This window comes from Mytilus trossulus, chromosome 6 (genome assembly GCF_036588685.1).
Source record: "Mytilus trossulus isolate FHL-02 chromosome 6, PNRI_Mtr1.1.1.hap1, whole genome shotgun sequence".
In the NCBI taxonomy this organism is placed as follows: Eukaryota; Metazoa; Mollusca; class Bivalvia; order Mytilida; family Mytilidae; genus Mytilus; species Mytilus trossulus.
Genome location: NC_086378.1, coordinates 76,757,995 through 76,830,083, shown reverse-complemented (window position 1 = coordinate 76,830,083; position 72,089 = coordinate 76,757,995). Strand labels below are relative to the sequence as shown.

The following is a 72,089-nucleotide window of genomic DNA, read 5'->3' as shown; positions in this document are numbered from 1 at the left end:
AAGGAGAAGTTCAAAAATAATGAATACAAATTAGCCACAAATATACATATTTTGAGTGGTATATGATTTTAAATGGTATATTTAAAAGATCTAAATTGTATTGTCTGGTTCTGTCCAGGCTTTTTATACCATTTTTAATAGTACTAAACAATGTTGTTTTCTTATATTATATGTCTCTAATTTATGTCTAATCATATGTACTTGTATGTAGTGTCATGAAAGCTCTTTATAGGGCCCTTTAATTGGAAATAAAATATTCTTATTCTTCTTAAAAAAAAATATTCTTATTCTTATACTTAGGATTAAGCACCAAAAATACTTAAATAGGGAAAATATCATCAATATATAATTGGATATACGCCTATGTGAAGGGTATACATCAAGTTATCTAAAATTGCATAACTGCTCCCAGTTAGTAGGTCGATTTATCCAGTATGAAATACGGAAACCTCAAATGAGACCAGACTTATGCAAGTTAAATGCCTAGCTATTAGTGGAGTGACATACCATGACATGTCGCTTATTTCAAGAGTTTAATGGACCGACAGACCTCACGGCTTAAAATCCACATGATGGTATCTACTAATTTTAGTCCTGCCATAGTTTTCCCACCTTACAGGTTTTTGTCTTAATTAAAGGGTATTATATACATTTATTTATCAAAATAAGACCAAAACTAGCCGTGAGGTATTTTGATCCATTAACAAATGTAACCACAAAACTCAGATCAAGTACAAATTTAGGTAGCGTCTTTTTATTGTTCTTGGGTTATCCCTTTATATGTTGTATACAAGTGGGGGTATCATCTGTGCGGCGTTTTACGTTTCCGCAAATTGGCATTACATTTCCGCGAAAAAAAGATGACGTTTCCGGAAAAAAAAGTTTACGTTTCCGCAAATAAATATCTTACTTTTCCGGAAAAAAAGTAACTATTCCGGAAAAAATAAATTATTACTTTTCCGCAAATAATTAAGGAATACCTATTGATCGAAAGCAAAGCTATAATAAAAAATAAATATGTATTACGTTAAAGGTCATCATAAAATGTAAGTAAAATACATCATTAAAATGTATGAAAACGTATGTTCAAAAATATTTTGATATGAGTTCATAAGTCCGCTTTGGCAGAATATTTGTAGCCAACACGTCGTACAAAGTCCATAGAAGCACATTCACCGTTTACAAGTTTTGTATTTTGTCCAGGAAGGAAGTCTATCTTCTTCTTTTCATATTTCCGAACGGGTGCTATTACAGTTAGAGTTCTCATCTTTATGTAAGGTGTTGTCTTCAGTTTCAATAACACATCGATAAAGACAAATTAGTTATGATGGCTAGCGTAAAACTGCTCGTTCAGGTAGGCACGAAAAGACTCAACACCATTCGTTGTTCCCTTTTCCCCGGGGTTAGGAGGTGATTCCCAAATGCTTGGTGGAAATCTCAATTGCCATCTATAAAAAAATCCATTATATAATCGGCAGACCTCGTGCACTTATCGTCAGATAGAGCATCGGCAATTATTTCAACAAAGCATTCTTTAATCACGTCAGTTTCAGGTAAGTCAAACCAAAGATTTCTCAATGAAGTTTAACTCATGCTTACCCGAGTCAACTAGTTATATCTAGTAAATTGTAGCTATACTGACATCAGAACATTTTCTTTATTAAAAAGAAAAAAAGAAATAAATTATCATATATGTACATTCAAATCTTTATATTTTACCAGGTAAATTAGCGGAAAAGTAATAAATACAAATTGCGGAAACGTATACTTTAAATTTGCGGAAACGTGGTATTGGGACTTTGAAAAATTAGCGGAAATGCAATACGCCCCATCTGTGTGCATAGGGACATATTCTTCATTTATTTAATTTTCATAATTAGTTGATTGACAACTATGTTAGTAAGTCCTATTTCGTCTTCTTTAAAGTAAAAGTTTTCTGTTAAAGCATATATATTTTTTAGTATTATATTGTTTTAAATTTGAACAATAGCTTAACAAAATATCACTAAACAAAATGAAATATGTAAATATTTATAATAAAAAAATATAAGTATATAAAAAAAGCCCTCATTGTAAATCATCGTTATTTTTTAATATGCTGGAGCTATACTCAGGGACATGTCTTCCTGACCACTTCAGGACGAAAAACAGTTTCTCGCTTTCAAATCTTGATTTAGTCTTGTGATTGATTAAAATTCGCTGTTCCGCATGCATTTTAAATCTAAGTGCATGATATTGAAATGCAACTTATTTTATTTATTTGTATATGTTAACACTGGCTTAGTCTTCTGTCTTTTAAGTCAAATTCTAAGCTAATATGGATATCTTTGCTTTATAAATGCGCTTGCCACATGAGCTACTGATTGTTATTGTCAGAAAGTGCTACCTTTCTATTAAAATACATTTATCACCTGCCTAAAAATGTTGGTTTTTGCATTGCTTTATTCAGTCGGTCCTATATAATAGCTATAGAGAATCTTAATAGAAGCATCGTCATGGTTTCCCCTGATTTCAGCCAAGCCTCGTAAACATATCTTGGCTGTGGGTGTTCAACAAAGATTCATGCACACCGTGATATCTTGCCTGCATGAGTTCAATCAAGCCTCATACGAGATTTGATATCCTTCATGGGTGTTCGACTGAGCCTCGTACGGTATCTTTCCTTTAAGTGTTCAAATTCAGTTTCGTAGTAGACATGATATCATGCATGCATGTGGATGTTCAACCGACCATCGTGCGAGTCATGCTACTTTAGACTTGTCTGTTGGTGTATGTTCAACCAAGCATCGGTTGAGACATAATGGATTTCGCGAATAGTCAACTAAGCATCGTTCGAGTCAAGCTATCTTTTGTGAGTGTTCAACCAAACATCATTCGAGACATGATGTCCTTCTCGAGTGTTCAACCAAACATTGTTCGAGACATGATATATTTATTGTGAGTGTTCAACCAAGCATCGTTCGAGGCATGATATCTTTCGCGAGTGTTCAACAAAATATCGCTCGAGACATGCAAGATTTCGTGATTAGTTAACCAAGCATCTTTCGAGACATGATGTCTTTCTTGAGTGTTTAATCGAGCGTCGTTCGAGACATGAAAGCTTTCCTGCGGGTGTTCACCTAACCCATCGTGCAAAACATGATATCTTGACTACGATTGTTCGAAAATAAGAAAAGTCTTTTGATTCACATATCTCCGACTTTTGAAAACATAAGAACAAATAGACTCTTTTGTAAAACTGTGTTGATTTGATCAGGCTGGGCACGGCATACTCCTTAATCATGTTTGTCGAGTATCAGAGGAATGTGGCCTCCTTCCATAAAAACATATTTTGTTTGATTCATTATTTTATTGAATTGTTGTCAATGGCTCAACTATTTCGTGCAAGTTTACATCCGCTTCAAAATAAAATTCTTCACATACCTGACTCTTTAGTATTACAATATTTATCTTAATTTATATTTATTCAATCATTTAGAACAATTTTTTTAAATTTTTTCAGATAAAGGTGATGTGGTCCATATGAAGGAACCCGTTGTCGAGGCAACCGGATGGTTGTCTAAGAGAGGGAGTCATTTTAAAGTTCTGTCATTCTGTCTAATATGCACTATTGTCTATATCTATTTATACTCAAATTTGACAATCCGGACTATGGTTGTAAATGATATGATGCAGAACACTATAAATGATCTCCAAAGATGGAAAAACAAAGTGGAGGGATGGGTGAGAGGATTTTCGGAACTTTCTCAAAATCAAAGTATTGTTAGTACTGTGGGACAAGTGCAAACAGAATATAGAATAGAGAAAAATAATGAATCTATACATTTATCCGACCCCGTACAAACAACAACGGAATCACAATTATTTACTCAACATTGGACAAAATATAAAACACTTAAAGAACGAATCGCAGCTTTAAAGGACGCTATAATCAGGAACGAGGCTGATCCATTGTTAACATTATTTACAACATGGCCGACTAAAACAGAAAAATTCATTGTACATAACAGCACGATTAAAAATTGGAATTCATTACATCCATTTGTGAGATCGGTTTTCTTTACAAACGAAGAGGATTTAGCGTCTAGGGTGAAATCGATGGGATGGTCCGTCTTGCCAATCAAACAATCTGCAGTAGGAATTCCTATATTAAAGTACATGTACACAGATACGATGTTAAAATATAAGTCCACATTTTACGCCTATTCAAATGGTGATATATTATTTAATGAAGGTTTAGTCGAGACATTAATTTCTCTTTTGACTTCTGATCTTGACTTCAATAAGCCATTAATGATAGTTGGACAGAGAACAAACGTTCAAGATATGACACAGGATGAAACTTCATCTTTTGACAAAATTAAACTAGCTTCTAAGCGAGGGAAACTGTTTACCCCTTATGCAGAGGACTTCTTCATAACGAACGCTATTTACCCGTGGAAGGAGTGTGCGGAAGTCGTGATTGGCCGAAGAGCATATGATAACTGGCTTGTATTGAATGCCAGGAAACGCGACCACATAACAATTGATGGTACTAAAACTATACTCGCAGTTCACCAAACAACGAAAGCTGGAAATTTTGAAGGACATGGTAGACCAAACAGTAACTATAATGATAGATTGTTGGTTAAACTTTATCGTCGCGTTTATTATGGGTCAGGGTTAACTTCGTGTACCTCGTACTACACTTTACCTCGTGCTACAGGAGGATCAAAACTCGAAAAAAGAAAGGTTCACAAAAGCTGTTTCCCTTTGTAAGTGTCACTCATCGTTGTCACCGCATGACTTTGCTCTCGAACTTTTAAACTGAAGGTATTCCTGTTTGCGCTCATAACTGAATGTTTTACCTGTTTGCGCTCAGAAACGGAAGGTTTGCGCTCAGAACCGAATGGTATACCTGTTTGCTCTTATATATAATCGTAAGCAAGGACATACCTGTTTCTTTATATTTTATTTCTGACGACTCCCATGTAGCCAAATATTTGATAAGTATTTAAAATACCAAAGTTAAGATATATTATTATAACAGTAAGTATTAATTACCAGCATTGTATGCGTCAAACATTGAGTAAACGTTTTATCAAATTTACATGTTGATAATTTTAGAGTTCAGGGCGTATAAAAGCAATCAAATATCAACCATTTTAATTGTTTATTGTAATTTAAACATTACTAATTGTGTACCTTTAGTTATTGTCTATCCATTAGTACTTCAGTGCTGGTCTTTTATTTAGATACATATTAATGTGTTTTATTGACCTTTAGGAGATTATGTATTTTTAGCAGATCTATGTTATTTTATTCACCATTGTTTAATACTCGTCGATTTATAGAGCTCGACATATTTTACAGACTTGTCTACTGTTGAAGACCTTCATTAGATTGTTTTTGTGGTATTTTATGTTGTGTGATTGCTGTCACATTTTTGAAAACTCAACATCCATTTTAGTTCATATTTGAAATCCAGGTTGTTTGACCTCAGATGAATATGTATTCTATGTTTTTGAAACCTCTTTTTTTATGTACCCTATGTAATTCGTATTTCTGTTATACGTTCATGCATACTATTTACATATTTTATTTTAATGTAACATATTTGTGGTTACAAGTACATGTAGTAGCATGATCCTGTCGTCGTTCGAATATAGCACAGGCACTTTTCTGAGACAAGTGCCTGTGTATGTTAATGTAGGGTCCTTGAAACAATTTCCGTAAGATAAAACAACGATACTTGAAAGCTGAAGTCAACGGGTTAAATACGGATATTGTGGTCCAAATGGTAAAACAAGGATATATGAGGTGTGTCCACATCTTCCGTTTCAGCGGACAATTTTAAAAAAATACTTCCATTTCAACAGTTTTTGTTTCACTGACAGGATCGGAATGGCTTTTTTTTTGTAGCCGAAAGTATGCATACGGTTAAGAGTCTGTATAAAATATATGAGACATTTTAATCACTTTCTCTCATTTCCGTGATTTTGATTGGCAGTGCGAGATAAATCCAAAGAAAAAGGTACCAATTTTAGAAGTTTTCTTTTGTATTTTTATTAAGCTTTCGAGTGCACCAATTGATATCATCATATCCATGAATAAATATATATAAGGACAAAACACATAAGTAAGGAACATTTGACCTTTTCTGTGGACATACTTCATAAAACATTTAAGGAAAAAACTCATAAGAAGTACAATTGTTTTCTAATACAGTCTTATTATATATCATGGTGAAGAGGACATATATTTGACCCATAATATGTGAATCAACTACGTAAAGATTTTAATAATTCATATGTAATGTCATTATATATATATAAACGTGGCCTGATTAAATCATTGAATATTTAATCATATCAGAGGGAAATCCAAGGGATTGTATGAAGGACTCGAGACATCTCAATCATTCAGGGATGAATTTTGTCTTCACAGCGGAGCATTGGTAGAGGGGTTCAAAGTTTGAAACGGACAGACATAACGCCTTTAAAATCATTAAACTGCACAAAAATGAAACTTCAGATTTACTAAACTTTATTATTTATGAAACTGGCTATAAATTAGAATATATACTAATATATATTGCTTATCAAAGTCAATATTTCCCATGTTTGAACGAAATTATGAAAATAAGTTTCACCCTAACTTTGGTGTTAATCAATGACCATAAAACGTCTCAATATTTCCCACGTTTTCAGTGTAAATATCGTATAACACTCAATTATTTACGACGTACACTGTGAAGTACTAGACATACGGTATATTTACAATCGAACATAATCACAGATATAGTGTATCATGTTTCTAAATTTAAGATACAAATTGTACACACAATGACACATTAATTCACTCTCCTTGTTTAATGTGAAAGGTTAACATTGATTATAAACCTTGCTAGAAACTTGATATTAAATGTCTTAATTCCAAAGTTTATTACAAAATAGGTTGTAATACCAATGCAGCTGGCTTTTTTGTCTTCAATGTAGACGCGTTGTTCGCTGGTTATGCACCATTTATGGGCATTATGTTTTCTGGTCTGTGCGTCCGTTCGTCTGTCCTGCTTCAAGTTAAAGTTTTTTGTCGAGGTAGTTTTTGATGAAGTTGAAGTACAATCAACTTGAAATTTAAACATGTTCCCTATGGTATGATCTTTGTTGATCTCACCATGTAGTAAAGATGAGTCATTCTTGTTTAAGCATTTTTTTTCTTTTTCACGAAAGTCCCATACTGCCACAAAGATTTGAGCGTATAATATGAATGTGCATAATTGATATGTTCTAGTTAGTTTCAAATACTCCAGTCTAGTATATTGTCTCGTTTTTAAAAGTAATTGAAATATATTTTAAGATTTGATATATATAATAAAATTCAATACTAAAACTATCTGAAAGTTAATTTTCAGATAGTTTTAGTGTGGAATTTTTATTTGTAAATAAGTCGTTTGTTTTTTTAATTCTTGTTTCAGTATTTTGAATAATATGTATAACTGCAATGTAAGTTCTCCACGATATAGCCTTATGCGCTGCTGTAATTGTAAATTACATTTACACGATGAGCTATGTGTAGTCATTTATTGTTAATGTATGAATAGTTTGTTACAGTGAGAATCAAAGACCGAAAAGCATTACACATCTTGTCAAAACTGTATACAATTTATATTGTGTTTATTTATGTTTTGTTGAAAATAAAATAATTTCAAAAAAAGAATAGTCTTTAAATACCCCATCCCTTTATTCATGCATATTATGAGTGTATGGTTGCATTGTGAAGGAAAATATGTAGTTTGTAGGAGTTCTGCGATGTTTGTCATCCCATTCTAAGTATTAAATAGGTACAATGTGGCCGCTGGGGGGAGAATATCGAAAAAATGACAGTATTTATATAACTATTTATATTTATGGTCTTGTTAACGAAAAATCATCTCTGCAGTCGGGTACGGTCTTGTGAGGAAAAATTGGTGTAGCCGGCAGCAAGGGTATTGAGAATTGAAAATGACCTTTCAAAAAAGCCTTCTTCAAGGAAAATGATATTATCTTTCTATTACGGGGCGCCGAATGGGACTCTTGTGGTTTTGTACAAAATTCAATTCTGTCATAACAAAATCATTTTTGTCTTACAAAACTATGTGCTACAGACTTGTTTTGTGAGAACTTCAATTTTGTGATGACAAAATTCATTTGTGTAGACAAAATTCATTTTTGTCATGACAAAATTCATTTTTGTAGACAAAATTCATATTTGTCATGACAAAAGTCAATTTTGTCTTAAAGGTATGCAAATATAAACATATTTGCATACAAAATTGACTTTTGTTACCTGATATGGAAATTAAATCACAAAAGTCAATTGTGTACGGTAAGATTCAATTTTGTGAGACAAAATTGACTTGTGTGAAACAAAATTAACTTTTGTGAGACAAAATTGACTTTTGTGAGACAAAATTCAATTTTGTGAGACAAAATTGACTTTTGTGAGACAAAATTGACTTTTGTGAGACAAAATTCAATTTTGTGAGACAAAATTCAATTTTGTCGTTTTTGTTGAGACAAAATTCAATTTTGTCATTTTTGTTGAGACAAAAGTCAATTTTGTTAATTTTGTTGAGACAAAAGTCAATTTTGTCAATTTTGTTGAGACAAAAGTCAATTTTGTTGAGACAAAAGTCAATTTTGTCAATTTTGTTGAGACAAAAGTCAATTTTGTCAATTTTGTTGAGACAAAAGTCAATTTTGTTGAGACAAAATTCATTTTTGTGATGACAAAATTCAATTTTGTAACAACAAAATTGACTTTTATGAGACAAAATTGACTTTCGTGAGACAAAATTGACTTTCGTGAGACAAAAATCAATTTTGTTGAGACAAAATTCAATTTTGTTAATTTTGTTGAGACAAAATTCAATTTTGTTAATTTTGTTGAGACAAAAGTCAATTTTGTCAATTTTGTTGAGACAAAATTCAATTTTGTCAATTTTGTTGAGACAAAAGTCAATTTTGTCAATTTTGTTGAGACAAAAGTCAATTTTGTCAATTTTGTTGAGACAAAAGTCAATTTTGTCAATTTTGTCTCACAAAAAGTAAATTTTGTGTAACAAAAGTAATTTTTGTGTAACAAAAGTCAATTTTGTGTAACAAAAGTCGATTTTGTATGCAAATTAGTTCACAGAAACCGAACTAAACTAATTTAAATACAAAATTGACTTTTGTCGCTCAATTTTCAAATTAGGTAACAAAAGTCAAGTCTGTGTAACAAAAATGAATTTTGTCATGACAAAAGTGACTTTTGTCCGCTGATAGATAATTTTGTATGACAAAATTTCAAATTTGTAGTATGATACAAATTTTGTTAAACTGAACTCATTTTTGTTGAACAAAAGTCACTTTTGTCCGTACAAAATTGAATTTTGAGTACAAAATCACAAGAGTCCCATTCGGCGCCCCGTATCTATGGCTTTGATAAAAAAATGTAAAGAGATAAATATGGGTATTCCTGACCCGATCGTTTTTAGCGTCGCCTATGTGCATTGGTAACATTGCTTCATGGTAAATGCTCTCCGAATTGTTATAAGCCGAGTTATATCTTTTTTTCTGAAAATAATAAACGTTTCAAATCTGATTGTATAGACAACTTGAGGTGTTTTCAATTTGCAATGTATTTTGATCCATTCAGAACATTGCTTTGTGGTTTCTAAATTTAGAGTAGTTACACAACAAACAAGAAAAACGGATGTCCACATATAAATGTCAGTCGATGATGGCCTGCAATCTACGTATACAACGGTAACCTTGCTACACTAATCTGCTCGACACTAATATCTTGCCAATTCCCCAAAAATGTCAAAACAACCTTACTAGTTGAGTGGTAGCTTGCTCGCTAGCTTCCCTTAAGCACGAGTTGTCAAGAAATGTGTCCGGGTAGGGTAAAATGTTTAGCCTTCGGAAGGTTACTTTGTGAACTAGCACGCAAGATTTCACCAAACATTGTCCGTTAATTACCATGAAAACGCTTTGACGAAACATGTTATTTCTTGTGATTAAATGAAGGTCAGGTTTAATTTTCACGACTAAATCTTTTATCGACCATTTCAGTATATGATTGAGTTATTTTCCGTTGTTGATTCTGTTGTCTGCTCTATGGTCGGGTTGTTGTCGCTTTGACACATTCCCCATTTTCTTTCTCAATTTTATAGATCGTTAGTTTGTGGCAAATGAAAGAAAAGTATTTTGAACTATTAACTAGTACCTATATCCGCTGTACGATGATACACGATGAACTATAATATTTGATTATAATTTGAAAATGGATATAACATGTTTTACATCATATTTGATTTCAGAGATGTTTTTTAGTGGATAATCCTATCACATTTTAGAGAACTGTAAACATGGCTGGTTCATGGAAATATGTTTGAGTTATTTCCCTTCGAACAGAAATGGGTTAATTAATAAGTATTTTATCAGAAAATGAATTCTTTTAAATAAACTCATCATAGATACCAGGACTACATTTTGAATTTATGTCAGACGTGCGTTTCGTCTGCAAAAGACTCATCTAGACTCATCTAGAAGGTTCTTTGATATGCGGATTCTAACAATGTACTAAAACTTAGATTTTAGATATTGAACCATAATAAGTAAATGTCCAATATCAAAATTTTCAGTCCTTTGACCCCATTCGTTTTGTGTCCCAAACCTAATAATATGCTCTATCAAATATTCAATCACAACAAATTCAGAGATATTTTAAGCTTGAAAAAGACCAACAGACAAAAAATAGCACACATAACACAACACGGACATAACCAAAACTGGCTGTGATATCAGGTGTTTCTAAAAGTTACGAAGATCCTACTCCACATATGGCACCCGTCGTGTTGCTCATTTTATACCCTTCCGGAGCATTTTCATCCCAATTGATACGATATTCCCGTGCTTGCATTTCCTATCATGATTTTCTTGATAGAGGGTTACTGCTCACAAGGAAGCTATTAAACCAAGAGTTTCAAATGGTGAAGTTGAAATCATCCCTTCGTAAATTTTACGGACGCCATCACGAGTTGGTTGACCGTTATGGAATAACCGTTACACAAATGATTTCGGATATGTTCCTTACGTCGTAACTACAATCCCCTTCCCTTTCATGAATTTGACCTACCGAATTAGAATATTTACCGGATTTGTAATCACATAAGCAACACGACGGGTGCCGCATGTGGAGCAGGATCTGCTTACTCTTCCGGAGCACTTGAGATCACCCCTAGTTTTTGGTGGGGTTCGTGTTGTTTATTCTTTTGTTTTCTATGTTGTGTCATGTGTACGTAAATTGTTTTCTGTTTGTCTTTTTCATTTTTAGCCATGGCGTTGTCAGTTTGTTTTAGATTTACGAGTTTGACTGTCCCTTTGGTATCTTTCGTCCCTCTTTTATAACAAACCACGTGAGAGTCTTAATTCGGTAGGTCACATTCGTAGAAAAGTGGAAGGGATTGTATATACGACATAAGGGAAATATCCGTTATCATTTGCGGAACAGATATTTCATAACCAATCAACTCGCGATGACGTCCGTAAAATTAAGGAAGGGATGACTTCAACTCCACCACTTGGAACTGTTGGTTTAATAGCTTCCTTTGTGAGCATCAACCCTTTTTCAAGAAAATACATTCAGATTATCGTATCAACTGGAAGAAAAATACTCCGTATGCAGAAGCGACCGGGATGTTGCTTCATGGAGATGGAAAACTTACAATTAAGCTGAAATCATCACTTTTGTCGTAAAATGTTTTGTTTAATCGAGATATATTTCCAGGAAGCATTTAAAATTAACAGTGACCAGTGTCTTTTATTCGCTGTAAATATAACGGCCACGTTGTTAACTTGTACACCGAAGGTTCAATATGTTATGCGTGGTGTTCATTGAATGCTGAGGCTTGGAAAAGTGTAAATTTTAACGTTGATGTTAACAATATTAACACTTTATTAACAAGGGACTGGCTACATTGAAATTTAACAATAATAAACAAAAACAAGTTATTGTTACTTGGACACTAATTGCCGGACTGCTAGGCTAGGTTAGAAACCAATTAAATACAGTGATTGAAATAATATGGATCACTATGGTTGTCTATGGTTACGTTGCGTTACTACCTTCAACGTTTGTTGAAACTAGAAATATGTACTAGTATTAAAATATACAGCTCTAAAACTTTCATTCATAACTGTGACACGGCAATGCTACAATACACCGTATCGCTACTCATGACAATCCGGATTAGCAACACAATGACACAACTGTTTCAAATAAGTCGAAGTTATCTGCTTTTCAAAGACATATGTTTAAACCATCGTAAGCACATTAAACAAAGTATTTAAATGAATAACGTCAGGGGTCCAGTTAATTGCGACATTTGACCCAAACATGTGCAGGAAGTTTTCTAAATGATAACTTTTTTTCCCGGAATGGACTAAACAGCGATAAGGTGTAGATGGATCCTCAATGGATCAATACTTAAAAAAAAACCTTTTTAAACATTGTTCGTTGAATAAAAAACAATAATGATAATACTACTACATGTACTGATATTATTCATCATAACAATAAAGATTCTTATATGACGTGCTTAAGCTTTTTTTCGCTTTGTAAACAACACCGTGAGCTTTTCCTTATCACTAAGCGTGCCGCCTGTATTTAACTTTTACAAAAATCTTTTCCTCTGAAACCAAATTGTCAATTTAATCAAACTTGGCAACACTCATCAATGAGGTATCTAGTTTCAAAATATGTCCGACGACAACCTACCAACAAAAATGATCGACATGGCTAAAATAGAACATAGGGGTAAAACATAGGTGTTTGGTTTATATCTATGAAACTAAAACTAAAGGATTTAGAGCAAATCTGAGAGAGTGTAATCATGTTCATATTTTTTTTCCGTTTCGTTTCATTATTGTGAGAGCGAATGCGCAAAGTAGAAGTGATTTCGCCTTGCAGGAGAAAAACAGAATTTTTCATTGATTTAAACTTAGTCAATTTTACTAAATAGTGTAGTACAGGAACACAAGTACACGTTTTCAACACCAGTATTGATTAAAAAACATTTCCTGAAATAAAACATACGAGAAAATTTGACAACCTGATCAAGAAATTTTCTTTTCAAATTACCCACCATCTTTGTTGACATTTTCTTGACTCAAACATTTTCTAGATCATAAATTTTTGAAATAGCCAGTACCGAAGTCATCAATCCAACTGTTTTAATTTGAGATCTACAATTGAATACGCTACAAGATAATGAAGTGCTAAATACACTTCCGAGTCACCAACCCAACATACCATTTTGTCATACTTTTAAGTTACATCACATCACATGTCACAGAGAAAATTACAGAAATCCATAATGTAGCCTAGACCCTATATAATATCAATGGTCGACGCTACAGAGTACCATTTATTCTATCAGACAGCAAAGGCTCGTCCTTAAAAAACGCGCGTCTGGCGTACTAAATTATAATCCTGGTACTTTTGATAACTATTAAAACAGCAGCTACAAAACCACCCAGTAGAAAGACAGATGGAATGGTGGAGCAAAGTTAATTAATGTCGGAATTTCATAGCTAAGAACAAACACCAGTATAAAAATACTTTTTCTAGGAAACATCTCATTATATATCTGGCTAGGTACATGCAACTTAATATCTAACGACAAAGGAGGAAACATATCCATGATGGCATCACAAGTTGGAGTACAGATAGTACTGAAGCAATCATAGAAGGGTACATAGAAATCATTAATATAATTAAAGCATAATAAAACTCTAAAATAACATTATTAGAGGTTCCAGTATACTCAATTTGTGTTTACAACAAGGAGAACTCAAATTTTGTTGATCAAGAAAAAGCATTATTAAACCAAATATATCGCATATATGGCGAATTCGGGAAATTTAACCAATCTCTGAATTCAACATCAACCATATTCGCTGTCGACTTACATTAGAAATCAAAGTTTAAAGTAGGCGACCATAGAGACACCAAACATAGATGCTACGACAACTTTAATCTATATAAATACAGTATACATCCCATTAGCTTACTATCGAAAGCTTGTCTAAGAAAAATAGCGGAACGCATGTACTTAGAATGCTGACAATAAACATAAATCCTACCTTTTTCAGTCAGTGTAGGCCAATCAACTTTAAACTGTCACCAACAATTACAAAATATACAGGAGTTAACTTATCATTCATTGTGGGTCTTCCGCGCTTAACAGAACCGATATCAAATAACTAAGGAAAGGATTATAAGATGAAAACACTAAAAGTCTTAGTATTTGCGACCCTATACTAGAGAACACATCCAACATGCTCACTATCTGTCACCACTATACATCTATACACAGACATGGACAAACCACACAAAAGGTCAACTATGTCTAAGCTGGTAAAAACAATTCACAATTCAAATGTATACTTACTAGTTCTACTTATATCAGGAGACATCCAACAAAATCCTGGCTCTCAAAATGGAATTAACACAGTACATCCTTGCAGCTTGTGTGACAGATCTGTCACATGGTCGTGCGAAAGTGTATGATGTGATGGTTGTAATGTTTGGCAGCACATATCATGTATTGCACTTTATAGTCAAGACTATGAACGACTACACAAATCAAATTTGCCGCGGATGTGCTGCAAATGTGAAATCATGAATGTGGACTCGTTTACCTACCACAGCTTTGAACTATATACAACTAACATGTTTTCACCACTCTCAAGAACCGATTATTCAATATATAGAGACTTTAATACATCAATATTTAGCCCAGTGCAAACTAGTAGCCCAAAACCCATTGGAAAGAGACACAGAAGACACAGGAGCAGTTAGAAAGTACAAACTTCAACAATTCAAATGTACTTAAATTACCACGAAAAGGCAACCTACGTATAATGACGATGAATTGCCGCAGTACTATTGACAAAAAGCTTAACTATCAGTTTCCATACACTACATCAAACCAGACATCATATGTGGTACTGGATCCAGCCTAAAATGATCGAATTAAACCAAGAAAGCCATTGAACAAAGATGCAATAAAACATCTGAAGTCTTCCCAGATAACTTTAAAATCTGCAGAAATGACAGAGGCACTCTTTGGGGCGGAGAATTCTTAGGAATACAAGAAGATCTCATTTCTGAATTTAGAATTTCAAATGTGACGTTACTTTGTGCGTTGAGGCTTTCGCTAACTCGGCTGTGTAATTGTATGTGCTGGATTAAATTGTTTTATGTAATATATCCGTTTTTATTAGTCCCCACTTCGGGTTAATCATGTATATCTATTATATAGTCATTTTATAAAATTTACTGTATGCAAAAGTATAAATTATTCTAAATAATAAGGATGTTCTTATCTCAATCGATTTATGAGTTTCGAACTGCGGTATACTACTGTTGCCTTTCCACGAACATGAATGGTTCAAAATTAAATTGAATATCAGCAAAGAACTTTTCATCGCCTCATATTACATGACTCATAAAAATATGAAAGATATACTAGTAACAAATCTTAAACTATTACTATGAAGACAACTACAGCAAAACCTAAACATAATAATTTATTATCACTGGAGATTTCAACTGTCTAGACATCGACTGGATAAATATGGAGATAAAAACAGGAGCACAAGACAAAGAAGTACAACAAGTACTAATGGACCTATCTATTGAAAACGGCCTTGTCCAAATCCACGACAAACCAACCAGAGAGGGAAATCTGTTGGATCTGGTATTCACAAACAACCCGTTCCTTATTACATCAACTGCAATGCACCAGGAATTTCATGCAACGACATTGTCATTACAGACTCGTTAATAAAACTATACAGCTGTAAGCAACGCTCCCAAAAACGATACATATTTGGAAAAGCAAATTGGGATTAGATAAAAACGGAAACAAACATTATAACAAAGAACATCTGTGATCATATACATGAAACGCCAATTGACAAAACCTGGCAAACCTCCAAGAACGGAATACAGGTAACAATTGATATCAATGTACCATAAAAAAGGATAAAGAATAAGCTTTCGGTTCCAAAGTTAAACAGAAAACAACGCGAAATGCTCAAAAGAAAAGCAAGATTTTATAAATATGCAAGACAAACTGGAAGCTTCAAAGAATATAAGCAATTTCAAAAAGACAACAAACGCCAATTTAGTAAAGCAGAATGGAATTATACAAATGACATCATCACTACAGGATTCGAAAATACTAGTTTTATACCATTCTGAAACTATATGAAAGCAAAGAAACAAGATAATATAGGAATAGCCCCGTCCAAGTCAAATGGAGGCTTTAAAATCGGCTGCAAAGAAAAGGCAGAAATTCTAAATAACTAATTCAAATCCGTATTCACAAAATTAGATCCAAACTCACAAATGCCACCGCAATTAAAGAGATCAACTTCAAATATTTCAAAATTGGACATAACATCAAAGGGTGTACACAAATAATTGAAAAAAGAAAATACATCTAAAACAATGGGACCAGACGGAATACCGAAACACTGTCCTAGATACATGTGCAGAAGAACTCGCACATAGTATCTCCGCCATCTTTCAAAAATAAATTGACGAAGGCATTCTCCCTAAAAATTGGTTGATTGCAAACATAGTTCCAGTATTTAAGAAGGGGTACGTCTACGCAGCTGAACATTACAGACCAGTTTCACTAACCTGCGTATCCTGTAAGCTTTTGGAACACATCTGTAACCCTGGAAAAGCACAATATACCGACATATATAAATATCGGATTCAGATCAGGCTACTCATGTACAACACGGCTTAGTCACAATAGAATATCTACTGAAGAGTTTCGACAGTAGCTTCAACTTGATATACTAGTAGCAATAACCTTTAACAAGCTTTTGATACTGTGCCACATGAAAACTCCTGGCTAAATTAAACAGTTATTGAATATATAGAAATCTTAATACAGGCATTTAAGCAGCATTCCTGCAAAAACTATCAATGTGGGTAGTTGTAGAAGGTGAGCACTAACAATATGCCTACGTAGACTCTTGCGTACCACAAGACAGAGTATTAGATTCACTGCTTTTCCTTCACCACATCAGTGACCTCCCGGAAAGTGTAAAATTCAAGTTTATTTGCAGACGACTGCCTATTATATCGAGAATTTTAAAATAACACGAAATACCATCAAATTCTACAAGAAGATATAAAAGCTCTGGAAGTATTGGCACTAAATTGGGTAATGACATTTAATGCAAATAAATCCCATATAATGAGCTTCAAACAAAAATCAATGCAGTTCTACCAACTAGACAACCACATAACAGAGCAAGTACAAACAAAACCTTACCTAGGTCTTTAAAACATATCTGCTGTCATAAATGGACCAGCAACATAGGGAAAACAATAATCAAGGCAAGCTGTATACAAGGTTTCCTGAGAAGAAACTACGCCAGTGCACACAAGAGTCCAAAAAGCTAGCCTACTTAGCTATGATGAGATCCGTACTAGAATACGGTGCTGTCATCTAGAACCCATTTACCATCAGGGAAAGAGAAAAAATTTAGAAAGCATACAGAAAAGAGGGACACGTTAAATCTTGCAGGACTACAAATCCAGAGAAATCGGGTGCGTCACAAATATGCTTTCTTAGCTGAAACTACCACCTCTCCAAGAACAAAAGACACATCAGAGGCTGACAATGTTCTACAAAGTGGTTGAGAGATTAGTGCCGGCTTTTGATCCAACTGGCGACATACAATAAATCAGAAACAAACGCTAAGTCAAGGCAAAATACTTTAGTGACTTTCAATCACAAATAAAGTAGGAAGACAAGAAACCAGAAATAGCAGATCATACCAATTGATTGACTGCAAAACAGACGTTATGAAGAACTCTTTTTTCCCCAAAACAATAGTGCAGTGGAACCATCTGGATGACAATATTGCATGTCAAAAGACAGTTGATGGTTTCACGGCTGCCCTCCAACGGCTGAACAAACCAATCAGCTCTCCTTCAAGTGCGCATATTTCCGCGTTACAGATACAAATTATGTCACAATAAGAAGAGGGAAGAATTCAACATCTCCGGATTTTTATTATAGCCTACTAATCCCCCACAAATCTGACTTTTTGTCGATTAACATTAGAAGATAATTTTTGTTGGTGTATATCAACAATCATCATATGCCAGTTATGGATAGTATTCAGCCATATTAAAGGCGAACAGATAAAAAAAACAAGAAGAAGGCCAGGCCTGAACGGGAAGAATGGACTATAGATAGCTGAAACAGCAATAACTCTTTCAAATACTTTTTCCATTTTCTGACATGGTTCGAAAAAGCTAATCCCAAAAGACAGTTTTTTGAACACTATTCAATTATGCCATAAGAAAAATATAAAACAAATACTCTCATTGTGTCTCAACAAACATACAAAGTGGAATGCTACCAATTGAAGCGGAAATACACCTTAAGGCTATAACACTAAAATAAAATCCACAACGGAAATGTCTGTATCAACAAACTAGAGGCTCTAAAGAGCCTGTGTCGCTCACCTTGGTCTATGTGCATATTAAACAAAGGACACAAATGGATTCATGACAAAATTGTATTTTGGTGATGGTGATGTGTTTGAAGTTCTTACTTTACTGAACGATTTTGCTTCTTACAATTATATCTATCATGAACTTTGCCCATTAGTAACAGAGAACTATATTTGGTAAAAATTTACATAAATTTACCAAATTAATGAAAATTGTTAAAAATTGACTATAAAGGGCAATAACTCCTCAAGGGGTCAATTGACCATTTAGGTCATGTTGACTTATTTGTAGATCTTACTTTGCTGAACATTATTGCTGTTTACAGTTTATCGCTATCTATAATAATATTCAAGATAATAACCAAAAACAGCAAAATTTCCTCAAAATTACCAATTCAGGGGCAGCAACCCAACAACCGATTGACCGATTCATCTGAAAATTTCAGGGCAGATAGTTCTTGACCTGATAAACATTTTTATCCCATGTCAGATTTCCTCAAAATGCTTTGGTTTTTGAGTTATAAGCCAAAACTGCATTTTACCCCTATGTTCTATTTTTAGCCATGGCGGCCATCTTGGTTGGTTGACCAGGTCACGCCACACATTTTTTAAACTAGATACCCCAAAGATGATTGTGGCCAAGTTTCAAATAATTTGGCCAAGTAGTTTCAGAGGAGAAGATTTTTGTAAAAGATTATTTTAATTTACGAAAAATGGTTAAAAATTGACTATAAAGGGCAATAACTCCTAAACGGGTCAACTGACCATTTTGGTCATGTTGACTTATTTGTAGATCTTACTTTGCTGAACATTATTGCTGTTTACAGTTTATCTCTATCTATAATAATATTCAAGATAATAACCAAAAACAGCAAAATTTCCTCAAAATTACCAATTCAGGGGCAGCAACCCAACAACCGATTGACCGATTCATCTGAAAATTTTAGGGCAGATAGATCTTGACCTGATAAACATTTTTATTCCATGTCAGATTTCCTCAAAATGCTTTGGTTTTTGAGTTATAAGCCAAAAACTTCATTTTACCCCTTTGTTCTATTTTTAGCCGTGGCGGCCATCTTGGTTGGTTGACCAGGTCACACCACACATTTTTTAAACTAGATACCCCAAAGATGATTGTGGCCAAGTTTGGATTAATTTGGCCAAGTAGTTTCAGAGGAGAAGATTTTTGTAAAAGATTACTTTAATTAACAAAAAATGGTTAAAAATTGACTATAAAGGGCAATAACTCCTAAACGGGTCAACTGACCATTTTGGTCATGTTGACTTATTTGTAGATCTTACTTTGCTGAACATTATTGCTGTTTACAGTTTATCTCTAACTATAATAATATTCAAGATAATAATCAAAAACAGCAAAATTTCTTCAAAATTACCAATTCAGGGGCAGCAACCCAACAACCGATTGACCGATTCATCTGAAAATTTCAGGGCAGATAGATCTTGACCTGATAAACATTTTTACCCCATGTCAGATTTGCTCTAAATGCTTTGGTTTTTGAGTTATAAGCCAAAAACTGCATTTTACCCCTATGTTCTATTTTTAGCCGTGGCGGCCATCTTGGTTGGTTGACCGGGTCACGCCACACATTTTTTAAACTAGATACCCCAATGATGATTGTGGCCAAGTTTGGTTTGATTTGGCCCAGTAGTTTCAGAGGAGAAGATTTTTGTAAAAGTTAACGACGACGGACGACGACGACGACGGACGACGACGGACGACGACGGACGACGGACGCCAAGTGATGAGAAAAGCTCACTTGGCCCTTCGGGCCAGGTGAGCTAAAAATGATAGTTTTGAAAGAAAATTTAAAAATGGAGATTTGATGATCTTAAGACTAATTTAATGTTGTTTTCGCTTGTCTTATGTGCCCTCAATACGAATGTTCAACTATTTTAAGAGAATTCAATGAATCAAAATTTAACTTCCTACTTAAAGGGAGTCTATATTGGCAGAACGTATACAGATACAAGCATAGTATCTGCTCATGGATCCTAACAACCCCGCATACACATATTATGATATTCCTCTCTGGCAAAAAATTAACAACTTTGCATATGCATGGTATACACTGATGTAGTATAGAAGCCTTGCATACATATGATATCAACTGCATTATTTTACAGCCCTGCATACATATGATATCAACCCCATTATCTTAACAGCCCGGCATACATATGGTATCAACCCCATCATCTTAACAGCCCGGCATACATATGGTATCAACCCCATCATCTTAACAGCCCGGCATACATATGGTATCAACCCCATTATCTTAACAGCCCGGAATACATATGATGGCAATCCCGTTATTTCAACAGCCTTGCATACATATGATAACAATCTCGTTATTCTTACAGCCTTGTATACATATGATAACAACCCTGTTAATGTAACAGTCCTGCATACATTATAATGATACCAACCCCATTATCTTAACAGCCCTGCATACATATGATATCAACTGCATTATTTTACATCCCTGCATACATATGATGTCAACCCCATCATCTTAACAGCCCGGCATACATATGGTATCAACCCCATTATCTTAACAGCCCGGCATACATATGATGGTAATCCCGTTATTTCAACAGCCTTGCATACATATGATAACAATCTCGTTATTCTAACAGCCGTGTATACATATTATGATAACAACCCTGTTATTTCAACAGCCTTGCATACATATGATAACAATCTCGTTTTTCTAACAGCCGTGTATACATATGATAACAACCCTGTTAATGTAACAGCCTTGTATACATATGGTATATCAACTCAGTTATTGCAAAAGCCCTGTATACATATGGTATCAACCGGGTTATTGTTACAACCCTGCATACATTTTTTATGATACCAACCCAATTGTATAGGCAACCTTGTTATTGTAACAGCCAATTGATAAATATGTTTAACCCCGCCACATTATGATTGTATGTGCATGTCCCAAGTCAGGAGCCTGTAATTCAGTGGTTTGTTCAATTTTTTTAGTGTTCATTTTTTTTATATAAATAAGGCCATTAGTTTTCTAGTTTGGATTGTTTTACATTGTCATTTCAGGGCCTTTTATAGCTGACTATGGGGGTATGGGCTTTGTCTTGTTGAAGGCCGTAAGGTGGCCTATAGATGTTAATTTCTGTGTCATTTTGGTCTCTTGTGGAGATTTGTCTCATTGGCAATCATATCTCATCTTCTTTTTTTATATATGAATAATGTATCGAGCCAGATCAGGCAAACAAAACACAAGACATAAACAAACTGATGTTCTATATTAATAATTTTCTTTGGCACAATCATTAAATAATAATTATCAAATCTTTCTCTAAAAGACATTTTTCAACATTCAAATCTGTAAAATGAAAACTAGAGGTTTAAGTTTATACTTGAATATAAAAACCTTACAACATGATAAGAAGGTGTTAACATTATTAGTTTTTTTAACTCAACTAGCCCAAAATTAACCAAACTTGGCGGCAACCATTGTTGGTGTGTATAGTTTAAACTCATGTTCAATAAACACACTTGCCAACCAACATAGCCAGCATTGCTAAAATTGAACATATACAAGCTTTGTCTCTCATCTTGAAAACCGATACAGACAGAGAAATCTTAGTGTCAAAAATGTTTGAAAAGTTGAGATTTTCCTGCTGCTTAAAAATGTCAGAAAACAGAAATAATGTACAGCAAAGTAAGACCTACAAATAAGTAAAAAAACTCATCATAGATACCAGGGCTAAATTTTTTATATACGCCAGACGCACGTTTCGTCTACAAAAGACTCATCAGTGACGCTCGAATTCAAAGAAGTTCAACATGACCAAAATAGTCAATTGACCCCTTAAACTTTAAAAATTTAAAGAGATATCGTCCTTTATAGTCAATTTTAAACAGTTTCCATAAATTTTGTAACTACTGGGCCAAGTTCATTATAGATAGAGATGATTGTAAGCATCAAGAATGTTCAGTAAAGTAAGATCTACAAGCACATCACCATCACCAAACCACAATTTTGTCTTGTATCCATCTATGTCCTTTGTTTACTATGCACATGTACCAAGGTGAGCAACACAGGCTCTTTAGTTTGTCATTGGTTTCAAAATAATATATATAAAAAAAGACAGCCTTCAAATAATTGTTAATAGTTTTAAACATCTGACATAAAAAAATAAAAAGTTTCATTGATTCAGTTCTATGATTAAACCAGTTGCATCGCAGGGCGCAGCATTATACAACCGCAGATGTAGAACCCTGAAAAGATGGGACAAGTATGGACACAACTTTTAAGTTTGATACAGCTTTAAATGTGGATTGTGATCAAATAGTTGACACAACATAGGTTTATGTCACATTATGATTTGGACCCTTTGGACCTTAATGTAGACCAATTTGAAAACTGGACCAAAAATTAAGAATCTAAATACACAGTTAGATTTGGAATATCAAAGAACCCCATTTATTCAATTTTTGATGAAATCAAACAAAGTTTAATTTTGGACCCCGATTTGGACCAACTTGAAAACTGGGCCAATAATTAAAAATCTAAGTACATTTTTAGATTCAGCATATTAAAGAACCCCAAGGATTCAATTTTTGTCAAAATCAAACAAAGGTTAAGTTTGGACCCTTTGGACCTTAATGTAAACCAATTTAAAAACGGGACCAAAAATTAAGAATCTACATACACAGTTAGATTTGGCATATCAAAGAACCCCAATTATTCATTTTTTGATGAAATCAAACAAAGTTTAATTTTGGACCCTTTGGGCCCCAAATTCCTAAACTGTTGGGACCAAAACTCCCAAAATAAATACCAACCTTCCTTTTATAGTCATAAACCTTGTGTTTAAATTTCATAGATTTCTATTCACTTATACATGTACTAAAGTTATAATGTACTGATTTCAATTCAAATTTCTAATGAAGTTTGCAACAATAACTGCTGATTTAAATACATCATACAATATTAAAATGTAATAAAAAGTGCTTGTTATCACTGAATGGTAAAGATTGTTTTAATTTATTAGTTAGTAGTAAAAATGAAAATACATTGTATATTGTATAAAACTATGATTAAAGTTGATTCAACTATTATTCTATACAAAGAAAGATAACTCCAATTGAAAAAATTAATTGCTATTTCACAATATTGTGCAATTAGATATTTCTTGCTATTGTGCAATACTGTGCAATTGAAAATTTCTTGCTATTGCACAATACTTAATATGATAATTTTGAATCCTGATTTGGGTCAACTTGAAAACTGGGCCCATAATCAAAAATCAAAGTACATGTTTAGATAAAGCATATCAAAGAAGCCAAAGAATTTAATTTTTGTTAAAATCAAACTTAGTTTAATTTTGGACCTTAATGTAGACCAATTTGAAAACTGGACCAAAAGTTAAGAATCTACATACACAGTTAGATTTGGAATATCAAAGAACCCCATTTATTCAATTTTTGATGAAATCAAACAAAGTTTAATTTTTGACCCCAATTTGGACCAACTTGAAAACTGGGCCAATAATTAAAAATCTAAGTACATTTTTAGATTCAGCATATCAACGAACCCCAAGGATTCAATTTTTGTCAAAATCAAACAAAGTTTAAGTTTGGACCCTTTGGACCTTAATGTAAACCAATTTGAAAACGGGACCAAAAATTAAGAATCTACATACACAGTTAGACTCGGCATATCAAAGAACCCCAATTATTCAATTTTTTATGAAATCAAACAAAGTTTAATTTTGCAACCTTTGGGCCCCAAATTCCTAAACTGTTGGGACCAAAACTCCCAAAATCAATACCAACCTTCTTTTTATGGTCATAAACCTTTTGTTTAAATGTCATAGATTTCTATTCACTTATACTAAAGTTATAATGTGAAGACAAAGAAAAATGTTTATTTGGGCCCCTTTTTGGCCCCAAATTCCTAAACTGTTGGGATCTCAACTCCCCAAATCAATACCAACCTTCCTTTTGTGGTCATAAACCTTGTGTTTAAATTTCATAGATTTCTATTTACTTAAACTAAAGTTATTGTGCAAAAACCAAGAATAATGCTTATTTTGGTCCTTTTTGGCCCCTAATTCCTAAACTGTTAGAACCAAAACTCCCAAAATCAATCCCAACCTACCTTTTGTGGTCGTAAACCTTGTGTCATAATTTCAGAGATTTCTATTTACTTAGACTAAAGTTACTGTGCGAAAACCAAGAAAATGCTTATTTGGGCCCTTTTTGGGCCCTAATTCCTAAAATGTTGGGATCAAAACTCCCAAAAACAATCCCAACCTTCCTTTTGTGGTCATAAACCTTGTGTTAAAATTTCATAAATTTCTATTCATTTTTACTAAAGTTAGAGTGCGAAAACTAAAAGTATTCGGACGACGCAGACGACGACGCCAACGTGATAGCAATAAACGACGAAATTTTTTTCAAATTTTGCGGTCGTATAAAAATTATAACAGCATGAAAAATATCTTACCTGTTGATTAATTCTTAACAAAAATTGTTTATTTCTGATTATAGAAATCTGCGAGTCCATAATGGATAAACTGTCAGTTACAGTCTTATATTTCCCAAATACACAATGTACCACTGATATAGTACATTGTATATATCTTAATTTTAATCAAGCATAGTACAGAATATAAATCATAATCAGTATAGGCATTCAATAGACTACTTTTGTAATTTGCCAGCATGCTCAGGAACTGCTATAGATGGTAGGTTTTGCTTATAAAATTGAAAGTTATTACAAATCTGATTCTTCATGGAAATGTTGCATTTTGACTCTAATTAAGACCATGATAACATGCTCTATTCTTAAAATTTCTCTAAATATCTTCTTATATATATATTCCTGATTCCATTCACAATTATATTAAAACACACAAACTTCATACTTTTCTTCCATTAAATAATTGTTTAACTATTTCCTTCTTGTTGACTTTTCCCATAGCATTTTTAGGAATTTCTGATACATTTTTGAGTTCTGATGGTATTTGGTATGAAGGAAGTTTATCTCGGCACCAGGATTTTAAATCAAAGAGCTTTAAATTTTGTTTTGATTTAGTCACTATAACTGCAGCGACCTTCTGACCCCAGGTTATGTCATGTAAACCCACCACTACACATTCTAAAATATCTGGATGTTCCAGTAGATGGCGTTCTATGTCTAGAGCACTGATTTTATACCCGCCACTTTTGATGATATCAACAGAGGTCCTTCCCATGATTCTGTATACACCATCAGTGTAGACTGCAGTGTCACCTGTTTAAATTGTGAAACAATAAAATCATTAATTTGCTTTGAAAAAGAACACTTTCTAATGGATAACTGAGAAAATTTCAACAGTGTGTACTAAGATGCCTTAAGGGACGACATCAAAAGATCAATGTAAGATAAAAAACTTAATTCAAATAGTTTGGGGGTGGGGGGTTGAACTGCTGCAAGATTTGGTTATCCTACATTGATTTTTACATATATTCATATGGGTCAATCAATTTTTCCCAAATTAAGTTAAGAGGGGGGTAGGGGGGTCAGTGAAAAAACTATGTGAATTAAGTTTTTTATCATTCATTGGAACTTTTGATTTTTGTCCCTTATGTATTCATATCTGATAGATTTAATCAACATCAAAATAAACATACTGTAAATTCAGAAATTATTGCGAGGTTTTTATTATTGGGAATAATGCGACAGAGTCGTAAACGCAATAATTAAAACTCGCATTTTGTAATATTTTATCTGAATAAAGCATGACTTTTCCCAAAATCGTAAAAATTAAAATCGCATTTAAGTTGAAATTGACAAAATCGCAAAAATAAATGCACGCAATAATTTCTGAATTTACAGTACTGTGAAATGTTGATTGCATGCAGTGATCAAATTAACAGTGGTTATGATTTTTGAAATAAACACTCACACCACACAAGCTTTTATCAATCTTTTCTGAACTTTCACCTTGTGTTTCATGTGTGAGGATTGTAACAAAGCACAATCAAATCTAAAAAGTCAATTGAAAATAGTTTCCTTACAAATCTGGATAAAATTATAGTTCAACTGAATATTTTGGCATGGCATATAAACTCATAACATAAACACACGTGCACTTGATGAACCCAAAGCAAAATGAAAATCCTTTCAATTGTTCTTTTTCAATTGAAAGACACAGGAGCCTGCAACTGAAAGTTAATATTTGATGTCAACATTATATATAAAAAAAAAGGTCGAAGACACAAACAGGACTAAAGGCTCAGTAAATTTAAATTTAAGACATTTTTTAAATCCATCTGCTTTGACAATTCTGAGGACAAATGTTCAACATATTTACAAAGATTGACAAATCAGACCATGTATGTAAAGTGATTTGACTAGAAAAACTATCTTTTTATAACTTTTACTGCAGGTATTTTGTGTATTGTTCTTACCTGTTTTAAACCAGCCATCTTTAGTAAAGCTAGATTTAGTAGCAGAAGGGTTCTTCCAATATTCCTTGAACACTGTTGGTCCTTTTACTAGTAATTCTCCCTGCTCACCTTCCATTCCTTCATTAATGAAAAAAGAAATGAATATTCCATGTAATAAATGTAAAAAAAAAGTTCCTCCTTTCAAAGGGGAGAGACCCATTTATGCCAAAAATTTGTCCTTTTGAGCCACAACTTTTTTTCTCCAATGCTTTGTTTGCGCCACCTGTTTCAAAATTATATTGTATCATTTGCCCCAAAAATAAAACATACGACTTCCCTCCATCTTTATTTGGACATGGAACCGGCAGTTTACACAGCAAATGTTTTCTTTTCTGAAACATACTTTCTTCTAACTGCTGCTGCATGGGTACTTTCTAATTTAATGTTTGTAGTAGCTTGTAACTTCACTTTCCAAATGTACAAACATTGTGGAATGTTTTGCTCCATTACTATAGTCGCCGTCACGTAAAATTGGCACCATGATTTTTGTCCAAATTTTCTTAAATATCAACCGCATTTACTCCAGATCATGTTTTTTGATTGGCGGAAAAAAATCCAATCCAAATATACACTACTGTCCTACCTTTTATTGTGTTTGCACAGTATAATCCTGACCTTCACATTTTTCAAGATTATTTTGTATGGTGGAATCCGACATTGTTATTACCGGAAGTGTCGCTGTGGAGTCCACGTGCTCTCAATTTTCTTGTGTCTCTCGGAGCTGTTCGTCATCTTTATTTAAAAAAAGCGCGGGAAATCGTATCATCAATGACAATGATATTACCGGAGAGTATTGAATGTTATGTAGTAAGGGATCCTCATAGAAACCAAGATGGCGGTTTTACAATGAAAACAATAATGAAAAATGTGAAGGTCAGGATTATACAGTGCAAACACAATAAAAGGTAGGACAGTAGTATATATTTGGATTGGATTTATATTCTGCTAATTGAAAAACATGATCGCGAGTAAACGCGGTCGATATTTAAGAAAATTTTGACAAAAATCATGGTGCCAATTTTATGTGACGGCGACTATAGTACGTCATGCGGTAGATAGAGTTTCAGCCCATATGAATGGTGGGAGCAAAGCACTGTGTCATTAACATATGTGGCTAAAACATAATCAGCAAAAGCTTATATTTTCTTCTCTTTTGGCATATATCTTGTAATAAATATTCAGCAAAACAATAAGTTTTCTTCTCTCTCTGTACATGGACTGGCTAATGCATTTCAAGTCAATCTTCATGGTGAAATATATCCAATTATATGATACTTTTTAAGCCAAAAATAAGAATAAATGTGTACAGGTAAATTGGCGCAAATGATACCCCTGAAAAACAGTAATTGGCGCAAAAGGACTGCTACCTTTCAAAGTGAGTAGCTGAAGCACATGCTAGGGTGCACTATTTTCTTGCTGTGTTGAAGACCTATTGTTGGCCTTCTGTTGTTTTTGCTCTTTGATCTAGTTGTTGTCTCTTTGACACTTTCCCCATTTCCATTCTCATTTTTATTGACACATTTACAATAGTCCCTATTCTTTTAATGAACTGAAGTCAATAAGGTTATTTTCCCTTCTTCTTCACTTGTATTTATAATTAAATAAAAGTTAAAATACATAACTTTTCCTAATAGGCTGATGACGCAAAGATATATATGTATTAGGTTTGATAGTATAATGCAAAAGTTGAAAACAAAATAGCAATATTTAAACATGTAAACTATGCAAATCATTTGAATTTAAAGAACCATGACTGCAGTTATGGGCCAAGTAACCTCCATGAAAATGTTAGATGCCAAACTTTTATACAACTGCATACCAAATACCATTGACCTCTCATAAGAGGTTGACTCTGAAACTTACCTAAACAAAAACTTTAACTTGTATACATGAGGTGCTGGGGGACCATATGATCTCCATGGAAATGAGAAAGAGTGTTTATGTTGCAAAATAGTGAAATATATGAATTCTTTTTTGGTTGTCTAATGCCTAGGTAATCATTTAAAGTAAGCATGTGTTTTGGTGGGTTTCTTAAGTTTCCTCCTTCTATATCATATCAACTACCTCAAGTCAAAGTTGATTTTCATGTCACCATGGTTATTAATTACCTTTTGTCACATTTGTATTAGTGGAGTTTCCTTTAGCTATGACATCATAACTATTAGTACTATAAACATTAGGTTTACTAATGGCTACCCTCACACCTGGAAATGGATGGCCTACTGCTCCTTAAAAATAGTATAAAAAAAATATATTTAAATTATGATAAAAAAATTGCACATCCCAAATACAAATCAATGAAATAAGTTTATAAAAACTGAAATATGTCAAAATGACTACTTTTTGAATGAAATAATCTGTACCATATTGAATAGTATGTCACTATTAACTATTTGAAATAAACACATTTGTATTAGTCAATGAATCATAATGTATGTGCACTAGTCAAAATTTTAATAAACAGACCTCAGATTCATTACACATGTGAGGATTTGAATTATTTAGACTTATAATTTCAAAGGAAAGTTAGAATATATTATAAACGATAACAGTGTCTTCCCATCATGAAGTTTGAAGTGAAGAATAAATGGTGGCATATGTAGCTGTGTTTATTTTCTGCTTACAAATGAGATGTAGGGATAATTAAGTAAATTATACTAAATGTGAATTATTTATTCTGAAACTTGCATTGATCATACCTAAAATAATCCATGCAAATTGGATTCCCACGTATAATGATGAATCAAAAGACAGTACAATCTCATTAAAATCCGATGTTCTGATACGCTACCCTCAGAACATTGGATTTTAATGAGATTGAAGACAGTAGTATTTATTTTGGTCAATCTTATATTTGAGAAACATTAAAGTATACTAACTGAAGCATGCACTTGGTATGAAGTACTAATACATGTACTACCTATTTAATTAACTTTACCAGGTATTCGTTCTCCATGTAATGGATTAGTGAGCACCATGCCTAACTCAGTCATCCCATATCTCTCCAGTAATGTATGTCCACTAATCGCCTTCCACTTGTCCATAACTGTCCTTGGTAAGGCAGCTGACCCTGATACCATTAACCTAAACAAAACTTATACTGTAAACTGAGACATTATCATAATTGTCAAATTTACAACAATATAAGATTTTTTACACAAAAAATTTTGCATTGTAAATTTTTTGTACCATTATTTGTATGCAAAAATTCTTGAAATTTAAATCACTAACTTGCATTTTTGTCCCTTGTCAATTTAATTTGAGATTATAAATGTATACAAAAATTCCTAAATTTACAGCAAAATCATTAAGACAAGATCTACAAATATGTCAAACAGACTGAAATCATCATCTGACTGTTTAGAGTTATTGCACATGTACTTGCTTCTATCAATGTGGAGTTTACTATCAACACCCAGAGGAAGGTGTCATTCTACTCATTTAACAATGTTTAAGGATTATAGCCCTTTATTGATGATTTTTACCCATTTAGAGAAGCAGAAAATTGTTCAAAGCAAAATTGATTGTTAAAGAGACAAATATCAAAATGATGTTAATTAAAGCAGCTAAACATGAGGTCACTGTACATTCTTCAACCATGAGCAAGCACATAACCTAATGGTAGCTAAGGCCCAACATGACAAAATGTGTAAACTTTATTGTTTTATAATTTTTTCTAAAAGGGACTTGAATAACTGTTTTTTAAACCATAAAAATAAAGACATGTTCATCTTTTAATCTTCCATCTAAATGGTCTTATGTACGTACATTGGAAACTAAAAACAAACATATTTAGTAAGAACAAGTATTATGAGACAGGAAAGTTTAATACCTTATATTTTCTAGTGAGGCAGACAGGAATTGAGAAGCTAGTTGGTTCTCCTCTTCACTTTTTTCATAGTATTCTATCAACTTGGCATAAATTGTTGGCACAGCCATGAAAATAGTGATGTCTATCCCCGTCTTTCTTTTCACTGCAAGTTTCTCCCAAACCTAAAACAAAATAACATGATGATTGAGTTGATACAAATCAATGACAACGAGTCCAATTTTTCTTTACATTCATGATAAAAACTATATTATTATAAAATAAGTCTTTCTATTGGAAAATATTTCTAAATAGAAATAAAGCATTTTGCTTTCTTCATTCTTTTGGTCAAATCTTGAGTTTTGTATTAAAAAAAATCTATTTAGTTTTTACAGTTTCAGTTCCCCTTACTATGCAGTTCAAGCAATTTGAATTACACCACATTGCTATAGATTGTATTATAGTTCGCCAGGTTGAACATATATATATATATATATATCTTATTTTGTTTGATTGTATATTTTTTAATCATGTACATATAAACATGGTAAATGAGACATAGTAATCTTATACTGAATTGTTTTCATTTAAGGTTAAGTTGTTATTTCCAAATTTTTCAGTCACAACATATTTTAACTGTGTCCAAAATGATAAAAATGTATTTTAACAGCAGTACAGGATGTTTCTTACTTAGCTGATGCTTTTCATATTTTTGACAACAGTCTGAAACTCTAGCTCCTCATAAGTTTTACTTTTATTAATTTATCAAACTCAATGTATAAAATTATCATTACTTCCATTTGCACATAGTTGGTGTGGTAGCTGCTATGTGTCCACTTTGATGAGTTTATTTATTATCCAATACTTATCATATGAATAGCAACACATGCAGAATAGTTTTAAGATTGGAAGTTATCTTACCACTCTTTCATCAAACTTGGGCAACATAACACAGGTTGCCCCACAGTATAACGGTACCATTAATGCATTAACTACACCATGGACATGATGCAAGGGTAGTACATGTAATATCACATCGTTAGACGTCCATTCCCAAGCTGACATCATTCCTGTAATGTTACAGTGAATATTTCCAAATGTCAGTACCACACCCTGAAACAAAAATGCACAATATAAAGTTCTTATCAACCATTTAACTAGAAAAACATATCAAGGGTAACAAATCACTTAAAGAATTTTAATTTCTTTTTAATAAAAAAATCAGTTGAATTAACATGATTAAAGAAAAAAAATTGTTTATATTAATAACAATAATTTGCAGCATCAACTTGCCCCACATAGGAAAGAGAGACAACTCTAATATTACAAGTAAACCTTTTGGTTATTGTCAGGATTGTAGGATGGATGGATGGTTGTTTAACGTCCAGTGGCAAGTCAGATGCATATTCAGGACGAGAACATGATAATGATAAATGAATATTAACCCCGCTTTGTACTAGACCGACACGCTATGCCGGATTTTTAACGTGCTAGCTCACAAGGTAACAGTTCGCAGGAAGACATGTCACCTTACCCGGACACATTATTCTGACTCCGGGCCGACCAGTCTTTGCTCTAACTCCTTAATGCCGCGTGCTTGGCGGAGAAGCAGCAAATACCAATTTTCAAGTCTTTGGTGTGACCCGGCCGAGGGTCGAACCCACGACCTACCGCACTCGAGGCGAGCATGCTAACCATTACACCACCGAGGCGGTCAGGATTGTAGGAGGAATACATCAGTTGAAGGAATAATTCAGTTCTGCTTCCTGTCTCTCAACTTACATATAACTTAATTCTAATGCCTTCATGTATACTATTTTTATGGTAATTTTTTGGTTAATCACAGTTAACGCCATGGTTAAGAGTCCAGTCATTGTTAGTTAAAAGCATTAACATGATTAACATATGGTCCATGCCAACTATTTTTTTCATTTTTTTTTACCAACATCAATTTTTTTCATTCAAGTCGGGAAGCAGGAAACAAATACATATTTATTTTGGGCTTATAACTATTTATTCTATGTACCTTTGGTCTCCCTGTGGTTCCACTTGTATATATAATCAAGCTTGACTGGTTTTTATAATTGTTATGTTTGACCAGATTTTTACAATCTAAACTTGTTTGTTGATCAATAAACCAAGCATTCTGATCTGCTTCATAATATCCAGTATAGTTTTCCTTCTCTAACACTCGGAGTGGAATGCTTAATTTTTTGGTAATAGGTTCTATTTTTTGGTGGTGGTCTGCTGTGGTTAAAACTATCGAACATTGTGCATCTTGGATGACATATTCTAATTCATTTTGTGGATGACTTTTACAAAGTGGAACTGCCACACCTCCTGCCATCCATGTGGCCCATTGTGCCACAACATAAGATACATCATTGTTACATAGGAATGCCACATGGGTGTTTTCTGGAAGAGTTTTATGCTTGCTATCACCATTGACTTGATCTATAATTTCCTGTGAAAGTGTTTTACTGTAATGTAATAGATCCTGGTATTTAAAGCTACCATGTTGGTCTATTATTGCAACTTTGTTAGGATACTTCTCTGCCTGAAGAAAGACAGGCTGTGGCAGATCTTGTGTGGCTTGGACACTGTAATACCTGTGAAAACATCTTCTACAAATATTTGAGCTTATTGTCTTCGTTACTTGTGACACAGATGTAAGTGATCTGAATGAACCACTGATCTTCACAATAGAATAAATTCTTCTGACTAACATCCTGAAAATATATATATATATCTGTAACAATAACATCTTCATGCCTTATATATCATGTACTGTAGTACGCCGCTAGATTAAAACTGACGTGGAAAGGTAACATATGGCCACCGAAAGCTCTTTTTTTGAGAGCCCAGGTGGTCGTGTGGTCTAGCGGGACGGCTGCAGTGCAGGCGATTTGGTGTCACGATATCACAGTAGCATGGGTTCGAATCCCGGTGAGGGAAGAACCAAAAATTTGCGAAAGCAAATTTACAGATCTAACATTGTTGGGTTGATGTTTAGACGAGTTGTATATATATATAATATATATACAGTATATAGAAATTACATGCTTATCATCTAAGATGTATCACACATGTCACACATGTACATGTATATATATGAATAACAAAATAAAGTATTGTGCTTTAATACTAAACTTTGTTTTTTTTATATTCTAAATTGGGGGCACTTAATACATGTAGCTTGCTGTTCCGTCTGAGCCAAGGCTCTGTGTTAATGGCTGTACTTTGACCTATAATTGTTTACTTTTTACACATTGTGACTTACATGTAGATCATGTACATAGGGAGTTGTCTCATTGGCACTCATAGAGTCATACCAAATCTTCTTATTTCTATTAATATGACAGATAGCTTTTGCATATATATGTAAGTCTTTATAGGCTGGGTATTGATCCTTTTTGTTTTATGATATTGTTATGTACATGTATTTTAATGTAGATCAATATGATGAAATGAGACATGGTCTTTTCTAATCCAAATAATTATTTGGATCATAATTTATGATGGCTATGCCTTTTTCATATTGCCATTATCAGCCTATGTAAATCAAATTTTGACCCATATTTTAGCTCTCAACTAATATTACGGGTTGATATATAAAAAAGAAGATGTGGTATGATTGCCAACAAGACAACTCTACACAAGATATGCAGCTTTCAGGGTGATACCCTGGCCGATATGGAAAAGACATCTAGCATGTCAATCAATCTGTATATAAAAATCATCCATATAAGAACACTAGAAATATTATATAAAAGAGTGGTAATGGGTTATTTTCGTGCAACATTTTCAGCCTTATTATTGCATATGTTTTCGTGTTTTTACATTTTATTTCTCGTTTTCTCGTGTTGGGTTTGATCATGTTGATGTGTGTGCTTTCGCATTATTTTTATCCCAAGCTTCGTGTTTGTACTCTTTATTTCTCTTGTTTGTCCTACATTTGACTCCAAGGTTAACCCGACTAATTTATAGGCAGCGTGGATATTGTCTTTGTATGGTAGGCAATAAAATCCATGAAATTACTATTAATAATATACATGATATACATGTATGTTTCAAATCAGATGCAACTAACATGCTACATGTAAAAGTTGACAACAGGGGTCTTCATTTCTATTAACATGATTAATAATGACAGCATGCATGCATGATGTCCTAAATTGACTAACATGACTAAGTCACAACTTCTAACAAAAAAAATCATTAATATTAACGATTTTGTTTCTGGTGCTTCATTTTTCAAAAAAATTATTTTCTGTCATGTCTGTGCAATGTTTTTTTTGGCAATTTTTATTTCACATGTTTCCATGTTCACATCCTCATATAAAATATATAAGATGAATACATCATTGACATGATTGATTAGTCCAAATAATTATGACGTCTGAAAAGGACTTAAAGTTAACTTTTTTCCTGTGACGTCTTACTACATCGTAGAACTCATAGGAAGAAACCACAGAAAAAAAAAGAGAAAAGTATGTATTTTTTTTTAAAAGTTTGTTTATTTAATGAATACGATCAATCCCCATATTCAATACACAATATACATATATATCGTCGTGTCATATGTTTTCGTATGTCATATGTTTTCGTATCAACCACAATTCGTCGGTTTCGACTGCATACGCGTACATTGTGGCATGTTTTTCTGTTTCTATATTTAGAACAACAACACCACTACAACTTGACATATTTAAAACATATTCAATGTCGCTTTTTAAAGACGTTAGAACAAATTAAATTAAACTGACCTATTTAGCCATTTTTATTTAATGTCAAAAATATGCATCACTAGAATAGTTGTGGAAAAAAATTCTGTAGGGTTAAAATAAAGTCCAGATATGTTTTTTGCAAGTCAGACACCGGATTTTCAAGACATATGACTGTAATGTGTTTTTTTGGCAGTTTTAATAACAAACCATCGAGTTAAAATTAGCAGGGTTCTTATATAAAATGGTTGTTCAAAATCTAATTATTCAATATTTCATTGACAATTTTTTTTATACGTCTTTGATACATGAAGGTGAAAACAGTCTTAACTTTTTATATTTAATCCTAAATTTTGAAAACAGCCTTTTATTTTAGAAAAAATAAGGCATTTTGTAAAAACCAGGTGCCAATCTGAAATTAATCAAAATCTAAAAATTTCAGCACACAAAACACCAACCTTACACTATTAACCAGTAATTTTTAGTAGTGAAAAGTATTAAATAACCTTTTTTATGATTCAAGCGATCACCAGAACCACGACTTTAGAAAATATCAATTTCCGGATTTTGTAGTCATTTCCTGCCCGTGTACTGATCCAATTTTTATTTCATACGAAAACATATGACGCCGTTTTTTTTACATACAAAAATCGCAAAGTAATCGGAAACAGTAAAAAGTCGTAGTAAGCATTGACAAAAAAACTAGATACCTAAAATCAATCTACAGGACATGCTTTTTAAATTTGAGTAAACACCTGAATAAAAACTCAACAGTGAAAACCGTAAGCAGTGAAAATTGTTATTAGTACGAAAACACATTACACGATGATAATATAATGTAAGATGATTACGATCGATAGTTTAAGAAAAAAAAAGGGGGGGGGGTCGTACCCCTGGTGGTATTGTACTAGGAAATCATCAATATCTTCATACTGACTGTCCTTAGATGTATGCATGTGCCTGTATGAGAGCAAGGATTTGTTTCTACCTACCTACCTGGATTCTACCTGGATTATTGCGGCGATCATTAAGTTGAAAACTTCTTTTGCCGCCTCATAATTTACTTGATATTAAATTACTTAATTTTAACTGTGAGCTGTGCGCATAAATAGAACGAATAATTTTTCTGTACTTCTATACATGTTGTATGATGGTTTCCAAAATGTTCATCATTAATATGATATTTTTAAATATTGACAGATTCTGCACAAACTTTTACTGTTGAAATCTATATAATATTAAGACTATTCCATTATGTAGGATTAAACTTCTTCCTATTCCAATGTTCATCATTAATATGATTTTTAAAAATATTGACAGATTCTGCACAAACTGTTACGGTTGAAAGACTATTCCATTGATTGTTAAGTAAGACTTTCTATAAGATGAGAATGATTTTTTTTTTTTTTAGTTCTGTAGTAAGCTTTCATGAGTATGAATATGACTGATATCTCAGTGATGGAATACCAACAAGATGATTTTACCTAGAAACAAGAACATTTAAGCAAGTGTTGTGTATGAGAGTATGCAGAAAAATACGTTCTCAGCAATTTTTGGTGCTCCACATATTGACATTCATGGGCGCAGCCATATTGGATTATTCCATTTGTCATTCATTTTTACATTTAGATTTAATAGTATTTAATATGTTGGTTTTATAAATAGCAAGTGTGAAAAATGTTACAGCTGAAAACACTCTTTTATATTCCTTTAACTCTGTCCATAAAAGTATCAAAATATCGGTATAAATATCAAATGGACCAGCCTGGATTGATAGGGGAGATAACTCAACTTGATGATGTGGACCATGTGAAGAAGTTTTTAAAAGTAAATACGAAAATGTAGATTTTGTGCCCACATTTGTTTGCATGCTTTATTTAAGAAAGAAAATGCATATCAAGAGAACCAATTAAATTTAACAAAGTACGCCTTTCCACGAAAAATGGCACATTTTCTTAATATTTATGTCATTTTGCAGTTTTGATACAGGTAGTTTTGCAGGTCATTTTTTCAGGTAAGGTGACTATGTCTATGGACCATTCTTGATCACAATTAGAAAATGAGTTGATAAAATTGCAAATTCAATGAGATTAAAATCTAAAAAAATCTTGTGTTCTTGCTCTTTTTCTTCCTGCATTTAAAACAGCTCCATACATACTTGGATCACAGGGCATGATCTAGTCCAAATAATTATGAGGTCTGGCAAGGCTATTTTATTTGGACTAGGCATGATCATGAGGGGTTTGTTACACTTTGCTGGGTTAACTGTCCATACAAACTCAGAAAAAAAATCAATAAGCATGATTAGTTTCAAGCAAGAAATATTTGACATGAATTAAAAAGTAAATGAAGGCAACAGTAGTATACCGCTGTTCAAAACTCGTAAATCCATGGACAAAAAACAAAATCAGGGTAACAAACTAAAACCGAGGGAAACGCATTAAATATAAGAGGAGAACAACGACACAACACACACAGAAACGGACCAAGCATCAGACAAAATCTCACGAGAATAACAAAAATAAAATCTAAACCAAATACATCAATTTGGGATAAACAAGTACCGTCTACATCTTATCTTAATATCTCAAAAATAAGAGAAAACAAACGACACAACATTAAAATGCAACACACACAGAAACGAACAATAATATAACAATGGCCATCTTCCTGACTTGGTACAGGACATTTTTAAAGGGGAATAAAAATAAATAAAACTTACCAAAATAGTCCACTTCAAGACCCAAGTATATTTATAAAAAGTTCAAGTATCTACATGAAATTATGACAACAGTGAAAAACAAAGCTTTGTCTTCTGAAAAAAATAAGCATGAGAGCCTATAAAACCAGAGATAATGTTTATTTACTTTACAATGTAACCATCTATAACCACACAAAACATACAAAATAAGGAAAATAATCTTATTTTAAGTAATTTGTATAAATTTTTTTAATAAGATAATTAAACATAGATGATAGATAGCTCACTTAGGTCCTTGTGAACTCTCAGACACTTTTATGATGTCATAGGGGTGCACTTTGGCCACCAATTGAAATTTAGCCTTTTCATACATTGTAATAAACATAAATAGACCCAAACAAGTTTGTAATTTTCTGACAAATAAGTCTGGATATGAAAACAATTTGTATAATAAATAATTGTTTTTACTTAGAACTGTAAGTCAAAGGCCAAAAAAACTAATGTCTGAGCTCTGACTGATTGTTGCTCATTTGAATTTTTGGTTGGAAGATGTAAATTAACCTGCAAATATCTTGTTATAAAAAAATCAAGACCATCAAAATTATTTTTATTAACATGATAGACATGATAGAAGTATGTGCTAAATGATATGATTAACATGGTTAACACATGGTAAATAAAACATTTAATATTTTTGACTTAATTTTGAAAATTTTAGATAGTTTATATTAACATAATTAACAAATAATTACTGGACATGCTAGATTTGCACAATTAATTTTTTGTATTATAAGGCTCCAACTTTCCATTTAAAAAAATAACTCTGCAGTGGAAACACTGTAAAAGAGAATGTGTTTTCTTTCTTATACTGCAGCATGCATGTTTATATATTTTTTTCAGACTAACAATGCAAGATTTTTATTAATTTTGTGAAAATGCATGCATCTGTGTTGTGCTCGAGTACATGTAGGTTTAAACAAACCAGCTTACAACATGAACAAAGTGAACTCAGGTGGCATGGCAGGCATGCATGGTTGTTGAAGAGATGCTTTCTTTTGCATGACTGTGTACTTATTCATGTTATTTGTTTTACTAACTAATTGTACATTGAATGTATTTATTTATATATATCAAATTGTAAAAGGTAGAATCACAAGTATATATAACAAAACCAAACAAAAGGAAAAATCAAATTTGAAAGTTCCTTTTCAAATGACAAAATCTAAAGTTCAAACATATCAAACAAATGGAACACATACATGACTTGGCACACATATACTGGCAATTCCTTATGTAGAAGATATTGGATGAAGCCTGGTTTTAAATGTTTAGCTCCAACTTCTACAATGTACAACAATGTCACTATTATGCTTGAGAAAAAAGAAACAGACAAAATTTAAACAACAAATGAACAATTAATGGCCATAAGCTTGGCTAATTTTAATTAAAGGATCGAGGAATTATACTGCCTACACCATGGTCTACTGGCATCACTGGCTTAAGTGAAAAGTTTATTTGAGGATATTTAGGCAACTGAAATGATTTGTTATGTGACAATATTAATTACATCTGTTAATACTCACAATATTCTGATTAATACAAACCATGAATTTACAATATCTCAAGGCTCAAAGGTCAACAGGTCAGAGGATAAAATAAGAAGGATGGTGTACAACACATCATGGCCTGTCGGTTGCCATGGTCTTTTTAATCAGACTCAGGTTTTATATTGTCATGATTTTACATGATGATTATCTCGATTTTAGATTCTGGTTGGTAAGATGGTGTGTTAGAGGATTATGGGTAAGAAAGATGCAGCTGGAGTAAGGGCAGGTCCAGTAGACCAGTATAGGAAACAGATAGGTAAATGATTGACAATTTTATAGTATTGTCATGATCATTGTCATCATCATAATAGTTTTGTCTGTATGTACAAAATTAGACAGTCGACACACGACACATGTTTGGTATTATGAAAGCATAATAATCATTATAATAATAATCCCTACGAAAAACTTTTAAAAAAAACCCCTGAAACACATCAAGTCAGGACATTGGTTTACAACAATGAGACTGGTACCATCATGACCAAGGAAAATAACATTGACAGATTGCGGACAGTAAATAAGTATCAAGTCTGTTAACATTCATCAATTTTCATGTTTACATGGTTTATGATATTGAAATCATTGTATTAAAACTATTGGTGGCTGTGCTTCTGTCATTGTCTATTGTAGAAAGATATATACTGTATTTGTTTTACATGTTATGTTTACATCATTATGTTTGTGTACTTGTACATGTAGTATGTTTAATATTAAAAGTCAATTTATTTCCATTCAAAGTGCCCTAATATAATTTAACATGTTCAATTAAAATGTTGAAGTCAGTTAAAAAAAATTGGGTCAATTGTCATTTGAAGGACATGTAATTTTTCAGCAATCCTTAATTTTTAAATTTTTAAAGAAATTTCATGCATAAACAAATGATAAATATGATAAATGCTAACTCTTACCATTGAAATCTGTGTTTTTTAATTTGATTTAGTAAAAAAATTCAGAACTAGCATACTAAAAGTTAACAGCAGTTTGTTAAAAGTAAACATTTAATGTACTATAAATTCAGAAATTAATGTGAGGTTTTTATAATTGCAAAAAAATGCGACAGAGTTGTAATCGCAATAATTTAGACTCGCATTTTGAAATATTGTACATGAAATAAACAGATTTTTTCATGAAAATCGTCAAAATTAAAATCGCATTTCAGTCTGAAATGACAAAATCGCAATAATAAATGCAAGCAATAATTTCTGAATTTACATCATGTACATTGTACCTTTATTTGGATCATATTATTAACTTATGATTTTTCTACTTTTTAAGTATCTGTATGCCACACAAGGACTCAGAAATGGAAATGAAATGTTTGATGTTAAATATTTTTTAAATGTTTAATGTGTACAATGTATGCCTGTTATATGGATTGACTTATACAATAAAAGCTAAATGATAATTATAAACAATTTTTGGTAATTTTATCAAGTCCATTAAAATGAAAATATATTTACAGGAAAACAAGATTATAAGAAAAGTAAAAAAGAACTAAAGAGTCAGAAACAAAGAGCAGACAAGAAGAATTCCGCCATTGGTGTGAAGGTAAATTAATCGTGAAACAAGAGATGTGAGATTATAATGTATGACACAGCAACCTTGAAACAGTGTGACATGTTTGAGGTTAACATGTAAAAAAAAAAGGAGAGCAGTCAGGGGTTAAAAAATTTTGTTACAGCTAACTAGCCCAGGACTTTTTGGCAGGAGGATTTTACTAGCCCTGTTTCAAGAACTGGTAGCCCATCAAAACCAACCTGCTAGCCCAAGTATAACTTACAAATCACTCAGTGTGTGCTGCATAAGACGCTGGGAATGTGTGTCATGTTTTGAAAGGGCATTTGTAGACAGTCTCGGGCTTTTCATCCTCAACAATCGACCTTGCCCACGGGAATCTTTCATTCCATGTCGCTATGAACGTTCTTTTTCGCTTGTCCCGATCGTACTTTCTATTTTTTTTTTAGATGTATCAGCCTCATTAGAATCCCCTTCCTTTGCCGATTTTCGCTTTGAACTTGAAGTTGATGAAGTTTCTGCGCTTGCCGTAGTAAAATATGTTGATATATTTTGTTGCATTGACAGTTTTGTGCTCCCTGCTTAAACAGTTGTCCGACCAGAGTCTAGACAGATCAATACCTATCAATACATTATACCCCCCCCCCCGGTACCGTTAATTGAAAAACTCGACAGAACCAATGAAAAATATCCCCGTTATAACATATAACGAGAAATCTATATTGAAAGTACAATAGTCCGTCAGGCATACTGGGTTATAAGTTTTGGTTGCCCAAGACATAAATGTCTAGTCCCGGGCGTCGGGCTAGTGGATTTTTTAACCCCTGGCAGTATGATTGTTAATGAGACAAATATCCACCAAAGTTCAAAGGAAGTGGATAAAAGCTATTATAGGCAACATACTATCTACCACAATGCCAAAAGCTCATACCATATGGCAGTATGGTTGACCATGAAAATATATAGGAAACAATAAAATTCAGAAATCTAAGGGGCATGGTAATTATAACAATTTATAACAAAATAATTTATGAAAAACATGAAAAATAACAATTTGAAGCAATTCCACCAAACTATTTTCCATCATTGTCTTCAGAACATGGAATTGTGCAAGTGGTATTTGTATTTTTGGTGTAAGAATTTCTTTTAGTTTTTGAACTTAACGGATTTCACCATTTCTGCAAACATTACTCATATATTTTATTGATTGCATTGTCTGTATACATGGTATATATAGTTTGAAGAAAATCAAGACAAAATTTTATCTAATGAACTTCTCAAGAACATTATGAATGAAAATAAAAACTCATATCACTAACATCATGAACATAAGAATTATTTAAATTAGACATATATGACATAACTTTGCAATGATTTCTTACATAATTTCTTTTAATATGAAATTGGTCATATGATATTTTGGGATTTAATATCATGAATATGTTGTTTTCCAATATTTTGAAGATATGTTTTTCTCAGGGTATTCCTTATAAAGGGTGTGTTAAGGGCACTGATATATATCTTTATTACCAAAGTCTATATTAACTATAGGTATATAACTGTATTGTATTATGTATATAGCTTATTTATTCAAGTAATACATTGTAAACATGATATATACCTTTTTAATCACAATATTATTTGTATTTTTCAGGAGGTTATACTAGTACTTCTTGCATTTCTAGCAGTGATGGTAGCAGTTTATGCATTTCTTTTCTGGCAGCTCTCTGGTAAAGATGAACAGTGAACCAGTCATCCAGTTGTATCATACCATTGTCATATGAATAACTATACTCATTCCATTATGTGATTTAATTGAGATAGGACTTGATTAGAATGTAATGATTAGATAGATGATTATAAGACTGTTTATGAATAATTGTCTCTTGTTTAAACAGAGTACCAAACTTTTTGTGGACAGAATATCTTTAAAGCCTCTTCAAAACGTGCGTAAAATGTTTATCTCGTGTAATCTGATTTGTCCCAATAATACTCATGATCCAATTCCACTTCCTGATGGGGAACCAGTAGTGATCGGTAGAAGTAAAGATACCAGAATTATTGATTTGTCGTGTTCTCGACACCAGGTTGAAATTACCGCCCACTGGAAAACAGAAGATATAACAGTGAAACAGTTGGGAAGTAACTCCTCGTCAATTGATGGTATTGAATTGGAAAAGGATAGAGAGGTCAGACTCCAATTGACCTCTACTCTGTATGTTCTAACTGGATTGTATCCACAGAAGGTTGACGTAAAGAAGAAAGCACCACTTAAAAACAACAAAAATGAGGAAATAAGTTCATCAAAAAACGATAAGAAAAGACCAGCAGATCAGGAAGAAAAGTTAATTTCACCACCATCAAAACGACAAAAAGTAGAAAAGAAAGAAAGTATTTCTGACGAAGAACACATAAAAGATGTTGAGGAAAAGTTAAATCTTCTAAAAAAATTGAAAAATGATAAGATAAAAGATGGTGCTAAGGAAGTTGATACTGAAAAAGTACAAAAAGAAAAGACAAAAGAAAATACAACAGATTTCAAATTCAGTGAGAAAAAGGAAGGTGAACCTGCTACTGAGAGCAAATGGGATCAATATGACAAGTTAGTCATACATACAAGAAAAGGCCTTTGTTCAAGGTCAAAGATAGCAGGATTTGACATTGATGGTACTATTATAGGGACACAGTCTGGTAATGTATTTCCAAAGCATCCTGGAGATTGGAGAATTCTTTTTGCAGAAATTCCAAAGAAACTGAAAGAGTTACATTCTGATGGTTATAAAATTGTTTTCTTTACTAACCAGCTTGGTGTGGCACGAGGAAAAGTGAAGTTAGAAGACTTAAAAACAAAATTTACAAGACTGGTTGATAAACTTGGAGTACCAGTTCAAATTCTGATAGCCACTGATGGTGGCATGTACAGGAAACCAGCTCAAGGTATGTTTTATTATCTACAAGAAAAGGGAAATGATAAAATACTGGTTGATAAAGAAAACAGTTTTTATGTGGGAGATGGTGCAGGAAGACCAGAAAAATGGCAGCCAAAGAGGAAGAAAGATTTCTCCAGTAGTGATCGATTGTTTGCATTGAATCTTGGGATCAAGTTTTACACACCAGAGGAGTTTTTCCTAAATCAGAAGCCTGCACCTTTTAATCTACCTGAATACGATCCTAGAAAGTTGAAATCTACAGATCCATTATGTGATCCTCCCGGAGCAAAGGTTGTATCAGATCAGCCAGAAGTTGTTATATTTGCTGGCTATCCAGGTTCTGGTAAATCCTTCTTTGGTAAAAAGTACCTAGAACCAAAAGGATATGTTCATGTCAATCGTGATACTCTTGGCACTTGGCAGAAATGTGTTTCCCTCACGGCCAAGTCTTTAAAGGAAGGAAAAAGTGTGATGGTAGATAACACGAATCCTGATCCAGAATCAAGGGCAAGGTATATAGACGTTGCCAAAAAAGCTGGAGTTCCTTGTAGATGTTTTGTTTTTAAGGCTACTCAACAACAGGCAATGCATAATGAAAGATTCCGAGAACTGACTGATAAAACACACAAACCTATCAATGTTATGATTATGAATGCATTCAAGTCAAAGTTCAAAGAACCAAACATGAAAGAAGGCTATACAGAAATTGTCAAGATTAACTTTGTTCCAAAGTTTGATAATAAAAAGCATGAATTGTTATACAAACAATTCCTTCTTGAAAAGTGATTTAGTCATGTTTGTGTGAAGAATTTGATTGTTGACAATGTCTGGTCAGAGAATGTTCATATCTTTGTGCAAGTGGTCTTTTGGAAAAATGTATAAACTTGGCTTTTTCTAGTTAAATTTGAAGTCATGATGAATATGTCATTTATTCAAAAGTTTTTATTTAATTTGAAGCCATGGTGAATATATCAATTGTTCTAGATTTAAAGTTATCAAGAAATATGATAGAACTATGTATCTTTTTGTTTTTATCTAGACATGATTAATAATAAACAGGAATTTAGAACTTCTCCAATCATAAAAGTTGTAGTTACACATATGGTGCAAGTTTATGTATGCTTTGTTAGTATCAAATAGGAAAAGTAATGGAATAGTTTTTTATGTTTGAATGGTAAACATTGTTTTCTGGTAAGCTGGTGTATATTACATTGTCATATATATATTATATTGAATTATAAGTTTATTTTGATGACATTAGGTTGTAGTACTTAACAAAATCATTAATGATTATATGTGGGTAAGGATACGCTTTTAAATACTTATAATTGATCAAGTTGAACATAAAAAAGTCAAAACAAATCTACAAATATATGATTTTATTGTACACAACTGAGAGTACAGCATTTCAAATTAGCTTTCTTCAAAGTAAATTCTTGGTCAGTTGGAGAAAGCTTTTAAGAATACATATATAAAATGCCAATACTTATGATGTAGAATAATGCTATACAAAGTCATACAACATGTACAAAGACATATATATTCACCTCCCCTTTTGGGACACACATTAATATCGAACTCATGGGATCACAATAATAGTAATTCTTTATAAAAAAAATTACAGTTTTACTTCATGCCCCAATTTCTGAATGTAGATTTTTAATGTAGATTTTTAATGTATGGTGCACAACAATTCCAGGTTGTATGTTTTGTACTTAAGATATCTATGCAAATTTTTAATGTTTTTTATGATGTTTTTTTTGTGTTTTGTTTTATGCTTTACAAACTGGAAAAACTAGTTGAAGTCTATTTTAATGAAAACCAATATATCATGTATATATATATCTATTATGTTCTCAGCTGTTGGTTTTTGAGAAAAGATTCAAAAGTTGATACAGAAAAAAAAGAGCATCTTTTGCTGCTGCTGGTTAGTGTTCATGATACACAAAAATATTCAGGATTAAGTTTGTGTTTTTGACTTGAGATTTTTTTTTATCAAAAGTTTACTTTTTGCCAAGAATTCATGATATTGTCATACTGTAAACTCATAAACTTTTGAATTTTGTATCTGCACAGAAAACATGATGCTATCATGGTACAATTTTTTTCAAATTTAATAGAACTTGATGTTAATGAATTCTGATTGCATTATTTATATTTAGCATTCCAGAAATAGTGCCGGTTCACACCAACATTTACCATTATAAACATAAATAAATACACAAATTGATAATTGAGTTTAGAGAAGTTTTGATAAATATTCTAAGAAAAAATATTAAATGAGGTTCAAATAAGGAAATAATCACATAATCATTTGTTACATCAACATCACCAATGTTAAGGATTCAAAAGTTTAAAGTAAGTTGCATAGGATTTTAACTATACTGCTTACTTGCATTTTAGATCTATCTAATCAAATTGAGGATGAACTAAATTCATACAAGTTATTTAAAAGTACTTATTTGTTGTATATAGTCATTATCATGATCATGATGCCTTAATTTGACACAAGGAAATGTTCATTTGAAATCCATTTTGTTCTTTACTGATTGCTTATGTGTTAATGTATATTGAGCATAAATGAAATCTTATCGTTCAGCAAAAATTGTTTATTAAAGAAAATATGAAACCAGCTTTGTGTTATAGATATAGGAAGATGTGGTATGAGTGCCAATGAGACAACTCTCCATCCAAATAACAATTTATAAAAGTAAACCATTATAGGTCAAGGTACATGTATGCTGAAGAACAAGCTATAAAGGGTCCCAAAATTACTAGTGTAAAACCATTCAAATGGCCTGAATGGGAAAACCAAAGGTCTTATTTATATAAAAAAAACCAAAAAACGAGAAACACATAGAAGTTACATAAACAAACAACAACTACTGTACATCAAATTCCTAACAGGTGTTGTTAATATTGATTGTATTGACTTAAAAAATTATCACAGGAGGAACAGATGTTTTACCCTCTGCAATGAAATTAATTGTGGCAAATATTTTTACTGTCCCTCCATCTAATTGGTCTTTTATTCCTTTTGATCACATTTTCAACTGTTGAACATCAGGGGGAGGAAAAATTGGTGGCTTTATTCCATAAAACAGGGGAAAAATACAATTATATGCAAAAAATTATAAATAATGAAAAACATGATATATATTTTTTGGCTAATCAGAAAGGGAGGCATATATGCCCTCTGTGCTCCCCCTGATTTGACCACTGATCATTGGATCAATTTAAGAAGAAAGTTAGATACTGGGAAGTGGATAGGATATCATTTCAATGTCCACATTTTCTTGTGTGTCCTTGGTTCAAGTGGGTTATCCTTACTTCTAATGAAGGTTTTTTTCTTTTGCCCTCTGTGCTCTCCCTGAATTGACCACTGACCCTGTACTCTTATTCAAACATTGGATCAATTTAAGAAGAAAGTTAGATACTGGGAATAGGATAAGGTATCTTTTCAATGTCCACATTTTCCTGTGTGTCCTTGGTTCAAGTGGGATATCCTTACTTCTAATGAAGGTTCTTTTATGTATGCTTATTTAATCTACTGATAAAAGTTAAATTAAAGATCAGGAAAAACTACTTTAAAAAAATTGAGAAAGGAAATGGGGAGTGTGTCAAAGCGACAACAATCCGACCATAGAGCAGACAACAGCCGAAGACCACCAATGGGTCTTCAATGTAGCAAGTAACTCCTGCAGCCGTAGGCGTCCTTCAGCTGGCCCCTTAAAAAAATATGTATACTAGTACAGTGATAATGGATGTCATACTAAACTGCGAATTATACACAAGAAACTAAAATTAAAAATCATCAAGACTTATAAAGGCTAGAGGCTCCTGATTTGGGACAAGCGCAAAATTTAACCCATCCATATTTTTATATGCCTATCACAAATAGCCTTCTGCAGGGAACCTCCTCATTTGCCCATTAGTTTTCTTAGGTCATATATATCTTACTGACTTATGTTACAGAAAGCTCAACATAGGGATTGCAATCTGGCAGTGGTGTAATCTAACTTTTAAAAACTTTATATTTGTAAGTGAAAGACCTATATGCTCCATACTTTGTATATAGATGCCTTATGTAACAAAGTTCTCGTTTGTAATATGTCCTTGACCTCATTTTCATGGTACAGTACCTACTTGAAAAAAAGTTGAGATTTTCTGTGTATGTTAATTTCTTTCTTTTTTTGAGTAATAAGATAACTAAAAGTCTATATTTTGTATATGCGTTCCTTGCAAGGTCATCATCCCCATCAAACATTTTTCATTTCACCTTGACCTCATTTCATGTATCAGTGAACAAGGTTAAGTTTTCCGTGGTTAAGGTTATATATCAGATACTATAAGCATATGTCTACTATATTTGGTGTATGGCATGATTATAAGGTGTACATGTCCAACTGGCAGGTGTCTGGCCTTGACCTCGTTTTCATGGTTCAATGGTCAAAGTAAAGTTTTTGAGGTTTTTTTTCTTTTTAATACTACGTGCAATATTTGGTGTATGGAAATATCCTATGATGTAGCTAGATATAAGAAGATGTAGTAATAGTGCCAATGAAACAACTCTCTATCCAAGTCACAATTTATAAAAGTATAGGTCAAAGTACAGTTTTCAACACAGAGCCTTTGCTCACACCGAGCAGCAAGATGAAAAGGGCCACAAAAAAATACTAGTTTAAACCATTTAAATCGTTAAACCAACAGTGTAATGGTCCGTGTAACACTTATCAATTCAAAGTTTTAAAAAGTTTTGAAATTTTAGATTTTTGGAATTTTGATCAAAGTTTTAAAATATCAAAATTTCAAATTGTATTAAAGTTTTGAAATTTTGAAATTTTAACCAAATTATTAAAATATCAAAACTCTAAATATCGTTTATAAATTTGATATTTTAGAAACTTGATCAAACTTTTAAAATACTAAACCTAACGTGCAATTTTGATTATTTCACTTTTTGAAAGTTTAATGTTTTAAATGTTTGCTTAAAATATCAAAAATATAAAGGGGCGACAAGAGGGGTACCTGTAATCACTGATGTAAACACGGCTCTGATAAGAACTATTCTTAGTTATAAATAAATAGCATGAAATATATCAAATCATTCTTAATAACACAATAAATAATGAAAAGAAGAAGTCGTTTTTTTTTATGAAACATATTAGACATCACATGGGATAACAGTATCCTGAAATTTTAAGGTTGTGCATCTATCAAAAAAAATAAAATAATTAAACCTATTTAAACCGGAATCAACTACGTTGATTTAAATCTCTATATAAGGTTTAGCGTTTGAGATAAATAATTCAAAGCTATTTTGTGTTCCCAGTGCCCAACATTTAGACTGAAGTATCAGTGAAAAATGACCAACTCGAAGTAAACCATTATAAGTTATATGGTTCGCTACTGACCCCATACGGATCCATAGAGGGTTAGTAAAATCCATAGGGGGTGAGGCCGGAGGCCGAGTCCCCTATGAATTTTATTCACCCTCTATGGATCCGTAGGGGGTCAGTAGTTAACCGTATAACGAATTTATCGGACCTGCACTTTTTCTGCGCCGTTTTGTTGAAAAATAAACAATGAAACACAACAACATTAATAGATGACGTCGCCATTAACGCGTCACGAACCCCATATGAAACTTACTAACCCCATACGGTCTCATAGGGGGTCACCACGTGACGGCGTTTAACCAATCACAACGTGACAATTCATCTGTGGTCCGATAAATAGTATTATTCGTCTTTTTGACGTTCCTGATGAAGGTAGATACAGAAAAAACGCTTCGGTCGCATACAACTTAAACCGTTTTCCTTTCTTGTTTATCGATTGCAAAAGCCATGATGATAATATATTGCCTTTTATGATTTATTTCAGTTCCAAGAAATGATACGGAAGGAATACTTAATATATAGCGTTGCAATGAAAGTTGTGCTAGGTGTGTTTCAGCTGGCCCTACACAAAAAAATGAACTGCTTCAGTGATTATGGACGTAATACTAACCTCCGAAATATAACAATGAACTAAAATCAAAATCATACAAGACTTAGAGAGGTTCCTGGATTGGGACAGGCGCACAAATGCGGCGGGGTTTAACATGCTTCGTGAGATCACAACCCTCCCCCTATACCTCTAGCCAATAAAGAATGAAAAACACACAGTAATACGAACAGTAAAACTCACTTTAATAGGAAATACAAGTCCTATGTCAAAATAGGAAACAAACTAAGAAACTAATCAACATGACAATGATAATAAAATAACTACTAAATAAGGACTACTATATAAATAAGGCAAGCAGTTACTATCATACGCCAGCTTCAGACCTCAACTTATAAACTAATTGAAAGGTTTTATATGTCTTCATTATGCACACTCTCTCCCTGTTGCATTTATTGCTAATTTGTTCCGGAACATTCATGAAATATTTCTCACTGGCAACAAAACAAAATCGATAATTTGAAATAGATTCAACTTCCGAGGACAAAGTTTCCCCTATAGATGGATTTAAATATGTATTAACTTCACGTTGGTCAAACACCTCTTTAATTGTTTCGTTCTTATTTTTCTTGAATTTCAAATTTCAGTTTCAGCGTTCCGTAGGTGAATTCTTTACTTAAATTCAGCGTTTAACATTGTACTGGTTTTTCGAGAGCAACATAAGTGTACGGCCAAAAATGGAAAAAAATCCATCATGCAGCTGACAGTGTGGCTTCTCTTTGCACGCCCCATTCTGACTGGATGTACATGTGTACTTTTAGTTTGCTCAAAGTCGATTGTCGTACGATAACTTAAAAATACCCAAATAACAAAATGCAAATACGGGACAATAATATCCTTTAATACAAAAAAATCTATTCCTTTTGTTTACTATTATAAAACAGTGGTTGATTTAGAACCTATAATGGAGCTACGTGTATGATAACCAGTCAAAACGTTGTCTTTAAGGGAGCAACCATTTAACTTTTAAAGTGGGGTGAGGTTGTTTTGTCGAAGCACTAACATTTTTTTTTAAGTTTTTCATCGCTATTAATCAACTTGTCTGGTTCAAAATTTAACACTAAAAGGCATGGATAATTTTTCTTTTGTCCTCTGCTGGCACAGAATATTATATTATCAAATTAGGGATCATAATATTTTAATGTACCGTTATCGAAGCCACTAGTGGTAATATCAAGTAAAACAACAGGGACTATCTAAATATTGGTTCCCCAGAAGATTACCATTTATCGCTGATAGAAACTTTTGAACACAATTTTCAACTTTCATAATGCCGGCACCTACAACTGGATAGATGGGTGCTTACTGTAGTACAGCGGCAACTATTACATAAACATGAATTCTCGTGAAAATAATGTTTATGGTATACGTTTATTTATGATATGAAAGGTTTCAACTTTTACAAAACCAGAGCAATACTTTGGATTTAAAAGTTAACTTTATTTGGCCTTTTCAATTTTATTTGACTTTATTTGCCTATTTAACTTCATTTGGTTCGAGTGTCAATGATAAGTCTTTTGTAGACGAAACGCGCGTCTGGCGCAAAAACCGGCAAAATTCATATTCTGGTATCCATCTATGATGAGTTTTTGTAGATACCTTGTAACAGTATCTTGGTTCCAATTTGCTGATATTGGATCTTTGTACCGTCTTTATTTCAGCGTAAATAAGATTATATTAAAAACCTCCCACAATGTGGACTAGCACAACATTAATTAAGACACCATCATTCATTGTCATAAAACCAACAGGTAAAATGGTCAATATCAGAGCCGTACGTCTGTTTTTTTCAAATAGATTATCTTCTTTTAAGAAATATTAATTTTGTCATCCAATTTTGCACCGCTTACAAATGTCCGTTTTGTTTCATACATAAACTTTTAAGTATCAGTATGTTTTTAATTCATATTGTTTCGTTTCGCTCCGCTTTTATTTCGTTTCGCTTTTTACAGGTATCCCTCTTATTGCCCCTTTTCTATTTTGATATTTTAAGCAAACATTTAAAAAATCAAACTTTCAAAAAGTGAAATAATCAAAATTGCGCGTTAGGTTTAGTATTTTAAAAGTTTGATCAAATTTCTAAACTATCAAATTTATAAACGATATTTAGAATTTTGATATTTTAATAATTTGGTCAAAATTTCAAAATTTCAAAACTTTAACACAATTTGAAATTTTGATATTTTAAAACTTTGATCAAAATTCCAAAAATCTAAAATTTCAAAACTTTTTAAAACTTTGAATTGATAAGTGTTACACGGACCTGTAATCTATATTAGAAACGAAAAACACTTATGAACCACACCAACAAATGACAAGTACTGAACATCAGATTCCTGACGTAGAATAGGTGCAAACAATTGCAGCGGGTTTAATCGATTTAATGGAACTAAACGTCGCCCTTATCTGAAACAATAGTGTAACATCCCAACATAAAAAGACACACTATAAAATATCAAATAAAATGGCTTAACTTAATCAAAAGACATATTATTAGTAACACTTAGTGGACATACACTGAACGAATAAATTTGATCTATGATACAATGGAAATACAAAGTTAATAATAAAAAAAGGGATGAACAATTAAAGTAAAAGTATTATACCACTGTGAAATACAATTTCAGAAAAAAAACATCAGCTTTGAAAAAAGTTACGTCATATTGCACACAGGTAACTGAAAATAATTTTGTTGTCATGTATACTTCTTCTGTCTGTATCATTTCCGTTTAGGAATACCAAGAAATTTCTTGTATATCAATAAAACTATTCTTAAACTTGGTACATGTGGGGTGAATATCAACAATAAAAACATAGTTTTGGTTTTGGTTTTGTTTTGGTCTGTTTTTTTTTTAAATCAGTTAAATTTAACTGTCGAGAGTACTGAGATAAATATCGTTTTACACAAGATTTGGTGGTGGAATCTGTTTCTCTAATGATTTTCTGAAATTATGCAGGCAAACTTATTCCTTCTTTTCGAATGATCTGCAAAAAGATGTGTTCTTTCTATTTGACGTCATCAGCCATGGTCGCCTTTTTTCATGCCGTCACAGTAGGACTTTCAGAGGAAAGCAATAAAATTCGACGTCATAATCGGATTTTAACCAATGAAGTACTGAGATCAAACGAACCACCCGTTGATTATTTTATTTTATATACAATGGGTGCAGAAAGGGATGAATAGACAACTTTCGAGTTCATCCGTCACCGGAAAAAACTCGTCAATTATACGCGCCTTTATCGCAGTCATCTGTGCGTTTAGGGGCGTCGTCACTTCCTTACAAGGTTGAGCGAGTGGTTGGAAATTTATAATTCTATATTGTACGAATTATTCGGCAAATTGAATTCTGAAAATAGACAATCAACACTGCTGTCATTAGGGAATTGTCAGTAAGTACCTACAGAGCAACCATTATTTCTAGTTTATCCTGCACAAAAACGATCACTAAGACGCTTGATGAACGTAAATAGTGCAGGGATACAGGCGAGCCCCTCTATCTGGTAAATGACGTCATAAAGGCGTGCATAATTGACGAGTTTTTGCCGGTGACGGATGAACTCGAAAGTGGTCTATTGACGAAGAGTTAGAAAAATAGAGTCATCCTGTCGAACTGACTTTAAATGAAGCAAATATTAACAATGAACACTGCCCATTCCTGGATCTTGATATCTTTCTCTTTAAAGGGAAATCACACTATTGTTTATTGGCGCCGCCATAGTGTCGTAACTGTATTATGACGTCGCCGTTTTCGATTCCGCCGTAAAGGTTGCTAATTTATGAAAAGCGAACGCTCGAATGCATGTTCCACTAAAGCAGCAGAAATGATAATGGACATATCATATGTTTTACAACTGATATGTTGTACTAGCGAGTTTCTAGGTTGTATTGGGGTTTACCTGCGGAATACAAAATAATGGGCAAATACTGCAGAATAAAAGGCAAAAAAAAAAAGATTGAATGATGAGGTACTAAATTATAAAGAGAATAATATTGGAAACACAAAATAAACATTGGATGGAGAGTTGTCTCATTGGCACTCACACCACATCTTCCTATATCTAATTAATAAATGAAAGACCCACTATCCAGACCAATATGATAAAAAGGATCTACCAATACAATAAACATAATCATCATGCATAATCAACACTAAGAACGTTGGAATTTCATAGCATATTCAATGTAACTTAGTACCCTCTCCGACCATTTTCTCGATAACGACGTCGGTGACATATATATTTTTTTTAATTTTCTGATGTATATGTTCAATATCTAAAAAAATATAATGGACTCATCTTGACCATAAGTGCAAAAATGAAAAAGCTACTCGAAATGGACAAAATGTATGGCAAAAAATAGCCGAAAGTGGTCATGAAATGGCAAAACTTTGTCAGCGTATCGCAGCGATGCGGTATGTAGGGTTCAGCGTATATTGTCCGGGGGGGGGGGGGGGGGGGGGCGGAGGTACATGTAGACCAAGAGTACCAGCATGTTAGCGTGTAGCAATCGGAATTTCGACTTACAGTTTTCTCATATAATATGCATGCAACGTCATAACTATTATAGTCTTCTATGCTACATGTATAAATAATTCATCAATCATCTCATTTCATATAAGTATTTATCCGGCTCAGCCTGTCGGGTTTTTATAAAGCGGAGTCAATTTCATATGTTCTAATACTGAATATTCACTAAACTTGCCACTGGACGTAAATGTGTGAAGTCCTATTTGAAATCGTTATTTATTTCACATGTGACGACAGAAATGATCTAAGTGTCGTCCATCTTTGCCAAATGTTCCTTTGATATCTAACGCCTCTAAACCCTGAACAGTTGGGACAAGTTTGGATACAATATTAAAGCTTGATACGGTTTAAATTTGGATTGTGATACAATTTTTGACATAATTTAGGTTTCTGACACAAAATAAATGTGGTCAAAGGTATTAAAAATCTATTGTGCAATAGGAGATTTCTTTTCGAGATATTTCGAAAAATTTGCAAAAAAACAAATGAAACGCCACCCCTCCCCTTTTGGAGTAATTACCACCAAACTCAATTCCAGCCTTCCCTGTGTGGTATGGAACCTTGTAGTACAATTTTAGATAGATCCATAACACAATTTATTGTAAAATTATTAATAGTAATTTTAGTAAAATGCTTGTTTGTGGCCCCTAATTCCTGACCGTTTCGAGCAATTACACGTACCCCTTAAATCAATTTCAGCCTTTCATTTGTGATATATATTTAATACGGAACCTTGTTGTACAATTTCAGAAAGATTCATTACTTCTTAATGTCATATTAGAAATTTATGAAAATCATAATGCCCGCGTCACACTGTCCCGATTTTTACGCCGATGGCAACACGATTATGGAAATTTTCAAAATCGGGACTGATCGTATCCAGAAATGTCGAAATTCTGTTCGTATCATAAAAAAGTTCAAAACGGGTGGAACGCATTTTTAGATCGTTTATATACTTGTATAATATTTTTATACATGTATATTATCTTTATTTATCTTGTTTATTTTCGCGCCATAATCGTAATCCATCGTGTAGTCTTCGTGATCCCTCGTGTAGGCTTCGGCTGAGATATGAAGCTTAAATACCCGTCTTCGGTTAACCTTCGTATGTCCATCTTTTGCTATCGTATATAATTTCGGCACCATCGTATAGACTTCGTTATTCATCGTACTTGCTTCGGTCATTTTTTGGTATTTTAACGAGATCGGGACCAACTTCGTACGAACTTACAATTTTCGCATTCGGGTGTCCATCGTATATAAAAATCGGGACAGTGTGACGCGGGCATAAGGGTATTTACATCAACAGATATACACAATTTATCAAAGCGTTTTTTAGTTAATGTCCGACGTGTTAACGACGGACGGACGGACATATGTTTACCATAATACGTCCCATAACCGGGCGTATAATAATTCAACACGTACTTTACATTTGGCTTTATCGGTCTCCAACAAGAAAAATATTTAACACACACACGCATGTCTTTATGTAGAGATATACACATGTCTCACAGAGTATTGCTAAACTGTAACAAAAACATTACTGGTCCGTCTGGTGAAAGAATATTCCACTCATATAGACAAATGTTTTGTGCTGATGTTCATGTAATATTTGCCACTGAAAGTTTTGCAAAAATCAAGAAAACAATGGTAAATTAATAAATAGTAATAAAAGTTCAGAAGTAGGTTCGAGTTTAGATCACTCAATGTGATCACTGTCGACAGTGATAAAGGTATATTGTCGGAGACCGTGACTGAAAAGGACATCCAGTTTTTTTACTCTTTATTCTTTTGTTCTTTAAACAAAAATAGCCAACATGTTATATCAGAGAGTGCTTAAATATTGGCACACAAATTCAATTAATTATTTTCAAATAACTATCATTAATGAGGGGTGGGGTGGGGTGGGGCAGAGGGGTCCTGATCCCGAAATCCCGAGCTTAAAACATGAAATCCCGAGGTTCAGAATTAAAAAAAAACCTCCTGACATCCCGAACATCGAAAAAAGAAATCCCGGATTCCGAAAGGGTCAATTCCGAAATCCCGAGTTTAAAAACACTGGATCCCGACGTCCCGAAAAAGGTCCTGCCCTCTCATTAATCAGTATTGGCAAAAATAGGTGCATTTACCACTGTGACAATGAAAAATAAATGTGATAAAAGAATATACATTCAAACAAAAAGAGGTGCACCAACAGAAAAAAACCCTAATTTCATCGGATCTCAAAATTTAAACTTTCACAAGAATTTTTACTCTATCTAACAGTATAACTCAAGAAGTTTCTAAGTGAAACTCGAGCTTAAACTAGAAATCTTACTGGAAAAAATATTCGAAATCAAAATAAATCTGAAACTCGAACTTAATTTGTGTCGATTATGGAGCGTTGTGTAATAACAGAAATGTAAGCCAATTTTAAAGTGGACGATTTTCGTACGTTTTCAACGTTGTCGATTCAGGGTACACTATTTATGGGGGATCATCTGTATATAGTTCATCAGATAGAATTTTCTTGATAGTCAGATACTACAAAGTATTACAAAAAATCCAATGACTGGGTTTATTCGTTTAGACGAGGTTCTTAAGTTGTGAAAAAAGTTTTTATATCACAAGAGGATAACAAATTATCTTTATCAAATTTCCGGGAAGCGTAAACTGACTGCGAGTTTTTTTTTTTATTTCTCTGCAATAAGATTTATGTGTATAGAATTGAAAGTCAAATAAAATTTGGCCTAAAGCGTGGCTATATACCTCTCCACATCATACACAGCTTGTAACCATATGAGGGGAATTATAATTAACCTTTTTTCTGACAATCGTTTCATTTCATAATCTAATTGTACCGCTATTAAAGAAAGCATAGTGAATTTTATAAGCAAGACCCGTTTAACTTGTAATTCTCGACAAACTTTTTATATTAAAGCAAAATATATATCCTCATCCTTTTCGGATCTAAATGGGAAAACATTGCACTTTAATACGATTTATGTCAATTGATCTCTGAAAGAGAGTTGTCTCATCATACCGTATATATCTTCTCATTTCACAAAGCTTATGCATTACCCAAATACGATATATTTTGTTATTTGTTGCTTACGTTACTTTCATTGGGAAATATTCAATGCATATTCAGTACAACAAAATATTATAAGAAGTATCCATATTGATATGCAAAACAAAAATTGCAAGTAAAATACAAAACTTATCCCAAATAATCGGTAATCGCCGTAAAACGTAAAAATATATAATTTTAACCCAATAGTTCCAAGCATTGCAAGAAATGCTGCTATGCTAGCAACGTCGTTCCGTAACGTTAGGAGAAAAAGTTATAATTCCCGCCAAAAAATGATTATAAGATAATTTCCTCTGTAGCGGATTTAAATTATCGGTGACCCCCCTTTTTTATTAATGCTTTTAAAATCTCCCCTGAAGCTGTAACTAATGCAGAACTTTGAAGGAAAAAACATTAGTTTATTTTTTTTATTTCAAGAAAAATCTATAAAAAACGGCAATTAAAAATGGCGGGAAATGTAAAAAGGCCTTAAAAAATAAGGAAAGTGAGAAAAATAAATGTGTATAAGATAAAAGTTACAATTGACCGTTTTAGATAAACCAGTTAAACATAGTTTTTCAATAATTTTGCCTTCTTTTAGCATTTTTGAGCGCTATTTCTTTATTACAGTATAACGCAATTCTTAACTTTTTGATGACGTCATATCTCGAAAACAACATCGGTGACCCCAAATTTTTTTTCGCCTAAAATATTGAAATTAGTATGATCTGTCTAAATGCGAAATTTCAATGAATTATTATTAGTAGTTTAAATAGTGTGATTTCCCTTTAAAGGGATTCTTCATACCATTTATGATAAAAGAGATGATTTTTCATTTCCTATTGTTAATTATCCATTTGTAGATGGTGAAGTTCTCTTGTCACGTACCACCTTATGGTGTTTATCTTAACTTGCCTTGTTTGATTCGCTCGTGTATTTAACAATTTATTTAATTTCAACGAAAAGCATCTCTGTATTACTGAAAAAATCATTACACCAGGGTTTTCGATATCACAAACTAGTCAAAATATTTACCAAATTCTATCTTCGGTTTAAGAACATCATTCATAAATATAAATCAACATGCAGACATCGTATACGTTCAGGTATTTAACATCTAATATTTTATGGTGATATACTTTACCAAGTACAAAAAAGTCGGTTTTCACTTCAAAGGCTAAGCAAACCTTTCAATAGACTATTTGGAAAGGATATAGTTACGATACAGTTGTCAGGTCATTCATGATTGCATGCTTTTGTATTAATATTGATTCACTTATAGGTTCTTTGCATCTGAAATAAACACATTTATTCTAAAACCAGTTGTTGGAATGACACAGGTTACACTCTTCTCATATATTTTATGATGTTATCATACTGGAGGGATGGTACTTGATTTTCGTATGATGAAGAAATACTCTTTCAATTAGTTTGATTGAGGTCAGGAGCTGGCATGTCAGTAACTGCTAGCAGTCCTTTGTTAATTTATGTATAGTTGTCATTTTGCTTAGTTTCTTTTGTTACATATTCTAACATCGGAATAGGAATTCTTTTAAACTGAGTTTTACTGTGCGTATTTCTATGTATCCCTTTATTCTACATTGGCTAGAGGTATAGGGGAGGGTTGAGATCTCATAAAACATGTTTAACCCTGCCACATTTGTGTGCCTGTCCCAAGTCAGAAGCCTCTGGCCTTTGTTAGTCTTGTATCTTTTTAAGTTAAAAATTTTATTGATATGTTTTGGAGTTTAGTGTGATGTCCATTTTCACTGAACTAGTACACAATATATTTTGAAGGGCCAGCCGAGGACCATTTCCGGGTGCGGGATTTTCTCGCTGTGTTGAAGACACATAAGTGGCCTTCGGTTGTTGTCTGCACTTTGGTTGAGTTGTTGTCTCTTTGACATATTCCCCATTTCCATTCTCATTTTTTGTCCATTTTTCAATTATGCTTATATATAAGTAATAGGTCGACTGTATTTGAATTATGCAATGATAGTAAATGTACTTTTCTCGTATCATTTGTCCATGACATTTAATGGTTTATTTGCTAGTATATAATTTGGTCATATACTCTAATACTACAGCAGCAGGTCAACTATATTTGGTCGACGCGTTTTTTTAAACGTACTCGACTACTAGAAAGGTCGGGATTATTGATCGATGGAATAATTGTGAAGAAACCGGTATGTTTGACCCTGAACTCATTTGCTGAGGTGATTTGTGGATGTAACGTTTTCTTGGTTAAGTGTTTCTTCGGTACTGTAAGCAATATGTCAACTGTTTGAGTGCACGGAATAATAGTTAGATATACGGTTCGTCTGGCAGGTTTGATGAACTTAACTTCATTTTCATTGTGCAGTGTTTAAAGGTAAGATTTAAATTATTGTATACAAAAAAATGAAAATAAACAAAAATACCGAACTCCGAGTAAAATTCAAAACGGAAAATTCAAGGCAAAAAGTCAAATTCAAAATTAAAGATCAGTCACATTAAACAATTGGACAACAACAGTCACACACCTGACTTGGTACAGACTTTTCCCCATGTAGAAAATTGTGAATTTAATCTGTTTTTTTTTTATAGCTAGCTCAACCTCTGACTTGTATGACAATTGCATAAAGTTCAATCATATTGATAACAATGTGTGAACAAAACAAACAGACACAATAGGTAGCTATATAGAATACTTTCGTCCGGTCCCTTCGACTTCAACACAACAAGGTTCTGTACAACTGTATAATATATATTAATAAGACATGTACAAGGGGAGGAAGTCACGAAAAAAGACGAAGCTCGTCATCGATTGGGAATGAATATGAACAGCTGACAGGAAGGAAAGAAACACAGAGGGAAAGAAAGACACCAACAGCACCACGGATTAAGTCTGTAGTGTAGAAAAAAACAATTCAAATTGTAATGTTTGTTTTCTTGCAAATGTATAGTGTCGAGGATGAATAGAGACAATCACATTACGCGGGATTCATACATGTACCTATACGCTTTAGCGCTCTCTATATGTAACGTCATGGTTGCTATGTATTAACGTCATTGTATTCCAGCATTAAATCATCCATTTGTATAGACGTCTTTTCTCTATTCAAAACACAACGCAAACTACAACTTATACGATCACGAGATAGTTACCGAGACCAGGAGAGAAGATGGATTCGTCGAGAATCAAGTCTATTCGAGCTGGAAAAAGAGCCGCTGTCACGAAATTCTTCAAGAAACTAGATGAGCGGAACACTGATTCGGAGATGGATATAGACATTGCAAGTCCAATTATTGACGCTATAGTGAAAAAACAAAGTGTAATTCTTAAACTGGATAAACAGATTTTGGAAAATACATCGGATGAAGATATAGAAGTTGAAATCACAGATGCAGATGACTATAATTTAGATCTTAAAACAAATTTACGCCGTTATAAGAAATTAGCACACACAGTTACACGTACATGTACAGAATTATCTCATGAAAGCATTCCAAACACACGCCCCGTCATGAACATGTATGAAGTCAGTTCCGAAACCCGTCCTGTAATGAACACAGAATTTATTCCAAAATTTTCGTCACAAAGTAGTTCCCTGTCTAGTCAAAATCACCGCTTGCCGAGGCTAACCCTACCTACTTTTTCTGGGAATATTCTTCAGTGGCAATACTTTTGGGAGTCGTTTGAAAGCACAATTCACAGCAATCATACACTCACTGATGTCCAGAAATTCACGTACCTACAGTCACTTCTTGATGCAGACGTTATGAATGTCATAAATGGTTTAAACTTGTCCAGTGCAAACTATCACAAAGCCGTGGAGTTATTCGTAAATCGCTTTGGGAAAACACACAAAATTGTGAACGCTTATATGAAAGCTCTTTAAGATTTGCCAGCACCCTCATACACATTAGAAAGTATTCGTAATTTTTCGGACAAGTCAGAGGTTTATATCCGTGGACAAGAATCTTTAGGACAGTGCCAAGATACATATGGTTCCCTGTTAATCCCAGTTATGCTTGGTAACCTCCCTGTTACCGTAAAAAGTAATATAACAAGAGAAAACGGAAACGACGACTGGACCCTTGGAAATCTAAGAAAGGCAATACAACGGGAAATATCTATTCAAGAAGCCAGCACTGATGGGAGTGAATCTTATGATATACCTACCGCAAGTTTCCATGCCGGAATTAGTAAGAAAAATGACAATTACGTAAATAAATCAAAATCTATAAACTATTCTCAAAGTGAAATGTGCACTTATTGCAATGATCAACATTTCCCTGCAGACTGTGAAAAGTTCACCGACAGCAAATCAAGAATGGAGATTGTTAAGAAGAGAAACCTATGTTTCAATTGTTTAGGTAACCATATAGAAAATCAGAATGTAGGTCGAAAAACACATGCCGTAAATGTCAACTTAAGCACCACACTAGTTTATGCAATGAAACTTCAGTTCAAAAATCACAGAGTCAAAATGTTACAAGTAATACAGAAAACAGCACGCCAATCATGCATACATCTGCTAAACAGGAAAACTCGACCGTCTTTTTGAAAACAGCAATAGCTCCCATATGGTCAGAGAATCAGTGTGCCGACGCTCACATCCTTTTCGACGAAGGAGCGCAACGATCATTTATGACGCAGGAAATAGCCGACAAGTTGAACGTCAAGCCAGACGGAAATGAAACTCTCAACATATCCGCCTTCGGAAATTCTGACAAAAACATTCTTCACATGAATAAAGCCACAGTGTTTTTAGAAGCAGATTCAGGAGAGAAAATACCTTCACAGGTATTGATTGTACCTACCATAGCAGCGCCGATTCAGAATAACCGCAGGTACATTTCGCAGCAACTACATTATTTGAAAGGACTAAAACTAGCCCACCCGTTATCAGAGGATAACAGCTTTGATATTTCTTTACTCATTGGAGCAGACCATTACTGGGATGTAATCAAGGATGATATCGTTCGAGGCGACGGACCGACAGCGATGAGCTCGAAAAAAGGGTATTTGTTATCTGGACCACTTACATATTATCTAGTCACACAAAAGAGGACTACGATATTGAGAGATTTTGGAAATTTGAGTCCCTTGGTATACAAGAAAACGACAAACTTAACACGGAAAAACAGAACATCAACGAATTTTCATCCTGTACAAATTAAGCAGGAAAAACGTGGTTTCATCGAAAAGGTAGAAGAGAAGGAGGACTCACAGCGCATACACTACATACCTCATCATCCCGTTAAAAAATGTGTAACATCATGGTTGCTATGTATTAACGTCATTGTATTCCAGCATTACATCATCCATTTGTATAGACGTCTTTTTCTCTATTCAAAACACAACGCAAACTACAACTTATAAGATCACGAGAATAGCTCTGGTATTATTTTTTTTTTACAAATATCATCATTAGAAGTTTAAAACATGATCATTAAAGCAGTAAGTCATGCGCAGTTACTAGTACATAGAACAACATTTAACATGTTTATTATGACAATGAAAAGAAAACCTGTAATTTGCTAGAAAATTTTAAGCAAATCTCGGGGTTAGGTGTAAAACAATTTAAACTTGGAGGATAATCACAAACAGTATATATCAAATATATTGGAGACAGTCTATGGTTACTAGTATTCTGTTATTAATCCAAAGCTATCCAGAACATAATTTCAGTTAGAATTCGTAACCACTTGAAAAAAAGGAATTAGAAACTCCGAAGTGCTAAATTTAGTTAAAGCTGATGTTTAATTGATTCCTTTTTATGCCCCACTTACTATAGTAAAGTGGCAAACCGTTCGTCCGTTCGTCCGTTCGTTCGTTCGTCTGTCCCGCTTCAGGTAAAAGTTTTTGGTCGAGTTATTTTGTTATTAAGTTGAAGTTCAATCAACTTGAAACTGCGTATACATGTTCTCTATGATATGATGTTTCTAATATGTATGAAAAATGCGAGTGGAGCATCTTTTTTATATCGACATATTTATTGTTACAAATTGAAATAAAAGGAAAGCATAATACAAACAGAGTACATTGAATTAACTTACAGTTTAAAATGTAACATCTCATCCTTTTCTATTTTCAGGCTGAATGATAGAAATCACATAAGCTTTTTGGTTTGGTTTTATCTCATTATTCTACGAAATGTTTATATCATGCATTTAAAATAACCCCTTGTAGTTTTGAATCTTTCGCTATATATCTTGTGCCCAATTATTAATATGGCTTCCCGATTATTTGAAAATAAACAAACATCTATAATTTTGCGATAATCTTTTTTCAAGTGTTATGGTTTTACAATATATCACCCTTATAGAAATAAGGATGTGTGGTAGTATTTCCAATGAAACAACTCTCCATCAAAATTCAAATGAAGTAGGTGAAAGCAATTATCGACAACAGTACGGCCTTCTTAAATGAAAATAACAAAGGCCAAATTGTCGGCTTTTATTATCCCCGACATGAAAAATAGGACACAATATAACTGAGAATAATATCGTCCTACTTTTAAACGAAGCAATTTGCGAAACATATGACAGACACGAACCAACGACATCAGCTGAAATACAAGCTGCAGACCTGGACTTGGGATAGTTAACATGAATATCAATAATGAGGTCATTTTTAAAAATTTCCTGTTTACAAAACTTTAAATTCGAAAAACTAAGGACTTTACTATCCAGGCATAGATTACCTCGGCAGTTTTTGGCACAACTGTTGGAATTTTGGATCATCAATGCTTTTCAACTTTGCACTTGTTTTTGGCTTTATACATATTTTGTTATGAGAGTCACTGATTTTTGTTATGAGCGTCACTGATGAGTCATATGTAGACGAAACGCGCGTCTGGCGTACTAAATCATATCTCTGGTACCTTTGATAACTATTTACATATAGAATGAGGCTGGGTTATACATGTTTAAAGGCTACCCATCCACCATCACTTACATAGGGCAGTGGTGTAACAGTACAGCATAATACACACTAAAAATCTTCCAAACAAAGCAGAAAAACATAAACCGACGTGGTAGGTTATTAATACTCACTAGTTTTTCCTTAAAGTAGACAAACATACCACTCTGATCCGACCATTTGTTTTCTTATATAAAAAAAACGAGTAAAAATAATATAAATAACAATTATTGTAATGGTAGTAGAAACTGATCAAATCAACAAATAATTTCTATGATTCGGTGAAACAAGATGATGAATGTTATCATCAATCTAGAACACTAGATACATACTTAAAACTCGCCAATTTTGTTTTCGTTTATGAATAATTGGTTAAGATAGAAACATACAAGCGATTGAACTGCATAAACGCAATCTTCTTTTTTACTTAACAGTTTTTCCTTTTTATATCTTTAAGATCCTATGATCTCTTTGGTCGTATAACTCGATATTTGTGCATCCATATATCAGGGTTTTAGCTTTGGGCGTTTCTGATACGGGTGGGTCTAGATTTAAGATTTGAACGCAATAAGTTTTAAAAGTGTTTTTTTCCATTTTGTTTATCCTTTTACTTGAATTAAACTTCATTTGTAATTTATCGGGAAAGTGTGTACGCATGATGTTTAAATAAAAATACGTACTATAAACTACAAAATCATTTTTGTGGAGCTTTTGTCAGGTTAACTATTAACTACAATAAAAGAGGGACGAAAGATACCAAGGGGACAGTCAAACTCATAAATCCAAAACAAACTGACAACGGCATGGCTAAAAATGAAAAAGACAAACCGACAAACAATAGTACACATGACACAAAATATAAAACTAAAGAATAAACAACACGAACCCTACCAAAAACTATGGGTGATCTCAGGTGCGCCGGAAGGGTAAGCAGATCCTGCTCCATATGTGGTACCCGTCGTGTTGCTTATGTGATAAAAAAATCCGGTAAATAGTCTTATATAGTAGGTCATGAAAGGGAAGGGGATTGAAGTTACGACGTAAGGAACATATCGATATCATTTGTGAAACGGTTATTCCATAACGGTCAACCAACTCGTGATGGCGTTCGTAAAATTTACGAATGGATGATTTCAACTTCACCATTTGAAACTCTTGGTTTAATAGTATCCTTGTGAGCAGCAATCCTCTATCAAGAAAATCATGATAGAAAATGTAAGCACGGGAATGTCGTATCAATTGGGAGATATATACCCCGTATGCAGGTGGTGCTGGAATGTTGCTACTTAGAAATGGAATGTTTACAATTGGAAAGCGGAAATCATCTCTTTTGTCGTAAAGTTTTGTTTCAATCGGCAATAACTCTCTCGTTAGTGTCTTTGTCAGATGTATTCGTATGTTTGTTTGTATTATGTAGTCAGGTGTGTTGTATGTATGTGATGAATCTTAACAGATGTCTGAATCCCAATTATTGCCCAATTGAACGGTGTTAGTTGCTCATTGAATTTGGTCAATATATGGGAACGGTTCAAACGGTTTCAAGTGGGAGGTTTAGCTAGCTAAATAATCATGTTTTATCTTATTTGCCTTGAAAGTCGGTATGTTTGTTAATAATGTTTTATGTCTATGAAAATACACGCTAAAAAGAATAAAATATTTTGAAAAAAAGTCAGATATCAATAAGAAAAAAGAATATGTGGTATGATTGCCAATGAGACAACAAGTTTATGTTTCGATCAATTACAACGAATAATTTACCAAAAATGTTTTCACCGATAACTTGTTATAGTTTCAATAAAGTAGGCCACACCAAAACTTATACATTGAAAGTTGAAAAATATCTCAAATGTCAATATCTCATTCAAGCTCTGTATGAAGTTATGACAACTTTTTCATCATATCCCGATATACTCTCTGCATGTAGTACGATTTAATCGAATTCGATTTGAAATTCAAAGTATTTTTAAATCAGCGGAACGACTAAGCCATTGCATAATGTTGGTGTAACTAATCTGTAACAGTTGCAGTATTGTGTGAACCGTATGAGGTCGAACATGAAATAAATCAAAAGTCTTAATATTCATCATGATATATCTGTGCATTTAAAGACTGTCTGATAATAGTCGAACCAGGTTTTCCTTATTTCTAAACACTTTCTACACAAGTAACATACCAACACACAGTTTTCATGGAAATTTGCTCCTGTTTGTGTGTACTTATCCTTGCGACCCAATTTAGGATAAATATAATTTCACTCTGGATTTTCAGGTATTTTAACAAGTAATACTATTCATTTATATTACATCAGACTCCTAGTTTACAACACTGTCTAAAATAACAATGATAATGATACCAAAACTAGTATTTGTATTCAAAAGATATGTAAAAACATTCTAATAAAAAAAAATAGGTTCTTATTGAGGAATTTTTCGTATTATTGGTATCTAGTTACAGAATCAAAAATATAAACGGATAGCATGTAAATCAATTTCCCCAATCTTAGTAGATCTTTGTGTGTTATTAAGGTATGCTAGATAGGTTTCATTCAACAGAGAGATGTCTTCCTGGTTCAGATGATTATATCTATAGGAGGACAGAATTTGTTATCGATAGCATAATAAGCATGAATAATACATAAACATATAATTTAGCGATTTTAGTTTGCAAGACACGTAGTCCTGGAATAATCATCATCCGATATAATCTGAACATATGCAATTAAAACGAATTACTACTAATAAGTCTATAGCGTTTGTTGCTCATGTTATGCCGATCTAAAATTGAAATCTGATGAAACACGGTTTTCTGGGAGGTGGGCTTCCCTTCTGTGTCGTACACAGGAAGTTCAAAAGCCTAAAACTTGCAAAAATAGTGCAAACCGCAGACAATAACTACTTATCGTAATAATTATTCAAATACGCATAGAAAACGACTACATCCGGTTTCGGGTCCGTTTTAAGTCCAAAATCGAAAAAAAGCGTGAAATTCCGTATTTTATGTCTAAATGACCTTCTGTAGACTGCTGAACAAAAATCAGATTCACTCCCACCAAACAACTGTTGGGCTCAATTTGTTATCTGGAGTCCACTCTATATGCAGGCTACAGCTGGATATCTTTACCAGCATCTCTGGGTCTTCGGGGTCCAGTCAAAGGACACCAAATTAGTGAAATTATTTCTGTTGATAAAAGTTATTTCGAATTCGGTGATTAAATAGTCGCAGAAAAGAGGACGGAAATGCGATGTCGAAATTTGGTACCTATCTGTGGTCATCAGTGACATAGTTATTCCATAAAGGTCAACTAAATTATATGTTGTACGATATTTTTTCAATTAATATTTATTTATTAGTTACAAGTTTGATCGTTTATATCAATATACAATGTTATTTCCATTGTTTTATGCAATGAAGGTCTACATATAATAGTAATGCTGCAGCTGATTTAATAAGTTTATGTAAATAAATCGAGAAAAAAAAACTTCGGTTTCTTTAAAGTACAATCTGAATAAAACTTGGATCTATAATAATTTTCATTCGTATAGTTCTGAACATAATATTCAATTTCATGATGCTTGATGTATAGGGAAAACGGAAGTATTACATTTTCCCAGCATTAGGTTGGCCTTTTGTGTACCCAAGACAGGGCGAAGGAAGTCAACTTCAGAACGCTGTGATTGGATGTATTAAAGGGTACAAGTTATTTTTTTATTTATCTATTAATAACTGCAGTGTGTATATTTACAATATAAATTTTAGAATCTATTGAAATATTTTCTAGTGAATTATTCGAAAATGTTGCATAATTAGTAAAGGTTGAATCAAGTGCATTTGGTTACTATGCAATTATTCTAAAAATAGTAAAATCACGTGAAGGCCGCGTGGAGTCTGCATGCACAAAGCGTGATAGATATTGTTCGGAACCAAATTGCGTTCTGAAATTCTCTTGACTTTTTATTACTTTAACATATTCCCAATCATTTATTTATTTAGTATATTGATATATAATAAAGCCTGACGAAAATTCATTCTGTTGTTTCGGGATTCTTCTTAAATACTCGGATACATCGGGATTTTTCAATCTCTAAATTCTGAGAATCAAGTGAAGGCTGCGTGGAGTTTGCATGCAGCAAAAAAAGTGAAACCTTTGGGGGAACAACGTAAAAGTATCATGTTCTGACAGAATATTAGACTTAAGTGAAATGTTTTTGACATCTCTTTTGAAAAAGGTCAAAATGGCTGCCGTTGATATGGACACAGCAAAATTTGAAAAGTGAACCATTTACGGCCTTCAACAATGAGAAAATCAAATGCATTATATTAAGTTAGAATTTGTTGAAAAAATATGAAAAGTGAAGCATTTACGGGCTTCAACAATGAGCGAAACCAAATGCATTATATTTAGAAGTTGCTTTAAAAAATATGTAAAATGAAGCATTTTCTACCTTCACCAATGAGCTAATAGCAACTGTTGCCTAAAGAGTGTTTCAATGGAAGTCGCGAATTTCTGTATTCTTCCCATTTTGATGTCATTGGTCTGTATTCTTTATTTTTGTTTAATTATTTTGTTAAAATTTCTTTATACTTTACCACCCTATTAGCCTTTATTTTTTATATTGGGGTGTAAAAGCGTATAGTATGCATTTACAGTTTAAGATGCCATAAATAAATTAATATAATTTCTGACACTATAAATTCTGTTAATAAGATATTTATTTAGGCGCTCCATATAAATAACATGATAAGAATCAATCTAGTTCATATGGACAGGTTACTCGGACATTTTTCTATAAATAGAAAATCAGGTGAAAGCTGCATGGGTTCTTATTATAGGACATTAATCACGACCAGGTCAAAAATGTTGCATAATTAGTAAAGGTTGAATCAAGTGCATTTGGTTACTATGCAATTATTCTAAAAATAGTAAAATCACGTGAAGGCCGCGTGGAGTCTGCATGCACAAAGCGTGATAGATATTGTTCGGAACCAAATTGCGTTCTGAAATTCTCTTGACTTTTTATTACTTTAACATATTCCCAATCATTTATTTATTTAGTATATTGATATATAATAAAGCCTGACGAAAATTCATTCTGTTGTTTCGGGATTCTTCTTAAATACTCGGATACATCGGGATTTTTCAATCTCTAAATTCTGAGAATCAAGTGAAGGCTGCGTGGAGTTTGCATGCAGCAAAAAAAGTGAAACCTTTGGGGGAACAACGTAAAAGTATCATGTTCTGACAGAATATTAGACTTAAGTGAAATGTTTTTGACATCTCTTTTGAAAAAGGTCAAAATGGCTGCCGTTGATATGGACACAGCAAAATTTGAAAAGTGAACCATTTACGGCCTTCAACAATGAGAAAATCAAATGCATTATATTAAGTTAGAATTTGTTGAAAAAATATGAAAAGTGAAGCATTTACGGGCTTCAACAATGAGCGAAACCAAATGCATTATATTTAGAAGTTGCTTTAAAAAATATGTAAAATGAAGCATTTTCTACCTTCACCAATGAGCTAATAGCAACTGTTGCCTAAAGAGTGTTTCAATGGAAGTCGCGAATTTCTGTATTCTTCCCATTTTGATGTCATTGGTCTGTATTCTTTATTTTTGTTTAATTATTTTGTTAAAATTTCTTTATACTTTACCACCCTATTAGCCTTTATTTTTTATATTGGGGTGTAAAAGCGTATAGTATGCATTTACAGTTTAAGATGCCATAAATAAATTAATATAATTTCTGACACTATAAATTCTGTTAATAAGATATTTATTTAGGCGCTCCATATAAATAACATGATAAGAATCAATCTAGTTCATATGGACAGGTTACTCGGACATTTTTCTATAAATAGAAAATCAGGTGAAAGCTGCATGGGTTCTTATTATAGGACATTAATCACGACCAGGTCAAAAATGTTGCATAATTAGTAAAGGTTGAATCAAGTGCATTTGGTTACTATGCAATTATTCTAAAAATAGTAAAATCACGTGAAGGCCGCGTGGAGTCTGCATGCACAAAGCGTGATAGATATTGTTCGGAACCAAATTGCGTTCTGAAATTCTCTTGACTTTTTATTACTTTAACATATTCCCAATCATTTATTTATTTAGTATATTGATATATAATAAAGCCTGACGAAAATTCATTCTGTTGTTTCGGGATTCTTCTTAAATACTCGGATACATCGGGATTTTTCAATCTCTAAATTCTGAGAATCAAGTGAAGGCTGCGTGGAGTTTGCATGCAGCAAAAAAAGTGAAACCTTTGGGGGAACAACGTAAAAGTATCATGTTCTGACAGAATATTAGACTTAAGTGAAATGTTTTTGACATCTCTTTTGAAAAAGGTCAAAATGGCTGCCGTTGATATGGACACAGCAAAATTTGAAAAGTGAACCATTTACGGCCTTCAACAATGAGAAAATCAAATGCATTATATTAAGTTAGAATTTGTTGAAAAAATATGAAAAGTGAAGCATTTACGGGCTTCAACAATGAGCGAAACCAAATGCATTATATTTAGAAGTTGCTTTAAAAAATATGTAAAATGAAGCATTTTCTACCTTCACCAATGAGCTAATAGCAACTGTTGCCTAAAGAGTGTTTCAATGGAAGTCGCGAATTTCTGTATTCTTCCCATTTTGATGTCATTGGTCTGTATTCTTTATTTTTGTTTAATTATTTTGTTAAAATTTCTTTATACTTTACCACCCTATTAGCCTTTATTTTTTATATTGGGGTGTAAAAGCGTATAGTATGCATTTACAGTTTAAGATGCCATAAATAAATTAATATAATTTCTGACACTATAAATTCTGTTAATAAGATATTTATTTAGGCGCTCCATATAAATAACATGATAAGAATCAATCTAGTTCATATGGACAGGTTACTCGGACATTTTTCTATAAATAGAAAATCAGGTGAAAGCTGCATGGGTTCTTATTATAGGACATTAATCACGACCAGGTCAAAAATGTTGCATAATTAGTAAAGGTTGAATCAAGTGCATTTGGTTACTATGCAATTATTCTAAAAATAGTAAAATCACGTGAAGGCCGCGTGGAGTCTGCATGCACAAAGCGTGATAGATATTGTTCGGAACCAAATTGCGTTCTGAAATTCTCTTGACTTTTTATTACTTTAACATATTCCCAATCATTTATTTATTTAGTATATTGATATATAATAAAGCCTGACGAAAATTCATTCTGTTGTTTCGGGATTCTTCTTAAATACTCGGATACATCGGG

General features: G+C 33.0%; 4 protein-coding genes across 10 annotated transcripts in view; 3 read left to right on the top strand and 1 right to left on the bottom strand.

Annotated features, from left to right (window-relative positions):
* LOC134721886 (uncharacterized) overlaps window positions 1-7,689 on the top strand; it is a 13,624-nt gene extending 5,935 nt beyond the window's left edge. For 4 of the 6 annotated variants that reach the window (XM_063585156.1, XM_063585153.1, XM_063585154.1 and 1 more), the window contains exon 2: window positions 3,503-7,689. In XM_063585156.1, coding sequence (XP_063441226.1) covers window positions 3,523-4,758 — 1,236 coding nt within the window. In that variant the 5' untranslated portion in view covers window positions 3,503-3,522 and the 3' untranslated portion in view covers window positions 4,759-7,689. Of the gene's footprint in view, window positions 1-1,873; window positions 1,900-3,502 lie in introns of those variants that run through there. The other 2 variants (XM_063585159.1, XM_063585158.1) reach the window with 2 other exon arrangements.
* A 16,307-nt stretch (window positions 7,690-23,996) lies between these two features.
* Window positions 23,997-37,241, bottom strand: LOC134721883 (malonate--CoA ligase ACSF3, mitochondrial-like). 2 transcript variants are annotated; one of them, XM_063585150.1, is made up of 8 exons: window positions 37,068-37,241; window positions 32,886-33,588; window positions 31,781-31,972; window positions 30,884-31,044; window positions 29,990-30,135; window positions 29,160-29,279; window positions 27,013-27,129; window positions 23,997-25,852 (listed from the first exon to the last, which is right to left on the bottom strand). In XM_063585150.1, exons 2-8 carry the CDS (start codon window positions 33,585-33,587, stop codon window positions 25,479-25,481), a joined length of 1,812 nt encoding a protein of 603 aa, XP_063441220.1. In that variant the 5' UTR covers window position 33,588; window positions 37,068-37,241; the 3' UTR covers window positions 23,997-25,478. The 2 variants fall into 2 exon arrangements, with proteins under 2 accessions (XP_063441220.1, XP_063441221.1); XM_063585151.1 differs by lacking the exon at window positions 37,068-37,241 and having other exon boundaries at window positions 33,469-33,588.
* Window positions 37,190-43,153, top strand: LOC134721885 (triple QxxK/R motif-containing protein-like). The gene is made up of 4 exons (XM_063585152.1): window positions 37,190-37,410; window positions 40,051-40,147; window positions 41,354-41,439; window positions 43,061-43,153. Exons 2-4 carry the CDS (start codon window positions 40,084-40,086, stop codon window positions 43,151-43,153), a joined length of 243 nt encoding a protein of 80 aa, XP_063441222.1. The 5' UTR covers window positions 37,190-37,410; window positions 40,051-40,083.
* Window positions 43,154-43,259: 106 nt separating this feature from the next.
* LOC134721882 (bifunctional polynucleotide phosphatase/kinase-like) lies at window positions 43,260-45,333 on the top strand. The gene has a single exon (XM_063585149.1). It carries the CDS (start codon window positions 43,260-43,262, stop codon window positions 45,120-45,122), a length of 1,863 nt encoding a protein of 620 aa, XP_063441219.1. The 3' UTR covers window positions 45,123-45,333.
* Window positions 45,334-72,089: the final 26,756 nt, after the last annotated feature.

What these genes read in the sequence shown, in the direction of transcription:
- LOC134721883 (XM_063585150.1), bottom strand. Translation starts at nt 33,587, where the DNA reads ATGTTAGTCAGAAGAATTTATTCTATTGTGAAGATCAGTGGTTCATTC. An exon ending in CCAAGTTTGATGAAAGAGTG is followed by an intron (nt 31,045 to 31,780) that starts GTAAGATAACTT and finishes ATTTTGTTTTAG; the next exon opens with GTTTGGGAGAAACTTGCAGT. An exon ending in ACATGGAGAACGAATACCTG is followed by an intron (nt 29,280 to 29,989) that starts GTAAAGTTAATT and finishes ACTATTTTTAAG; the next exon opens with GAGCAGTAGGCCATCCATTT.
- LOC134721885 (XM_063585152.1), top strand. Translation starts at nt 40,084, where the DNA reads ATGGGTAAGAAAGATGCAGCTGGAGTAAGGGCAGGTCCAGTAGACCAG. An exon ending in CCAGTATAGGAAACAGATAG is followed by an intron (nt 40,148 to 41,353) that starts GTAAATGATTGA and finishes ATATATTTACAG; the next exon opens with GAAAACAAGATTATAAGAAA. An exon ending in ATTCCGCCATTGGTGTGAAG is followed by an intron (nt 41,440 to 43,060) that starts GTAAATTAATCG and finishes TGTATTTTTCAG; the next exon opens with GAGGTTATACTAGTACTTCT.
- LOC134721882 (XM_063585149.1), top strand. Translation starts at nt 43,260, where the DNA reads ATGATTATAAGACTGTTTATGAATAATTGTCTCTTGTTTAAACAGAGT.